General features: G+C 43.5%; 4 protein-coding genes across 9 annotated transcripts in view; 3 read left to right on the top strand and 1 right to left on the bottom strand.

Annotated features, from left to right (window-relative positions):
• lrch2 (leucine-rich repeats and calponin homology (CH) domain containing 2) overlaps positions 1-13,632 on the top strand; it is a 51,999-nt gene extending 38,367 nt beyond the window's left edge. For both annotated transcript variants that reach the window (XM_028983010.1, XM_028983009.1), the window contains 8 exons: positions 76-124; positions 603-743; positions 1,091-1,141; positions 2,172-2,229; positions 5,710-5,822; positions 8,593-8,730; positions 9,062-9,139; positions 10,917-13,632. In XM_028983010.1, coding sequence (XP_028838843.1) covers positions 76-124; positions 603-743; positions 1,091-1,141; positions 2,172-2,229; positions 5,710-5,822; positions 8,593-8,730; positions 9,062-9,139; positions 10,917-11,036 — 748 coding nt within the window. In that variant the 3' untranslated portion in view covers positions 11,037-13,632. The remainder of the gene's footprint in view (positions 1-75; positions 125-602; positions 744-1,090; positions 1,142-2,171; positions 2,230-5,709; positions 5,823-8,592; positions 8,731-9,061; positions 9,140-10,916) is intronic.
• Positions 13,633-15,303: 1,671 nt separating this feature from the next.
• LOC114792128 (interleukin-13 receptor subunit alpha-2-like) lies at positions 15,304-22,242 on the top strand. 5 transcript variants are annotated; one of them, XM_028983016.1, is made up of 10 exons: positions 15,304-15,485; positions 16,044-16,157; positions 17,819-17,985; positions 18,295-18,448; positions 18,876-18,993; positions 19,510-19,694; positions 20,276-20,418; positions 20,667-20,811; positions 21,081-21,189; positions 21,289-22,242. In XM_028983016.1, exons 2-10 carry the CDS (start codon positions 16,079-16,081, stop codon positions 21,338-21,340), a joined length of 1,152 nt encoding a protein of 383 aa, XP_028838849.1. In that variant the 5' UTR covers positions 15,304-15,485; positions 16,044-16,078; the 3' UTR covers positions 21,341-22,242. The 5 variants fall into 5 exon arrangements, with proteins under 5 accessions (XP_028838849.1, XP_028838846.1, XP_028838845.1 ...); XM_028983013.1 differs by having other exon boundaries at positions 15,310-15,485; positions 16,047-16,157; positions 21,051-21,189; XM_028983012.1 differs by having other exon boundaries at positions 15,310-15,485; positions 21,051-21,189.
• Positions 22,243-22,640: 398 nt separating this feature from the next.
• LOC114792157 (monocarboxylate transporter 8-like) lies at positions 22,641-26,798 on the top strand. The gene is made up of 6 exons (XM_028983058.1): positions 22,641-22,986; positions 23,952-24,096; positions 24,269-24,731; positions 24,995-25,141; positions 25,448-25,676; positions 26,584-26,798. The coding sequence occupies exons 1-6, from the start codon at positions 22,641-22,643 to the stop codon at positions 26,796-26,798; spliced, it is 1,545 nt and encodes a 514-aa protein (XP_028838891.1).
• A 21,588-nt stretch (positions 26,799-48,386) lies between these two features.
• On the bottom strand, positions 48,387-60,408 carry LOC114792692 (transmembrane protein 47-like). The gene is made up of 3 exons (XM_028984042.1): positions 60,095-60,408; positions 56,123-56,263; positions 48,387-49,391 (listed from the first exon to the last, which is right to left on the bottom strand). The coding sequence occupies exons 1-3, from the start codon at positions 60,288-60,290 to the stop codon at positions 49,210-49,212; spliced, it is 519 nt and encodes a 172-aa protein (XP_028839875.1). The 5' UTR covers positions 60,291-60,408; the 3' UTR covers positions 48,387-49,209.
• Positions 60,409-71,563: the final 11,155 nt, after the last annotated feature.

Below are 71,563 nucleotides of genomic sequence, written 5' to 3'. Positions count from 1 at the left end.
ATGGACTAAAATTATTGTAATTTTACCAGACACACACAATCAGACCTTGTTGTGCAACTGTCTTTTTTTCCCCAGTGCATCGCTGGATGAGGGGAGCAGCTCAGCATCAGCTCTCAGTGGCCAGGTACATACACTCACACACAGATGAACTAAATGGGTGAACAATGAGGCATTTTTAAGGTCACTTAATATCTAGGAAAATGTATATTTTTCATATGACATTTTCACATACATTTGCTCCAATTTTTCAGACTTTTCTTCTTCATTGTGCAGATCCATAACCATTTGGCTCTCTTCCTCTACTCGCTCTCTTTCTTTCCCTCTCACGCTATCTCACTGGAAAGGACTCTGAGTTCACAGACGATGACACACCCTTTTCTGAGGTCGTCTACTTCACTCCATTTCACCCACATTCATTACTAACTGAGTGCTTGATGTTCCGTTCTTGTACCTAGTTTACCAGATATGCCTCTGACAGGAAGCTGGGGGAAATTGCTTTGGGGGATTAAAGACTTTCTCAAAGGCTGTGGGGATGGTGGCATTTAGATTGTAGGTGAGCATCTGTAACTCTGTCATCTGTCATTTGTGTCTGTACCCCACAGCCTTCCTCATCCTGCTCCTTTGATGGGAGTGTGAGATCAGAGAACAGCGACTCTGAGCCAAAGTGGCCTGAGATTCCTCCAGTTCTCAACCAGAATGAGGACAGACGGAGGAACAAATATTTAAGGAAGGACTACCTGAAGGTTTGTCATGAACCCTTTTCAGTGGATCCTTGAAGTATGACCTTCTAAACCTGTTTGATGTATTCAATGGCTTCTGTAATGACTGTGTAACCCTGAACAAGCACAGCCTCTCTAACCCCCGGATTCTAGTGATTCCACTGTTGGCTGTTGCCCTGATCAATGCCTTATTTACAGAAATAAATAGGAGGAAAGAACTGCTCGCTAGATATTTGTATCTTGGACAAGATGGCACTCACCACCCACACAGCCCTTCTTGTTTCAGTCTCATTATTGCTAAAATTTGTGGAGGCGACATCTGTCATCCTTCTCCCTCAGTAATTTTGCTGTTTTTTCCTGCTTGTTTGCAGTATAAGTGTCAAAGTGCACGAAGAAACTCCAGTTGCCACGATGAAAGCGAGGTGAATTAGTTTTTTCTTCTGGTACCGCTGTATTAGGTGTCAAAGTGCATGAAATGCTATGAATTTGAATGTCGAAACACAGTACAAGCAGTTCCTTCAAACACCTGTGGCCATGAGAGGTTTGGATGGTTAAAGTAAAGTAGATTAAAGAAGTGGAACGGTCATGGCTTTGTTTTCAGTTTGACAGCAGATTATCAGTGTTTTTTTCCTGCCTTCTGTAGCAATGCATGGTCTTGAAAAGCAAAAGAAAGCTCCAAAAACAACTTGACCTGATCGTTGCTGTTCTGTGCAAAAATCCATAGTTTCAGAGTGTTGAGATGTCACAGTTTGTATTGTGTCAACCCTGGATAAATGCTTGCCAATACAGTTGGAAGCTTGTTCATCTTCATCTTTCACAGCAAAGCTATTACTAACATCAAAGGATAGGATATAATTACATAACTAAATAAAGTAATTAACTGTTTACCTGAGGGTGTTTAAAGACAAGTTCATATATGTCCCATCCTTGGTGCACTCATTACAAGACTACATAAGTACTGGCAGAAAAAAGTGCAGGACAGGACACAATAAACTGCATCAATCAATGTATAATGCCATTGCATGCTCTACATAAATATGACCTTAAACATTATAAGAAGTTTGTGCAAATAATCAAAGGATAATTGTGTTTTGGTATGAATAATGACTGATGATATAGGGAAATGTAAAATTATTTAAAAAAGACCAAAAACAGGTAAAGCAGAAACAGCATTAAAAACATGCCGATAATAAGTGCATGGTCATGGTGTTTTTTTTCCCCAAGCAAAACACATCAGAATTGTGATCCAATAGTTTGCAACATCAGCAAAAAAGCAACCTAATATACTTCACCAAATATTGACTGTATTAAAAAGTACATAGTACTTTTTAAGATATGGACAGTAAAGATTTCAAAGATTTTCATGTACTGTGTTACAGCACTGCACAGTTTAAAGAGTTACTTGTTCTGTGTGTGAAATTTCAGCAAATTCTTTTCATTGTCCCTTTCTAGGATGGGTCATCTGACTTCAACACCGCACTCACTGTGTTTGGCCTCAAACCCAGATCGGGTAGGTGCATTGCTGATGCACAATCATACATGGCCATATACACAAATGCATTTTCTAATGTGCAGTATCAATCTCTTAGCAGAGTATAAGTGGTAACAGTAGAAATACTCAAGATATTAATCAATGTTAAATTTCAGGTGACTCATTTGCAAATGATAGCATTGATAGTATTGATAGCAAAAATGTATTCTTTTCCTCCTCAGGCTGACACACAATTTGACATATATGTTTAAGACTATATGCCTACATATAGTCTGGCCTAGCGGTTAAGGAAGCAGAAGGTTGCCGGTTCGAATCCCGATCTGCCGAGGTGCCACTGAGGTGCCACTGAGCAAAGCACCGTCCCCACACACTGCTCCCCGGGCGCCTGTCATGGCTGCCCACTGCTCACTCAGGGTGATGGGTTAAATACAGAGGACAAATTTCACTGTGTGCACTGTGTGCTGTGCTGCTGTGTATCACACGTGACAATCACTTCATATGCTGCAAACAAATGGCGTTGTGATTTGTGAAGCACAATCTCAAAGACTCAGTAAACCCCCAATGGTAGGAGTATTAGACATTATTAATCATAAATATAATCTTGGCCAGCACACCACATAAGGTGTCTCCTAATTTATCATTAAGATAGCGACTACCTATGTTATCGTACATAAAACAGTAACATTGATGTGGACTAGTTTGTTTTTTTACGATTCCAGAAGCTTACCTTACCTTACCTTACCTTACCTTCCTTACCTTACCTAAATTACACTACCTCAGACAACCAAAAATATTGGTTTGAATTTAGCTGGCTTGTATTTGTATTTTTTGTGTAAGTCAATATTCTCTGAATCATTTTAACCTTTATTTTTAAATTCTCCTTTTTTCCCTTTGTTTCTATAAAAAATGGCATTGAGTATTTCCCTGGGTAATGAGGTATTGCATTTGAATTCCTATTACTGAGATAAACCCAGCAGAGTATCTATAGTGTTTTACTTAATTCAGTTTATCGCTCACCCTTACTGTGTGAACATGAAAATTATGCTTTTCTTAGACCTTCTAAAATGGTAGGGAAATTAGGGAATGCAAAACTTTGATGGATTGCCTACGATAGGCAAAGTTCTCAGACTCCAGAAGACTGGATATCTCACAGTCATTTAGCAAACTATTGTTTATAATATTTTGTGGCCAGTTCAAATGAAGTTCACTGTATGTGGGATATTCATAATCCACCATATCATCTGGTTTCTACATTTGTTTATCGTTATCATCCTGCAATCTGTGGCACTGTGCATGTCTGTGGACAGTTTTGCAGAAAAGAGGCTGGAAACTCAAGCGAACATGAACAGAAGAAACCATATGGCAATCTTAACCTCAATAAAATACAACATTATTTCATACTGTAGATTTTTCTCAAGCAGAAGTAACAAGACTCATAGCCATACATTTGGAGATATATGGATAAAAGTAAGATTTTTTGTGGCATATAAATCAGATATTCTGTTAGATAATTACATGCATACAACAAACACACACACACACACACACACACACACACACAGAACCATCAGCAGACCAGAGCATCAGGGTGACAGTAAACAGTTAATCAGGAGAAGGTTATGTCTGCAGTCAGTGTTGGGAAGGTTACTTTTAAAATGTATTCCGTTACAGATTACAGAATACATGCCCCAAAATGTATTTTGTAACGTATTCCGTTAAATTACTCAATGTGAGTAATTCTACGTATTCTGAATACTTTGGATTACTTAATATATTGTCATGCTTTTTACAACTAAATGAATGTAGCAATCACAGATGATAAAAAAGCCCTGTTTTTCCCTAAAAAAATTTTTATTTATAAAGCTGAAAAGTGGAAGAAAAACATAAAATATGCCATTGAAAAGTATTTACTGTTATGGTCACCAACATATTCCATCACTTAGTTAAAATAAAAAGTACCCTTGCACAAGAAAAATGACCCTCTTTTTGATCAGGACCGCACCTTCCTCGCAGCGGAAAGGGGCCGGCGCGGGTGCGTGCGTGGGCGCGGCAATTACAGCCGTCTCCGTTCCGCGCGGCCCTCCTCAAACCCTCCGAGCGGCGAGGTTAAACCGGGTGATGGCGTGTCACCTTACACACACTCAGTCCATGTGCACTGTAAGAGTAAAAAGGTGTAATAGTGAATTAAATCATATTTATTTACAATTTCAGGATTTACGGACGCTGAAACAGAGTGCAAACTTGAAGGACTGCGCATGCGCAGATCCGCTAGGTAGCACAAGATCGAGAGGGGATAGCCTAACATATCAATCAGGAAAAGTCCTGCTTTCCTGTACCTGGCCATTGACCTCTGCTGAGGGCCCCAGACCAGTTAAATCTAGCTGTGCCACCACCTTAGTTGAAAAGATGCCTGCAGAAGTAGGACTTCTGTGGAACTGACTTGGCATGACGCTGTTGATATCAGTCCATTGTGTTTTGTACAGGGAACACACAGTACAGATTATCAGCGACTAGTTCAGTTTGGCCTCAGACTTCTCTGGAAGTACGGAAGTGAATTCCCGGGCTTCTTTTGCAACTTTTCTTAGAAACAGAGACCCTTTATTTGACCTTTGTTTCGCTGAAGAGTGGGTCAGAGTGTGCTTCCTCACATTTTAACATCAACCTATAATTTTAAACCACATGCGACAAAGAGCACCGCTGTCTGGTGTGTTATTCATTGATAGAAAAATGGAATTCCAGATTCTGCTGTTGTGCTTGTGCATTTTAATATTGTGGTTTGAGCTTTGTTGTACATGTCAAGGTCGTAGTAGCCTAGTAAAAAAAAAAGTCATTGTGTGACTGTTGTGAAACACTGGCAGCACAGCACATAGTGCACACAACAAAATGTGTCCTCTGCATTTAACCCATCACCTTAGTGAGCAGTGGGCAGCCATGACATTCTGTCCTCTGCTTGGGATTCAAACCTTCCGATTACATGTCTGCTTCTTTACCCAGTCAGCCACCACTGCCCAGTTGTTCAAAACCCCACTTACTACCATTTTGTCCCTGAGCAAGACACTTAACCCTGATTGTCTCCAGGGGGGCTGTCCATGTAACTGTCCGTCTGCTAAATCAGTTTGATCAGCATAGAGGCTTCTGCTCTGTTCTACCACCTGGAATTACTGGAATTCCAAGGCCATCAAAGTGCCACGAAGGGCTAATTTGCTGGCAAGAAGATTCCTTATAAAGACCTAGATTCCATTTTTGGGTCAGCACGAATGAGCATCAAAGGCATAACCTTGCTTACCCGAGAATAAGATTTATTAATTTATCAGCACTGGATTATGTTTGTGACAGATTATATGTTATGGATTATAATGTACATCAAGCTAGTATGTCTGCAAATGAGATTTCAAATTTATTTTTTCAAGACTGCTTTTATTTACAGTACTAGTTCATGTCGTTTGGAAATGCCCAGAAATATTGCCTAATGTATTCTGTTTGACGGATGTTTCACAGCATTTTCCCGTGGGAACAAACAGGAATTCACCTCCTCTGACCCCAGCTTCACTATGCGTCGGAGGATGGAGCATCTGAGGGAGGAGATGGAGCAGATCTGTCTTCTACGACAGGTGAGAGAAGCCAAAACAATGTTTCCTTCATTATTAAATGTGGGTCTGTGGGCAACCTTCTGATTATGGGTCAATTTCTTTACTCGCTGCCCTTAATAACCATGGCTAGCAATATGTGAGTTTTCACACTTTGCCAGACATCTCAGGGGGCAGAAGAGGCAAATGCTGGACACGTCTCATCTGGGACTTTTTAAACCTTGGGTTTGATATTCATGTTTTCCCATAAGCTGCAGCAGTGCTAAAGGGACAAAATAATTCCCCAGTTGTTCACACACAGACAGATGTGACAGCAATTCTTTTGAAATGGGGAGAATTAAACAAAATGTCATTTCAGATTCTTCAAACACACTGTCATTGCCAAAGTCAGTCTTTCAGACAAGTGATCTTTCAGACAACTGTCATGAGTCTTCATACCAGACGATACTCATAAAAACGTGATTATCCTGCTGACACTTTTTTAATGATGATGATGGTAGTATGTCAGAAATGTCAGCCCTAATACGGACAGAATAACCTTACTAATTATAATACTTTGAAAAAGTGGCATGTCTATGATTAAGGAGCCTTATGACCTAAGGAGAAAAGCTCCTCCTGAATTCAGCAGGCAGGACAGGACCTAACAAGTCATCTGCGGAGACCGGCCAAGAACGGCCTCAGTGGACTTAGGCAGCATTATACACAACTGCACTGATAATAGAGGATCTTTTTTTCTTTCTGAGCCTGGGTTCCTCTCAAGGTTCCTTCCTATTTCTCAACTCAGGGAGTTCCTTGCCAGTGTCACCTTTGGCTTGTTCCCCTAGGGGCTGTCAGCACTGGTCTAACGTGAGGTGTTTTGTGCAAATACACACTCAGAGGTGAAGACAGAGGTTTTCTGGGAAATTGATAAGTTTTTAATAATCCATCAGCAATATTTATAAATCATATGTAAAACCCTTTCCCTAACATTAGACTGACAGGTCTTATAAAACCAACCACATGACAGCTTGTTTGAGCTCTTGGCGGAACAACCCCTGATTACATGTTGTATTTCCATTTCATCATTGAGCATTGTCTTTCCTTCTCCACTTTTTCCACTTTTTTTTTCTCCACTGTCACTGTAAGGCTTGAAAGTGAAGGGAGGGCTGGATGCTGTTCCAGTTACTTTTACAATTACAGATGTGTTTGTATTCTGGCCCAACTTCAATTTCTGGGTGAAGTTCAGATCTACCTGTTTTTTACCACATGCACCAGATGCAGATACATGAAAGGAGTGGAATGCATTCTTCATATGTGACATAAACAAGAGAACGATGTTAATGAAATTTTGCAAATGCATGACTGGGATCAACTCAACCAAACTGTTTTCTGCACCTGAGTTGTATGACATTTAATGAATCCCATCAAGATACCTAATTGTTCCACAATGACAATTTTTAGAGCAACAGTCCATTTAACAGCCTTTTTACTAGAAACATGTAGGTGTGACAGATGAACGTAAAACATGGCAGCTCTTCCTCTGGGGAATGAGGGTGGGGTCAGACTGTGTCAGCAGGCCTGTCGACAGCTGCTGTAGAGAGGAATGTTTTAATTGTGGTTGATCTTCATCAACTTCCCATGATTGCATTGTTAAAGGGATTTTTTGTAGAGTGCACAAGTTTGTGTGTGCCGTACAGCAAGAAAACCGGATGATTCGCCCTTTGTTGAAGACGTCTGTTATGGCTCTGCACAGCGTTTCTCACTAACAATGACTCTTTCAAGAATGTAAATATCATTTTATGGCCAAGAAATAGAGCTTCATGGGAGCTGTGCATTTTACATAACTCAGCGTCTTGTAGTTCATTTAGTTTAATTACCTTTTTTGTATTCTGGTTCTGGCAACATTGTGCTGTGATCTGGTAATGATCCAGGAAGCAGCAGCAAGTTCTGAAGAACTGTCTAACCTCCCAGGCTCTGATCACCAAAAACAACAACCACAAAAAAAAAATATATATATATATATATATATATATATGTGTGTGTGTGTGTGTGTGTGTGTGTGTGTGTGTGTGTAAATATTCACTTTACTATGCTGTCATGTCTTTGCCTAGGCAGATTTTAAATTTTTTTTTTTCAAGCCTCGAGCCACCGAGGTGCCACTGAGGTGCCAATGAGCAAAGCGCCTGTCATGGCTGCCCACTGCTCACCAAGGGTGATGGTTAAAAAACACATTTCGTTGTGTCACCATGTGCTGTGCTGCAGTGCATGACAATGACAATCACTTTTACAGAAGTATTTACAGAACGAAAAGTATCTGCATATGTCACAGGACCTGGCACAAAATGATAATTAGGCAGGTAAAAAAGAAAATCCATGAAGTGTAATTCTATTAAAAAATACAAACACCAGTTTGAAATGTTAATCTGGAATTATCAGACCTATTTGCAGGCAGTGATGAAGATGGTGAACAATAAACATATAAATTGAAAAATTGTTAAATTCAAGATCTTTCACATCACATTTGTGATGTGGTGTATCGAACTCTTGTAGCTCTTGTATGTCAAAAATCTTGACATGCTTGGGTTGATATTTGTTAATGACAGTATGAGATTGTCCTGATAATGTGACTTTTACCATGTGAATGATTTACTACTTCACTGTCATGCTGGATCATGGGTTGTGTGACTATATGAACCTTTCATGGGCATGTGAGAACTTCCTGAAATTTGATGTCACCACATAACCACTATAAACGTTTGTCCTTTTTACCCTGGACTCTATATTTGATATTCCGCTTCATGTGGCCTTTCCATAGAATCTGGAGTCTAGGCTGAAGGTCCTGCTGCCTGACGACGTGGGAGCGGCACTAATGGATGGGGTAGTTTTATGTCATTTGGCCAACCACATCCGACCGCGCTCTGTGGCCAGCATTCATGTGCCATCCCCAGCAGTGGTAAGTTGCATCAGTAGTTGCAAAAAATTGTTATTTGTTTTTGTCATGTAACTGTCACTGTTTTTTTCCCCCTCTGTGGTTGATATTCACCTGACATGTCATTATAAAAAAATCTGTTCTACCTGTCTACCTGCTTACAACTTCACTTAAAAGTTTACCTTAGGTCATATGTAATGAATTTCATCACTACTGATTGTAAGTCGCTCTGGATAAGGGCGTCTGGTAAATGCTGTAAATACATGTGCGCACACGCATAGACACATTTAAACACACTGCATGATGTATTATTTTTGTCTGATATGGTGTGTTTTTCTTCTCATTTGCAACACAGCCCAAGCTCAGCATGGCGAAGTGCCGCAGGAATGTGGAGAATTTTCTGGATGCCTGTAAAAAGCTTGGTGTGCCACAGGTACTTCAGAGTTATTTAATCTTGAAATGGAAATAAATGAACATTTCAGTCACTTGACTACAGAAGGGGTGATAAATTTTCATAATAAAATCAAGCTTTTTATGAGAGTCAGTTAATAAGAACTCAGTTTATTTATAAAGCACCAAGGTGATGTACAAGAAGCCGTGTACATAAAACTGCATACAGAATACAACATAAAATTAAATAAAATACAAGGAACAAAACTACTAGAGGACATGATGTCTCCCTCAGTACAAAAAGCAAAAGAGAAAAGTTTTTAACCTCAATTTAAAAACCACCACCGGATTTAACATGTCAGGGAAGGTTGTTGTCACAGCCATGGTGGCATGACGAGGCAGGTGAACGGAGATGATGGGAAGAGGGACGCATTTGCATGACTTCATGAAACCGGGGTTTTATTTATGCAGAACAGGACAGGGGAATGTGTAACACAACAAAGACCCGATGGCGGACAGGGCAGCTTTATACATTCGACACAGGTGAAAACGATTAGGGAACATTACATAGGACTAACGTGAATCTCCTTCCGGACCGGCTCATGACAGTTTTTCCAGGGACTGCAACCCCAGAGGCTCTGTCTCCACGAGCCTTTAGCCTAGTCACAGGGATGGTCAAGACCGAAGTTGTCTTGCTGGACTGTATTTATGAAGAAAGTCACAGAGGTACTGAGGCTTTGATCAACAAGATCTTGAACTCCATCCTAAACTTCACTGGTAACCAATGAAGTGATGCCAGAATCGGGGAGAGGCAGGTATTATTACGGGGAGGCATAGGGCAGTCTGTGTGTAGTGCATACAGTGAAAGGAATTCATTGTCACATGTGACACACAACAGCACAGCACCCAGGTCACAGTGAAATGTGGTCTCTGCATTTATCCCATCCCCTGAGGGAGCAGCCACGGTACATGTTTTGGTTCATGGGTGGAATCAGCAATAAGAGGAAACTCAACTTCTGAGTGCTCTAGAAATGACTGGATTAAAAAAAATTATTGGCCTTAATTTATTTTTGGAAAAGTGTCCTGCTGGATTTTTATTGTTTTGTTATGCATCAACCCTGTTCTATCCACAGTGTTGAATATCACACCTTAAGTGAAGTGAAAGTGAAGTGATTGTGATACACTGCAGCACAGCATGTATATTCCAGTGTAAATCCTTTCCATTTTGCGTGCAATTACTGAAAAAAAAAGAAGCAAATCAAACGACTGTGGAACCCCTAGTTTGCTTTGCGTCAACCAAAACACTTGAAATCCCACACATGGGATGGAAGCTGTAGCTGGTTAGCAGTTGGCTGGTAGCGCTGTTGACGTTTGATAATGGTTAATTACCAGCAATATCGTGCTATCGTTAACAGCAATAAAAAGGCATGCCTTACTTTTGGGTGTAATTAAATAAAAGCAAGCATGAAAGTATAATTGTATAGTTTCCTGCTACATAGTGCTGCCAGATATTTTAGCAGTTTGTGTTCCCTGTGTCTTGGATGATTATAGGGCCCAACATAAATAAATTGACCCCATTGATGCGGTGGAGAAGTCTTTTTTTGATCGATGTAATATCAGAAGAAACAATTCATTAGCTGCTCTTGTTGCTGCTCTAGCTACACATGACGACCATATGTGCCTAACGTGTCATGTTCCCTCCCTAACGGTAATAAAAATGCTGAAGGCATCCTTGAAATATGTGTGTGTAAAATCTATCCAGATCTGAGATAAATGTCACGCTGCCATTAACTTAAAATTGATTTATTTTTATTGCACAGGACAAGCTCTGTCTACCACACCACATATTGGAGGAGAGGGGACTGGTGAAGGTGGGAGTGACAGTTCAGGCTCTTCTAGACTTGCCAGCATCCAAACCCACCCAACTCTCGACCATCTAGTGGGCCATGGGCTTTATGTGTCCTCCATTCCCAACCCCACCACAACAAAAAAAGAACACTCAGTCAAGCCTCCGTCTGAGGAAACACACGAGTAAGCAGGAGCCTCCCCAGCCGGAGGAGGAGTCTGTGCATCGCTGGACACATTTATTCTCTTCCTACAGAGACCAATGAAGATTTGGAAACATCCTTACTTCATCCACCCATCACTCATTTTCATCATCCACCCTGGTGGACCTGTGAGCCCTTTTGGGGGAGGACAGAGACCCTGGGGTTTAGTCCCAGCTGGCTGAGTGGGGAGCCGGCGCATGGGGCTTGCCCGACCACGCAGCCCTGCATGACGTCAGCTGGACCACTGTGGCTTTCTTTCACCTCCATTCAAGTGAAACTGTGTGATGGAGTGTGTGTTCGGCTTTTATTTTTGAAAGCAATGTGGGACTGTGGTGTGTGGTGAAAAGATGTCATTTACAGCATGAAAAGTTGAAACCACATGATGACAGGTGATTTCACCACCACTCTCCGTCTTCCTCACTGTCAGCTGAAAGCAGTGCAGTGGGATGGAGGAGTTCGCAAAGCACAGAGGAACTTCAGAAGAAAGATGGCTCAAAAGATTTGAAAAACCTCCACACACACACACACACACACACACACACACACACCGGGGAGAAATGAATGCCTCAGTTCCATGATGGTGAGATATTAATGTGTACTCGCCGGTTTGACTTTGTTCCCAGGTAGATCTATGCTGACAAAACCCTGAGAAACTATAAACCATGACCATAAAATTCAAAGGATGAAATATGCCCTTCACCCACGCGCACACACATGCCCAAACAAAGTTTTTCATTTCTGTCATTGGGCACAAAGTGAATAGAATGCTGGAGCCTAATGCTGCACCTTATTTTCCCCCAATACATGTTCTGTTGAGTTTGTTCCTAACGTAGCCAACGTAGCCAAAGCGGGTTATCACTTGTGTTGTCTTCATAACATTAAATGGGCTATGGAATGTACAAAAGCGTCTGGCAGGAAATAATTTAGAGAAATTCTAAATTGTCCAAAATAATAGATCGTAATGAGCTGTAAATGATAAGTGAACGTTAATGTTGATGACAGAATCGCAGAGGTGCTGTTTACATCAGTGCTCAAATTGTCTCATTTGGCTCTTAGATTTGGATATTATTGACCATCTTTTAGTTAGTGTTGCTCGGATCCTTTTCCTCATTGAAAAAAAGCATCAATCGTATGTAATTGTTTGTGCGTGTTAGTTTGATCGGGAGACCATTACATTTTTACCAACAAATTAAATACTGGATTTCAACCCAGCGTTTCAACCACTTCCAATTCCCTGCCAATAAAAACAAAAGGCTTTTCTAATGAATGGCCCTGTTAGAGTGTGTGGCTTTGGCTCTTGAACTGATTGTTTGTAATGGCAAATAAAAAAGTGTTTCTTTGTTGCTTTTAGATGGATCAGTCTGATGTGTGGGTACACAAAACTTTTGTTTACCCATGTTTTACTGGCAGGCTCACTGCTTGACTACACCAACTATAATGGCATGATCTACAGAAACAGACTATACAGGAAAGCCTGCGTGTGACCTTGGAGGCACTATGCCTGTGCATCGACGGTAAACAACTTGGCGGGCTTAGCTCCATTGAAGCACAACTGTGTGCAATAGAGTCAAGAATGGAGGTTCAGTACACTAACTCCAGGCAGTCTATGTAACCTTGTACAATATGGTAGAATAAACGATTTTATTAGAACTGGGAAGCTGTTTGAATGTATAGAAAACATAGAACTACATTTTGTTCAAGAAAAATTATTGGGAAACTCTTAAAGACCTTGTGGGGATGGGCAGAGCTCAATACTGTACTGCAGCCAGCCAGACATTGTCCATGTTTCTTAAAAGTCAGTGTGTCTGTTCGATTGCACATACATTCACTGAGTACGTGTGGGACATGTGCGTGTTTGAGATTGACCACATTAAATATCATCTCTACTGGTTTATCTGATATGCCAGTTATCTTGTCTACACAACATACATATGCTTGGGTAATTATGGTAGTGTTGCGGTTTCACCACAATTAACAGAAACGTGTGGATATCAGATTGTACCTATAGGATTTTAGCCGACAGTCGTCCATGTCATCTTTATTTCTAAACCTCCTAAGCATTATTTCTTAACCTTTGTGCCACAATGTTAAAAGCATATTCTTTGGCCCTATGTGCCCAATGATTTTTTGGCCGTTTTCTGCCGTTGTCTTGGGTGTTGTGCTGCATTCACAAACTGAAAAGATATTTTAGCAGGATGGATCAGGTCTCACGGACTTACCCTGACCTATTTATTTATTTCTTCATTTCTTTGTTCACATACGCTCCTCGGATGAATTCATTCTGATCCAGTGTATGTGTGTACATAGTTGGTTTTGTATGAGACGATGTTGACCGCATGCATGAACTCCTATTAGATGAAGCCCTCATACATGTACATATTCCCTGTAAAGTCAAATCAAAATGAAAAACATGATGTTTCTTAAAAAGAATGAAACAAAATGAACATTTCAAGTTCAAAAAAATCTCAAATAAAATGTTTTTCTTATATCCAGTTGTGATATTTTTTTCTCACTACCCTTTTTGTTTTTGCATAATTGTTAAAATAGTTTCTATTTATCTCTATAAACATGTCATTTTAGTTCAATTTTTTTTGACTGGTACTCATTTAATGACATATGATGTGTGAGCGGATTATCATAGCTGATTTATTTGAAAAGACAAACAGAACAGCAGCACTGTGGGCACAACTTGGTTTTGAGACAAATGTGAATGCGGAGCCTCTTGTGAAAAGTTCACAGTGTTTATGGTCACATCTTCTGAATCAGGCCTTAAAATAAAAAGTTGCTTAGCTGAACTATTCAGGAAATATTTGACGCCCAGGGGCTGCTGGGCTCTCACAGCTGGGGCCAATGCACCTGATCAATTCAAGCCAATGCCAATAAGGCATAATTGATCAGGACTAGCAAGCAGCGCCCAGTGGGTGCTGTGCAATAATGTGGACGCAGGCTTCCCATTCTATGTGTTTTCTTTATTTTCATGACCATTTACATTGGTAGATTCTCACTGAAGGCATCAAAACTCTGAATTAACACATGTGGAGTTATGTACTTAACAAAAAGTGGAGACCTGGCCTCCACAGTCACCGAACCTGAACCCAATCGAGATGGTTTGGGGTGAGCTGGACCGCAGAGTGAAGGCAAAGTGGCCAACAAGTGCTAAACACCTCTGGGAACTCCTTCAAGACTGTTGGAAAACCATTTCAGGTGACGACCTCTTGAAGCTCATCGAGAGAATGCCAAGAGTGTGCAAAGCAGTAATCAGAGCAAAGGGCGGCTATTTTGAAGAAACTAGAATATAAAAAATGCTTTCAGTTAGTTCACCTTTTTTTGTACTACATAGCGCTTCAGTACTATGCCTTCAGTGAGAATCTACCAATGTAAATGGTCATGAAAATAAAGACAAGACATTGAATGAGAAGGTTTGTCCAAACTTTTGGCCTGTACTGTATAATATATATAGGTCATCTATGTGTCCCTCTTCTTTCCCACAGTTGTCTTTGTCATAGTTTATAATATATGCATTATAGCACAATTTATTGCAATATGTGAATTTAATTGATTTTCAGACTTTATTTAATTAAATAATAAGAAAAACCACTTTTTAGTATAAACTGAGCTCAATTATTTATCATTTGTGGTCCTATTCATAATTAATGATGGGTAAATAAAGTATTGCTGGTAAAATATCTCCTTCTGGGTAGTATTAAATTGTATGGTTGCCTGCTGAAACTTTTCATATACCTACTCACATAATTAAACAAGAGCTGGAAATATGACTCAGGTGTATCTCTGGTTGATTCTCTCTGCAGATCTTGGCTTCTGTTAATAAATTTACCAAAGACTTGGATCCAATATGGACTGTTTTTATTACTGGACTGTATATCCTTCTCTGCTGCTGCTGCTGTGTGTGTGTATGTGTGTGTGCCCAGAATGCCTTTGGGGGATTAGGATTTCTTTGGAAATTTGTGGTTGATTCTCCCTCCAGCTATCTGTGGAGAAAGTTTCCACTGCAGCCAAGTCAGGATCCTCCCTGTCTCATTATTCTTCATGCACAAGCTGATCCATTTAAAAACCTGTTCACTTACTGTAACTGTCAACTATTCAACCATCTATCAGATAACAGTGTAATTTGATTAGACATATTCCTGACAAAACATATTCTTTGTTAAAAAAAAAAACATATCAGCTGGCTTTCAAACCATACAGCAGCATTCTGGCTTTGTACAGTAGGGGGAGCCCAAACCATCATAAGGATCTGTCCTGTTGGAGAACTCAGCAATATCACCAGAATCTTAGGGACCATCAGCTCAAGGAGAGAAACGCCAGCAGCTCACATCCAGGGTAAGAACTAGTTCTCTTCTTCAAACATTATTTCAATTTTAAGTACAGTTACACCCCCCATGTCTTATACAAATACATATTGGCATTATTATTATGTACAAAAATGATCATTCATTTTACCTTTGAATTGTTTTGTACCATCTATTACTAAATAGTTCAGCATGTCAGAGTTAATCAGCAACAGAGTACCTGGACATTTATGCAGTTGTGCTTAATCTATGTATTTTCAGAATTTGATCTTACTTCTAGAATGAATTTTTACTGGTTTTATTGCGGTAATGTCTTCAATAAATCAGACTGATCCCCCTGGAGACACTCAGGGTTAAGTATCTTGCTCAGGGACACAATGGTAGTAGCTTAGTGGGTAACACACTCGGTCACTGTGGTGGTAGAAGCCTAGTGGGTAACACACTCGCCTATGAATCAGGAGACCCAGGTTCAAATCCCACTTACTACCATTGTGTCCCTGAGCAAGACACTTAATGTGTGTTTGACGTGTGATTTATGGAGTATCATTGAATTCTTGATCTCTCATACTAAAGCCCTGGGTTACTTTAGCAGGAAGGCTTAGTGGTCTGGCTTAGGAGGGTGACATGTTGGCTTTCATATTCATCCTGGCTACAAGCCATAACATGAAGACAACTATTGGCACTTTTGTTCCTGTAGAAGAAGGTAAAGCCGCCTCCCAAACACACACACACACACACACACACACACACACACACACACACACACACACACACACACACACACACACACATCACCTTCAAGATGGGGATTCCCCTTAAGTGTAAATGCAAAATGATTTATCTTTAGTAACCACACACAGCCATGCAGTATTAAAGACGTCAACAAAGCGGATGATGGTGAAAGTAAAACGATTATAATAATACAGCAGTGACAGTATCATAAATTTAAAAGTGACTACAATTACAGGTTTTTTGGATTGCTTAAGCACGATTAGGGCCCGTTTTTTTAAAAACAGTACCTCAGCCTGGAGACGGAGATCATCCACTGCCATGCCAAAGAAACTCTTCCAAACTCTTCCCCTCCTTTGTGTTCTTGTCAGGTTGAACCCAGTCTCATCTACGTAAATGAACTCATGCTGGATCTCCTCTCCATCCATTCGTAAAACTACCTGAAGAACAGTGTCAGGCAAAATTGTGTAGTTCAGTGTAGATGTAGTTGTACATATTACAGTGGAGTAAAATATTATGAGACAGTATGCAAGATCACTCTGCTAAAGTGAACACATAGCCCTGCATAACCATTCCACAACCATTACACCCTTTCGGAATTGTGCTCAAAAGGCACTTGATAAATTTGCTTCATTTGAATATGTTTTTTTTAGGATGCGTGCCAGTGTTGATATCGAGACCTCATGGATATCGTTGAAACTGGCATGGTTATTGACAATGTTAGCTTGGAGCTGTTTGAGTGTTATAGCATTGTTGGGCAAAACCACATTTTACACTACCTATTTTCCAGCTGAAATGTTTTTATCACACTTGCCACTCTGTATCGGCTTAGTCCAGTCCAGCCTCCCTCAGCATCAGGCCGTGGTTGACAACGGGGTCAGCCAGTGTTGAGCGGATCTCATTTGTCAGATTCGGTCCTCTTTGAGCACCTTCTTGTCTTCGTCTTCCTCTTCTTCTGCCTCCAGCATGGACTCCATCTCTTCCTCTGTTGATTCCTCCTCGTTGACTTACTCTTTCTCTGACATTGTGCTTGAAGACCGACAAACTCACCCGCTGCTTATTATAGGGCTTAAACGCCTGATTGGTGAGTCTAAAATTAAGCAAGCAAGCAAGACTGTGTTGAACCGATTGGTTGGACGGTGCGGTAATTTGCTTTGGTATCGCAAGGAAGTGACTTCCTGATAGATTTTTGTGTGTAATTAGTGTTTTGCAAACCACTGTGTGTAGAGTTTTGCAATGTGCTTATAGTTGTGCAAATATGGGCTGATCTTTTGCTTCTTGAGTGTAAGGTTCTGCTAATAGTGTACTACTTTTAATTTTAGTGTGTAAGCAATCCAAGAAAACTGTATTAAGCAATTATAAAACTGCACAGGAAAGGAATGCAAAATAGAGGGTGGCGGCAACAGCGTGGCCATGTTATAATAAATATGTAGCGTACAAATATGTAGGTTTGTCATTTGAAAACTAGATATTCCAGGGAGGTCAGGACACAGCCCACCGGGGCTCCAATGCTGAAGGGCCCCAAACTTTTTTGAAAGGGTAGAATATTCAAGATACACTTTTATGGTGGAAGCTGATGCCTGGGTGTGGACAGAGGCCTAAGGGCTTTTGAGTGTTTCTAAAATCTCAGTCCGGCTCTTTCTTTTCCAGTGAACCCTCCTGAGAACATTACTGTGTCAGATCTGGGTTTGTTGGGACATCTGGAAATCCACTGGAATCGGCCAGCTAGTCTGAGGAACATAACTGACTGCACAGTGCGCTACCAAGTGGAGGTCTTCAGCGCCTACGAGAACAGATGGAAGGTGTGATTGTCATTCATCACATGTGAGACACTGTGAGATAAGCTCGTATTTCTGTTTACATGGTTTGTGGTGACACAGGTATGGTCTTACTCAGTCCTTACTCAGAAAGATTGTGTCATGCAAGCAATTCTGAAATTGAAATCGGCATATAGGCTTGTACAATAGGCTTATACATAGACTTTCTGAAGGATCCTTCTCCTCTTCTCTAAGGTTGTAATGATTCTCTAGAATCATGTCCCTTGATGTCAGAGGTTAAAGGGACACACATTTCTTTTTGAATGAGGGCTCTGAAGCCAACTCTTTTGACAGGGCATCCGCACCAGCCAGACATCTGTGCGGGATCAATTTGATCTGGAGCAGGCTGTGCAGCTGAAGTTGAAGACCATAGTGAAGGGAAAGTGCACCAACGGAACTGAGCTGCATAGCAGCACGGTGCATCTGGAGCAGTCTCCTCAGCACACAGGTACGGTACAGACCAGAGCCGGACAAAGTAAACATAGCCATCTGTGTTCAACCCTGTCCATTGGTTACCAGATTTATACCTGTGCATGAGGATCCAATGACAATGGCACATTGTCTGCTCTTGTTCATTTATCTATTAAAATATGCTTTCTGAAGATTATGCCTGACTGTAATATAGATATCTAAGATGATTGAAGGTGTTGTTGAGAAATCTTCCCATGACATCTTCCCTTGGCAACTTTTCCAAGCCACAAGATTCTCCTGAATTCTGTGGCAAGGTTACTAATGGATTCTTTTCATATTCACCCTCATGAAAGAAAAACTTCACAATGGGCTCTGATGTTAATTTGACTCTGAATTTACATTGAATTGAACTGAGGTCATCATAGAGGATACCTGATTTCTTTGCCTTTTTCTGATTTGCACAGGACATGCTAGCACCAGGGTAAGAGATTTTGACTGTGTTTTCCATCAGAAGGAATATATGGAGTGCACTTGGAGAGCAAAGGAGGAACCTCAACATTCTCAGCGAAATCTTTTCTACTGGTGAGCTGCAGGCAAGGTCCATGCACTGGACACTGTCAATGACTCTACACCTCCAAGATATGTTTCTTCTAGGCTTGGGGGGGCATCAAGAAAATACACAAATTATAACTTGGCACTTGAAGTGCTTTAAGGAAAGCATTGTATTTTGCACCAGTGATTAACAATAACCTAAACAACAACCATTGCAACATTAAAAAGACTTAATGCTACATTAGAGCACATCATTCATGGGCACAATTTTTGCATCATATTTTTTTTTCACTTCATGAATACATTTTAACAGTTGTGGCCTAGCGCGGGGGGCGCGCGTCCGCTAAGGTACTGTCCCCATACACTGCTCCCCGGGTGTCTTTCATAGCTGCCCGCTGCTGGGTGCTGTGCTGTGTCACATGTGACCATTAATCACTTTTCTTCAGTTCTATAGTTCTGTACGGTTTGCTTTCAGGCACTTTTGAACATAAATTGTTTTTAATTTGTCAGATTTTTTAAGCTAGAACCATGCCTTTCTACTTGTAGGCACAGGGATTTGGAGAAACCAATGGAGTGTCCAAAGTATCTGGAGTCTCATGGTGTTAGGGATGGATGCTGGTTCCCCAAAGAGGCACTGCTGGAATATACAGAGTTCAACATTTGTATTAATGGAACGTCACCCATGGGACCACTGAGACCAGCATTTTACTCCCTGCAACTTCAAAACCATGGTAATGGCCTTGCCTGAACCTGACTCTGAATACCAACACACAAGGGCAGATATACACAGATGTGACACTCCAGCATCCTAAAAAATGCCATGGTTTCTTGGCTCTATTGCTTTACCACAACTGGTGGTACTTTTTTTTGGTAATTAATTACAAGCTTTTATTTACAAAAATAAAAAAATAAACAAAAAGCAATTGTCGATTTTTGTTCGTGTTCTCCTTGTTTTACACTGCAGGTTATATAGAGCTGTACTCAGCCCTAAAAAGTTACACCTGACCCAGCCCAGTCGACTAAACTTTTAGGCTGTGTGGTCCATTTAAATAAATAGAGCACACAGGACTATACAGAGTCTTGATTAATCTGTTGGGTGCCTTATTGTGATTTTATAAGTATAATTTTGTAACCTTAGCGCAGAAACAATTCTGCGCCCCTTCTACTGTCTCTGGCATTGACCCCATGTTGGGAACCACTGCTTTAACCAATGATGTGAAGTGGTTAAACTTGATGAAAAACCTCTCTAAGGAAACACTTTTCCTTTCGGCTGTTTGGAGTTATATCTGTTCTTTGTCTTTAATTTCTACAGTCAAACCTGGTGTGGTGGAAAATGTCAGCCTGGAACTTGGCCCAGAAAAGGTCTTTCGCCTTGAGTGGTCCCCACCCACAGGGCAGATACCTTGTCACTGTCTGGAGTATCAGGTGGAGGCCCAGGAGTCAAATGTCTGGCTGGTATGACACAATCTTTTAATGTTGATTCAATATTCTGACATGATTACAATGATCACTCTGACGTTGGAGGTTTAACTTACGACTTGCTTGGCTAAGTCTCCCATTGAGTGTAGGAGTGTAGTGCAGCAATGTCAATGAGAACCATTACTGAGAAAAAAAAAAGAAGAACAAAAAAAGATTAGTCAGTCAATGCACACCTTCAGACCCAGGGCGACATATAAAACAAGCTCCATGATGTTATTTTCCAGGTTTCAAACATTACTGAGGAAACAACCTTCACTCCTCAAATTACAAGCAATGGGAGGAGCTGCTTTCGGATTAGGTCCAGAATGCACAAGTACTGTGCTGACAGAGGAGTCTGGAGTGAATGGAGCCCCCAGACATGTCTGCCAGGTACTACATGTTACTTTCCCACAGCTTCACCAGGACATGGACAGCCAGAGAGTCAGCTTCCCCTAGACAAGACTGGCACCGAATGGCTGGACCATAACCAGCCAGGCAACATAACGCAATCTAGATAAACACTGTCCCCATCGTTTAGTCTGGTGACACAAACATTCAAGCATCTTATAATCAAAATTGTGCAAATAGATAATTTTCTTTTTCACACCTTTCTCTTCCATAATTAATAGGCCACGGAGCCTTTCCCCCTGTGCTTTCAGGGACAGAAACTGGGGCTTCCTTCTGGAACATTATTCTGATCTGCACCATTGTAGCTTCTACAGTGACAATCTTCTCTCTCCTTGTGTATCTGTGCATGTCGAAGCAAATGTGAGTGAACAACAAACCCAAAAGCTTGCTCCTTATATTAGTTTATATATTTTTAATCTGTGTCATTCAAAATATATGTACATATTTTTTCTTTTTCAGATTGAAGGGAAACAACAAGAATTCTTCTCGGTGTTCTTTGCTAGCAGAATAAACCTCTTCTGACCTGAAGGGACCTAATATTAGGTCCCTTTCACTATATGTTTGTCAATAGCAGACTTTCTGAAACTTGCACTACCTACTGTCTACTTTGACTTACTGCCACAATGGAATACCCACATTTTAGTGGCTTCATTAATGTGTATGGCTCCTTTTTTGGACCATTGTTCTCAACAAGCTTTTGTGTGTATTTGTTCTGTACACTCTATGTTGTGACTATGATGAATGTAAAAATTTATCTATCAGGCTTCAGTTTAACAGCCCATGTCACTGACTTTCATATGTTCCAAAAGGTCCTCTAGGCAGTGTTTGATGGAACACAGCATAAAAGTTTCTCAGTATTGTGCCACAGTTCTAGCCATTTTTATTTATTTTTTTTGTTTTGTTTTTGCACTGATTATGTTTTTGTTGTATTTTATTAATAATTATAAAAATTACAGTTAATACAGGAGCTCACTTACCTGTAGCAGATTTGTAACTGCATTCATTTGTGCAAGAAAATGTTATCACGGTTGATGCAGTGTGCTGTTTGTACTGCTGACTAATAAGAGTTGACAACGTGCCTGAGCCACGATGGTTAAATTATAGTCATTTAGGGGAAGTGGCTCATTGCTGAGAACTTGGCGCATGAGAACGAGATGTTCTTTCAGACGTTAAAAGGTCTGAATGGATATCATCAAGACACAGGAAGAATGTGTTTGGAACAGTCAAGTTCAAGCAGAGGGAGTGGGATTGTGGAGTTTGCATTCTGGCGACCGGAGCACCATGGAGCATGTCTCATGAACAAACACTGAGTACCTCTGAATTGCCATGTAACCACATTACACCTCTGTTGAATTCATATGCCATGTAAAAATAGATTTCTGCTCATAAATATATGCTTGTTCATTTTCCCATGTTGTGCAGTATGGTGTCATTTTGTATTAAAGTGCCTCAATTTTAGCTCAATATAATAACATGGATGCCATCTTGTGGGCAAAAAAATCAGCTGGACTAACAACAATTGCCACATTAAGTGTGAGACTTTTTTTAAATCACCAACTAATTTCTTCCAATTTGTGGAGGATCATGTTTTAGGATTCTCAAAAGGTATCAGTTGTATGATTTCAGTACATCTAAATCAGTGTTTATAGGTTGCCTTTAGTTAATAAATAACCTGACCATGAGGTTTAGATTTTGCCAACTAAACCCGAGTTCAACAGACAAATGCCAAGAGTGAAGTGGAAATACGATCTGATGGATTACAGCATGTTTTCCTGAGACTGTCCTCTCAGATAAATGGGATCTACCAAAAAATGGATGACCGTGAGACCCATTTAGAAGGTGATTCTTTCAAGCATTCGTTTGGAAACTCTGGCAAAAAGGAGAATGGCGAAATCTGCAGAGACGACAGATTGCCTGCATTTGTAAGTTCTGGAGAAATTCTGGACTTGAGCCAGGCCCAGACCCACCAGAACTCCAACAGTGTCCATGTAGCTGATCTGGATTTTCCTGAGGGCGGCTTTGGTTGGCTGGTTGTGTTGACTGCTACTTGGTGCTATGGATCCATCTTTGGTATCCAGAATTCGTTCAGCATTTTGCACGTGATGCTGTTGAAGCTATACGAAGACGCCAGCGATATCTCCTCTCAGTTTGCTGTTGGTATGTTTTCATGTTTTTAAATATAGCCCAATCATGCTCAAAAGCAGAGACTTGCTGGAAACTGGCATTAAGTTAATGGTTACCCAAGGTGGAACAAAGTAAGGTGAGGCAATAAAAAGTGACAAGGCTGACGCAATCCCAGTCATGGAAGTGATCAAAATGATAGCTACACTATGTGAAAATGGAAGCCTTAACTTTTACTGACTTTTAAACTCAAGGTCCACATTATGCAATGTGTAAAATGCACGATTGTAATCATCCTCCCCCTAAGCCACAAAGGCGTATTTTGTTTTCTGTTGCATACAATAGACAAAAGGTTTCTTTTATGACTGGCTTTTGCAATGTCCTCCATGGCATGTAGATTCCAGTCTTGGTCTTATAAAGATGCTTAACGGCACGTATTGAAAGTGTAACCCAATCTTCACTTCCATCATTTGTTTTAGGCAGCAAACATCCATTTTAAAACCATGAATACCTGCTGTCTCCAGTCATGCATCTTTATAGTTTTCTAGTTGTATTGGTTGAAACAATATATATTTTAACAAAGACTATCAAAATTACCCTGTTATATTATATATAATATATGTAATATGAACCTGTTTATGTTATTCCATACATTTGTCTGAGCCTGTGGTAGGTTATGTTTGATTAATTCTTATATATATTGATTCTTTATAAATGTAAAATAAAATAGTTAATCAAACAAATTAATCTCTTAACCTCTGTGATTATTTTTAAAAATTAACAGTGCACACGTGTCCCTCATGTCACATTGTTTTTTGTGTCTAACAATTAATTATTGGCAAAAGGTGTTTTTGATTTGTTTTAATTTAGATTTTTTTTAAATCAATTGACAGCCCTAATTTTAATAAACTGTCCAGAATAAATTAATGTGTGCTTTGCTGGTAGGTGCGATATTCTTATTAAAAAACTGTACTAACCCCCTCACCCACTTATCTTCTCAGCCTGGATTGGAGCTCTGGCCATGGGCATGATCTTCTTCTGCGCCCCGTTGGTTAGTATCTGTACGGATTTTGTTGGCTGTCGGGCAACAGCGGTTGGAGGGGCAGCGGTAGCTTTCATTGGACTTCTAACCAGCTCGTTTGCAAAGTAAGTATTGTTTTTACAAGACAGTTCAAGTTTTATTTTTTTCAGGACGTTCTTTCAGTAAATAGGGGGACCTATTTACTGTAACTACTGATTGTAAGTTACTCTGGATAAGGGTGTAAAGGTAAATATAATGCAATGTAAAATATGTACATTTTGCATCTCCCCACCTCAGTTCTCTAGGCCTTCACTACCTCACCTTCGGCCTTCTCTTTGGCTGTGGCTCCTCCTTTGCCTTCCAGCCCTCACTGGTGATCCTGGGCCACTACTTCCACCAGCGGCTTAGCCTGGCCAATGGCCTGGTTACAGCCGGCAGCAGCTTGTTTTCCATGGGGATGCCTGCTCTGCTGGAGGAGGTGCTGGCACCGCTGGGACTGGACAGAACCTTTCAGATCCTCAGCATCCCCCTGCTTGTCCAGACCGTTCTGGCAGGATTCACCTTTGTGCCACGTGTCTCCTCCGTTCGCCATGGCAATGGGCCGCACGCGACTCCATCATCAGAGAGTCGCTGCCACAGAGGCCTGTCGGAACTGAAAAAACACTTTAACCTGGGAGTGTTCCATCTGCCTACTTACCGGATTTGGGCCTTTGCAGTAGCAGCTGCCATGCTGGGATACTTTGTGCCTTATGTGCATCTTGTAAGTGTTGAAAAAAATTATATTTAGTGTCGTACTGTATTATATTTTTCACTTAAATCTATACGTAAGGCATTCATGAACAATATTTTAGTCTTCATTAAAGACCTTTGAAGCATAGGCTCCATGTACATGGATGTTTTGTAGTTAATTATAGCTATTTGTTATGACTCTCTCTTCCACGTAAGTAAAAAAAGTTCTGAGTTCTGTCTTGTGTTCCAATGAAATGGGCGTTTTTTTTTTCTTTCCTTTGTGGCTACTGTCAGATGGCATTTGTGCAAGAGCAGTTTGCAGGCTCTGCTGAAAGAGAATGGGTGCTGCTTCTGTCTCTGGGGGCAAGCTCTGGCATCAGACGCCTCATTGTTGGCAGAGCTGGTGACCTGGTGCCAGGCATCTGTAAAGTCTACCTCCAGGTATGGCATTTCCGGAGCTGCATTATAAAAGGAACAGCCCGTGAGAGCATGCATCGCTTCACGATGGGAATATGCTCTGAGAGTAATTTCATAAACCTTCACTTGCTCAGAGTTTTCAGCCTTTGGCCAGAGCCATTCCCTCATTTGCGTGTTGTTCTTTTATATGATATCATGTTGCCCTGTAAATGGCTGTATTCCAGATGTGCATGAAACTAAAGTGTAACCTTCTGTGGAAAAAAAACAAGATACAGATGTTGGCAGCACAGAGGTGTTCGTGGGAGAACAACTGCTTCTGTCTCTCTTCAGGCCGCTGCATTCCTGTTGCTGGGCCTGGCCACCGCCTTGATGCCCCTGTGTGGCGCGTTCGAGGGGCTTCTGGCTGTCTGCCTCCTCCTGGGCCTGTGTGACGGCTGCTTCATCACCCTCATGGCCCCCATCGCGTTTGAACTGTTTGGCCCCCGTCGGGCGTCGCAGGCCATCGGCTATCTGCTGGGGCTGATGGCACTTCCCATGACGGCAGGACCGCCTCTCGCAGGTCAGGGGCCGCTAGTCATCACCACAATGACGAGCTGACAAGCTTCTAGTTAAAAACTCTGCGTGAGAACGGAACACTAAATAAACAAGTGGGAGGGTCCTACACTTAAAGTAACTCTTCTTCTGACAGGAGAGGCGGTCTTGATCACATAGATATATTTAGGGACTTCAGTAAAAATGTGTCTGTGAATTCGTAATGAATTCGTCTTCTCCTCTGTGTCGACTAAATCCGGGTAGAAAATCTGTTACTCGACACTTTCATGGTTTTCAGGGGTATTTTTGTCAAACAGACGCTGTACAGGAACACGTTCTCCGAACACAAGGCAGCAGCAAGCATCATCACCAGATGCAAACAATGATGAGAGGCCTGCCAATGACAATATTTCATCGAACCTCAACTGCTACGTTGTAATTTAATAAATATTCAGCTGTCAACCACAGCCATCAATTTTAAGTTGCCATAACATCTGGTGACAGCCATGATTATAGAGATCAGGTGTGGTGTGCATGGTGTGAATGGACAATTACACTATGTGTGTGTGTCTCTTGTCAATCACAAAGTGGAACTGGAGCAAAACATCATCCACAACATCCAGATTAAAGTCATATTTAGGAGGGTCCTTATAAGCCTTAGAACCTAAGGGCAACAAATAATGGCTTACTCTGCTCTCCATGTATACTGAGGGCTAAGTGTTTGATCTTCATCCAGTTTTTAGAGCACGAGTTCTCAGTCCCGATATGGATAATGATTTCTGGGATAGTGCTGACCTGTAGGACACACTGTGCAGAAGAGCCTGGGATCAGAGTTTGGCAATATTTCATCGCTTTCTTGTGCATAGCTCTCATTCCTCATGGAACACCTCAGTGTTTTTCACAATCAGGTTCTCATGTTACTCTCATTCTTGTAGGTCTGCTCCATGACTCCTTTGGGAATTATCACCTGTCTTTTCACCTGGCTGGTATTCCTCCAATGGTTGGGGGCATCGTACTCTTGTTCGTCCCAAGCGTCCACCGCCGTCTTCGGTCAGGCTCTGGAGTTCTAGAAGCCCATTCTGAGGATGGCCTCCCACATCCCAAGGGTGCTGCCGGTCAAATTCTGCCAATACAGGACACACGGCTATGATAGGCCCAGTCATATAAGAATGTCAGATGTGAACTTCTGTGTTCTGACCTGCCAAAGAGGATTCAGAAGATGTGTTGACAGCACACACTCTGACCCACCAGTCACCAGATCCACTGTCGCTTTTGGATGATCTTTTTGTGGAGGTGTTGTCACCCCTTGTCACTCTGCTCCCCGTGTATACTGTTGGCCGAGTGTTTGATCTCTGTCCAGATTTTCCTGAGCTTAGACAAAACGGAAAAGGGGAAGTGCAAGTGAGTCTGGTAACGAGCAGAGAACAACGCCGCGCCAAGATCAACAAGTCTGTCCTCATGTGTACCTGCTGCTGCCCCCTGGTGGACGCGACAGGAAGTGAACAGCGCGGAGGAACGAAGCCATTAAATCTGCTCGGTGCGCGTCAAATCACGTCTGTGAGACGCGATGTTCCGCGTCTGATCGACGTGAAATATAAAACAGAAAATAATTACGCTTTTTTTTTATTGTGGTGAGATGGTTAAATAAATAAAAAAAAAATGAACCCATTAATTTGAAATAGTATATCTAAAAACTAGCAAATTAAAGTGAAGAGCTGGGAAAGCGTTCTGCAACGGTCGTCAGGGAGATCAGGTTTTTATTATCACGCACAGGAGAAAAAACACACACATTATAGAGTGAGAACGTCGTGTCTGGTAAGAGAAACGCTGCTCCCGCTTACTGTATTATGTAGTTGCGTTAAGTGATATGCCAGTTTAGTTCAGTTTAATAGTGACATATCAAACTACACACGATGTTCTTCCAGCACATTTTAAAATTTCATTGAATAAAATAAGTAGGCTACCGTGTGATGACGTCACAGCAGATGGCTGACAGTTAGATTGTTCTCACTGCCAAGATTCCCAGTTTGTTTTAATAAAAATCGTGTAAATAGTCGGACAATTCAGAATTCGGTTTCCAAGTGTCAGCCCATCTTGTCAGTGCATCTTCATGCTTTCGTTTGCTGTTAGAACATTCCTCACTTCTGCACATTTCCAGAAAACTGCTCACCCAGAAGTAAATCAAGACGACTGTGACTTGGTTCTATCAGGGATGGACAGCAGTGGGGACCAGAATGAGACGCTGATTAAGTGGTTCCAGTCCGATGTGTTCATTATATTTGTGGTGGTCCTGGTCCTCGTCATTCTGACCGTAGGAGCCACCTGCTGGGTTGTCCGGCGCCTGCGAAATCGTCACCAGCTCTCCGAGTAAGTTGTCATCCAAAGATCAAGAAAAGATGTTACGTAGCAGGAGGCTGAGGAAGTTTTGGAATGATCTGAGTGGGTCCTCCCATGATATGTTATATTGAACCTTCAGGGTGCCGGTTGAGATCGAGATCAGGCTGCCTACAGTGGCCGCCATGTTGGGAGGGCACCCCGAGGCCCCAGTGAAGATCCGCACATGCCAGCAACATGCCACCAAGCTGGTGGAGATGCTGGTCAACCACATATGTCCTGCTGAGTCTGACCCTGCAGAGAACCCAACTGAAGCCACCCAACCTGAGACTCGTTCTGTCCAAACCAAGAGCAAGGCAGCCGTGTCGGACAACACCGAGGAGCGCTGGCACGAGGCAGTGGAGGTGCATGATCATGCAAATGCTGCTCTCCAAGCTGTGGTGCACAATTAAGCGACCATTGCAGTCACTTCATATAACCTATGCATGAAATTGTTTAGCTATAGTACAAAAATAAAGATTTGTTTTATTCTGAGCAACGACGTGGAGACACAACACAACTTTTCAGCGGGTACAGACAGCATCTTATGTAAAACTTTACATGGCAATCTTATCTTAATGTAAATCTTATCTTTGCACTGTAAAATTGGACATATTCAGATGTAATTAATAACTATCACTGTCTTCTAATGAGAACCACAGTTAGAGAACATAGTCTCTCAAGGTGGTCAATGAGTTAACAGTGGGTTGCATTTAGGTTTTTTAAGGTTTCCAAAATTCCATATAAACATGCTGTTTGTGCATAATAAAATAATCAGACATATCAGCATGAAACGAATAGTATGCAAAATGTACATGATTTGAGATTAGATATGGAAATCCTTTATTAGACCCATTTGCAGGAAAATACTGTAACAATGGCACACAGCAATGGTGGGCTTCCAACAGCAAGACATTTTATTGTCATGATCCGAGGACATGACAATAAGACAGGTTTTCCTGATGTTCCGATTTCTTCCATGTACCTTCCTGTTGGTTATAAATGTTCCTGTGTGTTTCAAGTCAATGTGTGGGCATTGTCTGTGTCACCTGGTCTCGTGTCTCGTGTTCCGTGTCTCTGTCTCACATCCCGTGTCTCATGTCCTGTGCCCCATGTTTCGTGTCCCGTGTCTTTTGCGCCGTGTCCTGTGTCTCGTGCCCCGTGTCTTGTGTCTCGTGCCCTGTGTCTCATGTCCTGTCTCGAATCCCTGTCTGTTTCTATGGAATCGTGTGCTTGTGTCCCTTCTGCCTGTTACATTGAGGGGCAGTGGTGGCCCTGTAATCAGAAGGTTGCCGGTTCGAATCCCGATCCGCCAAGGTGCCACTGAGGTGCCATTGAGCAAAGCACCGTCCCCACACACTGCTCCCCGGGCGCCTGTCATGGCTGCCCACTACTCACTCAGGGTGATGGGTTAAATGCAGAGGACAAATTTCACTGTGTGCACCGTGTGCTGTGCTGCTGTGTATCACAAGTGTCAATCACTTCACATTTATTTCTACTGAAGGACTTTTGAAATAGAGAAAAACGCTTATTCTTCTTATTCTTCCGCTCGAGTTCAGGTTTAATCTTCTGTCATATTTTTTTCTTTTGCCTGCTTAGATTAAATGAAATCAAGTTACATTAAGCTACGTCACTTTAACATCAAGAAATACACATTTTAACATAGTTCAAATGTCACACCAAACCTACTGCAAGTGGAAAAGAACAACTGCGTCTTCTAACCTTTAGAATAATTCCACGCGTTTTAGACAAGTTTGACATGTCACTGGGAAGATTTTAGCACGTCTCCCCACTCAGGTGACACGAGTCCCCCGCGCATGTCCGGTGGGGACACCGGCGATCCTGCGCGTCCCCGTCCCCGCCATGCAGTCCCTGGTCTCCCCCGTGACAAAAGCCATCTTCATCGCCCTGTTCCTCTTCGCCATCCTCCTCATCCTCTACGTGATCCTGTGGTACATCTGCAGGGACGCCGACGCCGATCACGCGTGACGTCGGGGGGAAAGACTTCGTGCGACTGGAGGTAAAGAATAATGCAAATGTCGCACTTTATTCTGTCACTCTAGTAATAAATAGAAATGCTTATTGCCTGTCACTGCAGATTGTTATTTAATTGTTAAACGGAATAATTTGGGGATAGAACGTTTTTATCTGCAAGCAACACACGGTATCGTGCATTTATCGAACTGAGCACATACAGATAATCGACATATAAGCGGAAACCCCGCGGTCCCGACAGTGGACCTGTCTAGCAGGGACAGACACATCACTTCATTCAGCTCCACTGATCCGAGACGTGGCAGGATGAAGAGGAAAATATACACAGGGGGGTCATGGGAACCCACCAGATGCCACCGGTTGAATGTTGGCTTCATCGGCTGCGGTGTTCCTTTTCAGATGCGTGATGGGAGGAACACCGTGGTCCAGACAGTCACCAGACAAGGGCGCTTAGAAGGGGACCAAAAAAACTGGTACAGCGGTCTTCCCGGGAAGATGGGGACGGTGTGACTTTGAACGGAAACCTGAGATCCGAGGCACGGCCTGTGCAGAGTGGCGAACCCACAGAGGATGAAGATGAGGAGCACGACAGGCTTTGCCGTGGACGCTTCCTTCCACCTGCAGAGCTCAATACTTGCACTGAAAATGTCTTTTGACACTTTTTAAAAATGGCTCCTTCGTCACCTGGGGATGGCCTCCAAATATCTCACGCTTAAACTGTTATTGCAGGTAATAATAAAAGAATACGTGTATCGATGTTGTCCGCGATGTTGTCTTGTACTTGAGAAGTTCCCTTCCGTTTATTTCTGACCTTTTTTGAACCTAAAGCTGCTACAGCAGTTGCTGTAACCTGCTTAAAAGTAAAAAGTGTAGTGATTGTCACATGTGATACACAGCAGCACAGCACACGGTGCACACAGTGAAATTTGCCCTCTGCATTTAACCATCACCCTGAGTGAGCAGCCATGACAGGCGCCCGGGGAGCAGTGTGTGGGGACGGTGCTTTGCTCAGTGGCACCTCGGCAGATCGGGATTCGAACCGGCAACCTTCTGATTACGGGGGCCGCTTCCTTAACCGCTAGGCCACCACCATGCTTGCTAATGTCACCTCAAGTGTGTCTTCAGGATCTAGAGAAATGAATAGATACGAAAGGCAAAGCATGCCGGGGAGTATTCATTTACGTAAGACGGCCTTCGGTGGTGTTTGAAGTGGGGAAACCGACACAGACACACACAACTGACAGAAACGGTCACCACTTCAGATCATTGAATGAAAATTGTGCCTGATATTCACACATTTGGCACCACACAAGTACAGTGGGGCAGGGGTGGCCTAGCGGTTAAGGAAGCGACCCCGTAATCAGAAGGTTGCCGGTTCGAATCCCGAGCCGCCAAGGTGCCACTGAGGTGCCACTGAGCAAAGCACCGTCCCCACACACTGCTCCCCGGGCGCTGGTCATGGCTGCCCACTGCTCACTAAGGGTGATGGGTTAAATGCAGAGGACAAATTTCACTGTGTGCACCGTGTGCTGTGCTGCTGTGTATCACATGTGACAATCACTTCACAATTTAAACACAAGTCCACCCAACCTGGCACCGCAGGGCGCAAGATCCCGCCTCCTCCCTTCCTCCTCCGTTCCCTCACACTCACCGATTCACTTTCTACAGCCGCTTATTCAGGGTCGTGGATGCTGGAGCCCATCTCGGGAGCACCGTTTACTCCCAAACTCACCATGTGGCCCTTCTATTTGCTCCTAATTCCCATTGTACGGACACCAAAAGCATGACCTTTGATATACTTTGTTTTGACCGTGTCCACTACCAAAACAAGCATGTTTTAAAGTGAAGTTGTCAGGATCCGGTCCGAAATGGGGGTTACTCCGGTCCAGGATCCGGACCGGAGTTTCATTGTTGTCCTGTGAAATGTTCCCTAATCGTTTTCACCTGTGTCAAATGTATAAAGCTGCCCTGTTCGTTTCTGTCCGCTGTCAGGTCTTTGAAGTTATGTTCCGTGTTCACCAGTGTCTTCGTCTCGGATGTCTCCCCTGTCCTGTGATTCACCATTAAACCCCTGTTCCGTGATGTCAGGTGAAAGCGTCCTTCATTCCTCGTCACTCTTCGTCCTGCTCTCCGTTCACCCGCCGCGTCATGCCCACATGGACGTGACAGAAGTGATTGTCACTTGTGATACACTTAAATTGTCCTCTGAAATTTGTCCTCTGCATTTAACCATCACCCTTGAGCAGTGGGCAGCCATGACAGGCGCCCAGGGAGCAGTGTGTGGGGACGCCGCTTTGCTCAGTGGCACCTTGGCAGATAGGGGTTCGAACCAGCAACCTTCTGATTACGGGGCCACTTCATTAACTGCTAGGCCACCACGGCCCTCACCCTCACACTCGTGAACATGCCCAAAGGCCAAAATCTTATAGTGCCTGTTATTGTTATCATAACTCAGCAGCAATGATCACAAAAATGGTTTATTATTGGGGTTATTTTTAGGACTTGGGGTACGTTATAAGGATGCTCATGTATTTGTAACAGTGCCTCAAGCACAGACGTGTCTGAACACTCTCACTTCATCTGCGAACTGTTACACAACAGAAAAAACAACTTAGTGGTCTTGTATATATACAATCAGGCCAAAAAGGGTCTAAAAACTTTTCCTGACCAGCTTATGGAAAAGTGAACAAACATATTCAGAAACTGACCGGGTCTCATCTCACAATAGCATAACAGGAAAAGCATAATTTCTTATTTCTGCTGCGAAGGTGAAGCTATGAAGTTTTGCAAATCTTGATTGTCAGTAGACAAAACTGTGCCAAACCAACTAAAGAGACACCGCAACTGATGGGAATGGAGCCAAAGCAATTAAGACATCAATAAAAAATATTATGCAATAAATAGAAGACATAGGACATATTTCTGTGACAGCGTGGCAGTGGGCATGCTTGGAAGTATTGCTCTACCGTGACCCCACCGCCACTTCGCCTGGGAGGGTGACTGTATGTTTGTCAGCACTGTAATGAAATTGTGTTAAAGCAAATTACCCGTCACTGAGCTTGGAAATGATCGAACACGCGTTCACCGGGTTCCTTTTCTCATAAGACGCTCCTGTGTCTCGTTCAACTCCAATCCCATCCTCCCACTGAACAATGGCGCCCTCTAGTGGTGTGGAACTGTAACACTACTACAGTTCCACACCAAGACTGATGAATTTTGTTGTGAACACAGAGCCTTTGATGCAGATAAAATTATATTTTATATTTGTGTGTGTCATGTTTTAACAAAGCTAAGACACCATAATTGATCCTCAGACAGAATTGGTTTATTTATATGCCTAAAAGAAGGTTTTGTGTTAGTAATTTAGTTAATCATGATGTTGTAAAGGGTTGGGTATGTGGGGATGGTCCGCTGTGATATGTCAAAAGAAGTTTCCCTAAATACAAAAGAGTAATTTTAGTCTCTTTAAATACTAATTGGATTGGTACTCGGGTTCAGCAAACATCCAGACACCAGGTATTGGCTTGGTACAGCTGCAACCACATGAAAATTTATTTAAAAAAAATAATAGTTACTACACAATACTACAAAAACAGATGTCATTTTGTGCATCAACCTCAGTCCATGTTTGCAGTGCAGTGGCCAGTTCCTTTGTGAAATTCTTCCTTGTGCTCCGTGATGTACAATTTCACAACCTGAGCCCAATAAATCCAGAATTTCAGGCTAACAAGCTCTGGAATTTCTTCAGGCAACTTCAGGCTAACAAGCTCTGGAATTTCTTCTCATTAAGTTGAATGTTTATGTTTATTCATCTTTGAGTTCTTGATTTATTGGAAACTATTTCTTAACACATTTGAGTGATGGTCATTGTGAAACACTGCAGCACAGCACAAGGTGACACAGTGAAATGTGTCCTCTGCCTTTAACCAATCACCCTTAGTGGGCAGCCATGACAGGCACCCGGGGAGCAGAGTGTGGGGACGATACTTTGCTCGGTGGCACCTCAGTAGCTAAAATTCAAAGCAAGGTTAATGAAGGTATGAGAAGCTGCACCCAAGATCATGGTATTTGCAGGTTTGAACACATTTAATGGTGAAACAACCATTCAACATCAGAATCGTATTTATTGGCCAAGTAAGTGCAAGCACATACAAGGAATTTGATTGTGTACAACCAAGATGGCGCCGCAGATGGCAGCCTCGGTACTGCGCTCTCTCTTACTTTCTCTTTTTTTGTTTATTTTCTGCGTGTTTGGTCACACAGATCATATCACGTTCTCCAGAGATCAACTGCTAAACTTCAGGCAGTCATCTCAAAACATTCCTTACCATTTCTTCATTCAACATTAGCTCATTTGTAAATAAAATACCACAGTTCTGGTACAATTGTGCCTGCTGATCTTTGGCCAGGTTATTCCCGGAGCTCCACCTGCTAGAACGCTTTAACGCCATCCTTCTGCTTGTTGAACCTACCACGCTCATTAACAATTCTATATAAATCACCTATTCCTTATTAAGCAACTGCTTGAAATGAAAACTTTCTATCATGTCACGCCCGGTCTAGGGGTCAAGTAACATGACAAACAAACGAGGGGAATGTGCGCAGTGGGAAGATACAGATACCAGGCCCAAGTGAAATATTGTGCTTTTATTTACAGTGAGCGGTGAACAACAAACCAAACCAAATGTGCTATATACAATAACTACACAACACACCATGAAAGGAGAGACAATACAAATACTCAACAAAACCACAACTAACCACACTAATCACTAACACACAACAAAGGCTTCTCAAATTCTACAACAATCCAAAACTCCAACTACAAAAGTCCTCTCGCTTCCTCCTCCTCCTCCGGCTCCACAACAATGAGCCCTGAATGGTGGCTGGAATGGTCCTTATGTAGTTCTCTGTCCTGTGCGTTGATTGGCTGCCAGTTGACGAGGGAATTGGTCTCCACCCAGCAGACAGCCTGAAAGAGAAACACGCCCAACACGGAGCACCCCAAGCCATTCTACTGCTTAAAGGACGTAACAATCAGGAATATCAGGAATTTGAAGTAGACTGAATGTAAGGATGAGTGATGCTTTGTTAAAATTGTGTTTATGGACACAGCAATTCGGAATTGGTGGAATAGGAGGACACTTTCCATATATATGAGTAGAGAACTTTATCTGTGTGGGTGAGCATGCACTATAAACACCTCGTCTACTGTTTTTTTTTTTTTCTCACCCTGTGCACAAATTGTCCGAAAGTTCCTGCCTTTTCATGTGCTGGTGGGTTAAAATACGGAGATATTTGACCTCAAACTGTTCTAACTGACTTCATACTGCAGCTATGTCCAATCTGCACTCTACTGCAAGTAAAAATTTACAGCACATCACACACTAGGCTTTAACAATGGTGTGTGTGTGTGGGTGTGTGTGTGTTTCAACACAAGGTGGCAGTAAAGTTACAAGTATGAGGACCGTCATTTATTCTGTTTCCCAGGACTGGTTTCTTGTTCCTTCTACACGTTTTCCTCTTCAGGGTCACTGAAGTGCTGGAGCCTAAACCATGAAGCCAGGCTGCAGACAAGGACGTCGCCGCAGGACGGGGCCCCGCGCCTATTCACACACTCACTGACACATGAGCACCTTAGGGCCAATTTGGGAAAGCACCAGTCCACCTAAACATATATTCGGATTGTCGGAGGACACACCAGAAGAAATGAGAACATACAACCTCCATGCACGGCGCATCCAGGAAATCATGTGCAGGCGTCCCAGTAACAGAAGATCACGCTAACGGCACCACTTAATACACACAGTGCTTCTCTTTCAGGAAATACCCATAATTTGAAATAACCGGACGCGTGCTAGTGGATATTATTAAACGTGGCTTCTGATTCATTGATGTCCGAACACTGAGTGCTCTCAGAGCTGCACAATCATTTAGTCAAAAAGCCCCAGTTTATGTGCCGTTATCTGCATTGTGACAGCTTTAAAGTACTGTTCTGAAAATGTGGGATCAGGTGTAGCCGGCATGTATTCGTACTTCATCCAGCAAAGGAACCTTGGTTCTACGAGGCAAAGTGAATGCTGAAAGGAACATGGTACTAAGAATCTTGTGGGTTTTGGTTTTGGCTCAGGACAATGATCATGACAGCGATTTACGATGTGATTTACAGTGAAGTGGGACCAAGGTTGTCAAATCTGACACATGAATAAAGAATAGATTAGTCAATACTGACATGCACTTGATGCTGATCATTTCAACAAAGCTGTTCTTAACAAAAGGAAAGAATTCATTTTGAGATATGAATAGGAGACATCCTTTCAGTTTCTCTGCAGGAGCAGAAATCATTTCTAAAAATGGCCAACTACGACTGGCCAGCAAACACAGCTCCTTTCACAGGAGCCTTCGGACTCGGTCCACATCTGCGTAAGGTTGTTCTTCACTCGTTCTTACTACCTTGAAGCAGTCTTGTTAAGGGTTGGGTTTTTTTTGGACCGGAAATGAACAGAACTCTAGTCCATTTTTATTCTAGTCTTTATTAGTGTCTAGTGCATATTTATCTGCACACCAGGCACGGGAGCAAGCTGGGTAATGTGGATGAATAAAGATCATTTAGATTCTGACTTCTGCAAAGAAGAAAAGGAGGGAAGGGCGTCGGGTGGCTAATGAATGATGTCCCATGATGTGTTTTTGCCTCCAATGACAGATGACTCATTTGTGCTCTGGGGTCTCTCTCTCTCTCTCTCTCTCTCTCTCTCTCGGGTTCCTGATGAATACAAATATTTGGCTCCGAAGTCACAATCAATCACAACGAGGTGCAAAACACCAACTCTCGCGGGCGAAGTCGATGGAAATAATTGAAATATGTGCCAATTGGCTCTGTGGCGGAGCATCCATCAGTGCTTCATGGTTGAGGACAGGGAGACGTCTTCGCTTTGTCGTGCGAAGTTCACAAATGGATCTCGCATCGCCCCCAAGCCCCGCGCGCATAATTATACATTTCCTCAGGGAGCCTTCTTTATCATCATCATCATCATCAGTCAGAGGAGGCCTGTAGGACACGCTTTACTCTGTAACACACCACGGCTGCTGACTCATGAACTACCGACTACTTTATTAAACACTACACGCTGTTCAGAGAATAAATACACTAAATAAAATCCTGACCCTGCAGCCCGATGGGTTTGATTCCGTGTGAGCTCTGCCTTTATGACGCGTGTTTACTGAGTGTCCGGCAGCTGTCGTGCGCGGTGTGTACACAGCATGTTCTAGTTCTCCGTCAGCGGTCAGTTTCTGACCCCAGGACGTCTGCTGGCGGGGTATTTTTCCGGTGGTGCGCCGCTGTCCTGTATGGAAATAGCATGTGGTCAGCAGGGGTCCTTTGTTCAGAAGTTGACACTGATTCATCTTTATGAAAACACTATACTGCTTTCCTAATGACCTGGCCACTGAGTGTCTTTACTAAAACGTTGTGATGTCCTGTTTGTGTAAGTCACGCAGACACGCACGCACACACCCACACACACACACACACAAGGTCAGTATAGCAGGTGTTGAGCTCTCACCTGCTGATAGAGCAGAAGTTCAAGGCTGTGGTTCTTATATGAGCGCACTCACACACACTCACACACACTCACACACACACACACACACACACCATTCAACCTGAAAGGTGCACAGGAGGAGCCTGGTCACTGGAACAGCCCAGCCGACGTCGTCTCTTTGTTTCTGAAGCTTGCGAGAGGAGGAGCACACAGACGTTTAGCTGTTCAAAGTGCAACACTGATATCTTCACCTGTGGGCTTAAAAACCCACAGACAGTTTCCACTGAGTACATATCCAAGTGATTCCGTTTCATCTTAGCGTCTGTGTGTAGGTGTGTGCTTGTGTGTGTGTTTGTTAATGTCTGTATCTCTGCATGTGTGTTTGCCTGTCTGTCTGCTTCCATTATCACACAGCACATTTCAGCTTTAATTAATCAGAAAAGGTTCTGATATCCAGGGGGGTGAGAGGAGCTGATTTGAAGAGACGGCTGAGGAGCAACCACAGACACCCACTCATTGTGTGACACACACGCCTCCTTTTAACATCTTTACAAAGTTCCATGATTACATTTTTATATTTAAGCCTCTTAATTTTATAATCAGGATAAAAATTACGTTTATTGAGTGAACACAATTCAATATAGTCTTAATTTCTCATATACAGAAAATACAAAGATTATAGAAATAATAAAAGTGTACATAAAGTGCAGTTGCAATGCTGTAGGTGTTTAGAAGTGTGACATTTCAGCTGTTAAGGAGGATGACGGCTGCTTCTGGTCTGCAGGCTTTCATATTGTCTGCCGTAGGGCAGCAGGCCAAAAGGTCTATGTACAGGGTGTGAAGGCTCTGTGATGTTTTCCCTGCCCTTCTCCTGGTTCTTGAGAAGGACAGGTTCTGGATGGAGGGCAGGGAGGCACCGATGATCTTTTCTGACGTCTGAACAGTCCATTGCAGTCTGTTCCCGTCCTGTTTAGTTGAGCAATTGTGTCAGTTGACCCACCATCTTGGGACGGGGTGGCGCTCCTTTTAAATGAATGAACATCTATCAGGGCTAAAGTGGCATAGAGAACTTAAGAACCATAAACCTTGGTTTGTCTTGGATTGTTTCAAACATCAGACATTTACGACAGAGATGCAAATAAATTTATAGAGAAGCAGTTTTCATGACCATTTACATTGCTGAATTCTTACTAAAGACATCAAAACTATGAATGAGCACATGTGGAGTTATGTACTTAACAAAAAAAGGTGAAATAACTGAAAACTTGTTTTATATTCTAGTTTCTTCAAAATAGCCGCCCTTTGCTCTGATTACTGCTTTGAACACTCTTGGCATTCTCTCGATGAGCTTCAAGAGGTCGTCACCTGAAATGGTTCTCCAACAGTCTTGAAGGAGTTCCCAGAGGTGTTTAGCACTTGTTGGCCCCTTTGCCTTCACTCTGCGGTCCAGCTCACCACAAACCATCTCGAATGGGTTCAGGTCCGGTGACTGTGGAGGCCAGGTCTCCACTTTTTGTTAAGTACATAACTCTACACGTGTTCATTCATAGTTTTTGGTGCCTTCAGTGAGAATCTTGTAAGTTGCTTTAGATAAAAGCGTCTGCTAAGTAAAGTAAATTAAAGTACCAATGTAAATGGTCATGAAAATAAAGAAAACACATCCATGTATTTTTTTCAATCTAAATAAACTTAAACTACACTCCTATTACACGCAAAACAATGCAAATACAAAGACCACAAAAACTTTCAGTAAAGTCAGCTGAAAGACCCTGGCAGTCTTCATGATAAGCCCTGTAGCGTTACCACTCATACATTTATTATACAAAGCAACAGGCATTTGTATAGATTTGAACTATAGACCATGAAGTGTACACAATACATTCTTCAGACAAGGAAAATACATTTACCTGCTTATTTGAAAAAATAACTATAGACAGGGCAGGTCCATACACAGAGGCATTTTGTATAGATTTGTCAAGAACTATAAACAATGAGCTGCAATATATACAGGCGTCAGTACAAAAGCTGTGTCTTTCCTGTGTGGTGGGAGTAGCTGTAACCCACCAACAGCCTGCTTGTATAACTTTGGAACTATAAAAGAACTATAGACAGTGAACTAACTATACAATATATACAGGATTCAGAACAGAAGCTGTGCCATTATTATGTGGTGGGGGTGTGAAGACAGATGCTCTGGTCTGTAAATAAATGATATTTATTAGTTGAACATTTTGCAACATACAATATGATAAATATGATAATATGATAAAATAAAAAATTATGAAATGTTATGCATTGATTCTTTGTTCGCTCATTATTACAGCCACACCTGCCGCAAAAGTCTGGCATCTTCGCTTGTACCGTCATAGATGTGTGGATGAATGGTGGCAGTATTGATGCATGCTGAGAGGCTGAATGCAACATCTAGTGTATATCTCTATGGGTGCTCCATACCAGACTGTGATGGAGAATGGACAGACTCAGTGACTGCAGTGTAGAACAGGATCAGCAGCTCCTGTAGAAGACTGGACTTCTTCAGCTGTCTCATCCTCTTGCTGGGTCTGCAAACTTCAGGAGTTCCAGGAGGTGCAGTCATTGGTGTAGAGGGAGAAGAGCAGTGGGGAGAAGACCCAATGTCTAAAAATATCCCATAGAGTACAGTGTAACATACATTGAATCACATTGTAAAACCATATACTAAGATACCTGGTGCTGTCAGCTGCTTGTTTAGTATGGAAGCCCATTTGAGACACTACTTAGCATGATGCCACTTAGAATGAAAGGCAGATCACATTAGCATCAGTGGTTATCCCGCTCCATTGCAAGTTTGTTTTCTACCTCTTCACACATGTAACGTCTCTTCCAAGGATTTCAGAATCAGTGTTGTTACTCAGATATCTCAAATGTGATGTTACTAAGAAGACGAGGAATGGTTTTGTTTGGAGCCACACTGATGGAGCACTCAGGATCACAACCAACACCATTTTATTCCAGCTCATTTCAAAAACTTTCATCAGCGACAACTCCGATGAACAGGTCACTGTTTATGGTGAGTGTGACGACAATAACTGACTAGTTTATGCTAGATGCTAATACATACTACATAATTCTGTTGCAGAGTAAGTAGGATGAAGTTGATTGTTATAAGATCATTGTCTGCTCCCAAATTGAATTCTATCTCTGCATTTATGTACTTGCTCAATAAATATGCTAGATTGAACGTTAATTTTTCAGCCTAGGAAGAAAGATGCAGTTTCAGTTGCTTCAATAGACACGCCCCCAGCAGAGTATACTGATCTTTAAGCCTTTAAATACTTGGTGTGATCAACAATATTTTTGCACAAACTTTAAGCTTAGGGATGATGTCAGGGTGCATGAATCAGTATATGGTTTTACATTTTGATACAGAGAAAAACACACTATAAAATATGAAATAAAGGCTTGTCAGAGCAACAGGACAACAACAGCGAAACACACACAGTGTGAAGGCAGGCATATGCCACAAAACACACACACGCACACACTCTGACAGGCTGACAAAGCAATACACGCAAACCGCACACACATCTCCTTCTTGCTTCCCCTCTTGAGAGCTCTCTCCATGTTCGCCCACTCACCATGTTTACTAGTCTCTAGCTGAAGCTGCCTTCATTCCCAGCTGTGCTGTGTTGAGATGTTCACATTCTGATGAAATGTAATTATGATCTTCCCTCATACCCCCATTTCATGCTGTACAGCCTGACCAGCCTCGATAATTTGATACAAGATACATTTAAACACACTGAAGCCAGGTCAGACCCAACACCAGAGTGGTGCTGACACCCGTGGCATGGTGGTTGGGGGGGGTGGGACTGCAACCGGCAGTTCTGGGGTTAATATTTAACACCCCAGATATTATAGGGGAGAAAAGCAACATCACTACGAGGCCTTTGAGTTTAGACCACACATCTGAACAGCAGTGACGGTTATTGCCAGGTAAGGTTTTGCCTCCAGCATACTGGGTTTTGGGGTTCCTCATCTGAATCAGCTTTTCTCCTTGAAAACACAGACATGGGAGGATGAAAAGACCTCTTCCCCCGGGCCTGTCTTTTTCTGGGAGAAGATCGAAGGGCGCTTGCTTACTCCACACAAGGGAGGATCCATATGGTGTCGGCCCATGACCGCAGTGTCTGCTATTTTCTTAATTGATCAGCTAAAGGCTTTTTGCTCCCTTGTTTCCCTAGTGCAAAATCGATGGGTGACTGTGAAGAGAAGGTTGGAAGAAATCTTTGGGTTTTTGTCTTTTTTTATTCCCTTTGCAGACAAGAGCCAGCAAAAATGGCGCTTTAGAAACCGAGTGAAAGGTAAACAAATGGTATTGCCTACTTGCAGCGTATGTGTGCATTGAAGGTCAGAGTTACCATTTTTAATGTTTAAATACCTCAATCTGTCAGTTTCCTTTGATATCTGTCCTTTTCAGATGCCTTGTCCTCTCTCCTTTCTCCCTTGACCTTTTCTGTACTCTAACTCATAGCTCTCCATCCTGATGCTGGTGAAAAATGGGCAGAATGTCACAGAGAAGCTTGAATAGCATCAACCTGGTTTATTACTGTGGACTTATTCACATCCATTTATTGATTGATTAGTTTCGTGGTTCTGGAGTATCACCTGCCAAACTGATCTCAATTAGGCAAGCAGTGTGGGTAATAAAACATGAAAATATGCAGCGTTATATAGTGCAACCATAAACTATGTAATATGAAATAATTTTATTTAACTCCACGTGTCAAAGTGCCAGAATTATAATACAGTGTGTCAACATTAATGACAGACTTTTGAAAAGTAGAAGGACATTTGTTTTGTTTAATGACACATTGTGATGCTGAATCATATTTGCTCTCTGGAGAGGCACCCAGTAGGAAGCTTTCCATTGCTCTCAATCATGCCCTACCACAATAGAGATCCATGGTTGGGCAGTTAATTGTATTTTTTCACCCATAATAGTGTCCTAAATGGCTGTGTGTTCCATTAAGGGTGCTGAATACCGTTAGGTGCCCTCAGTCATGTAGTGGTAATTAACCGGGTATCTCATTATAGGAGCCTTTTTCATTTTTGCTTTGTTTTGTGTGGTCAGTAACTGGTATCTGTCCCTGTGGAGGTGTGAGACAGGGACAGGCTTGTTACTGTCCTCACAGGACAGACTACTCTGCTGACACAAACAACAACACATTCCCACATTCTGTTTATGTATGTGTGCAAATGTAAATGTATTCATAAACACGTTTTTACATAGTCAGCAACCGTTTTTTTATTTTAAAAGCCTCCTAAATATGAGTTATTATGGATATATTTAGATTAGGTTTAAATTATGGATGAGAAAAGTTTATTATTGTGCATGTATTTGAGTGTGTGTCTGTCTCTGTGTGTGTTGTTAAGTTCTTAGAGAGGTGTGTGAATAGCCAGGTGTCAGAGCAGAAGAACCTGCCAAAAGGACAAGAGTGTGAATTTAATATCATCATACACACCTACAGGGGTGACGAAGGTCACACTGCTGATAAAGGTACATCCTGTCAACAAGCAGAGCCCCTAAACACAACTGTTCTCTCTCTCTCTCTCTCCCTCACACACACACACACACACACACACACTCACCATCAAATGAGCTTTTAAATAATACAAGTAACATCCCTGCATATTCATGAGCTCACCTAAGACCTGCCTTCCGCTCCAGACCTGCCATGTTGCCATGGTTTGCCACAAAAGGTGAATCAGATTATATACAGTGCAGGAGAGCACTGACAAAAACAAGAACCTGCATGGAGGAAGTCCAAACAATTGGGCTTCCTTCTTTCACCTGAACACAGGTCTTCTTCAGACCCAGATAACAGCTACAACCCAGAAACTGGTATGTCCCCAAAATATCCCTGCTCTAAACTGTGAAGATCCAACACTGTTTGGTATTAAGGAGACACAAGGTGAAGTGCCACCAGTCTGGAGGTGCTGGGTTGTGGAGTTGTGGTGGCACTAAATCCAGAGGCACTAAAAATACTCACACTCTTTTTGATGAGTTCCCAGCACACCTGGGACTAACACACACACAAACACACACACACACACACACACACACACACACACACACACACACACACACACACACACACACACACACACACACACACACACCAACATTTGTACATAACCAATTTTCCTCAATCTCCACACTAGGCGGATATTACTGCAGATTGTGAATTTGATTAAAATATTTGACTGGCACTTCTATTTAAAGAGTGTGTGTGTGTGTGTGTGTGTGTGACTAATATGATAAAATGAGAAGCAAGGACTGGGTGCTGGGATGCGGGTGAAATATCAGACATTCGTATAGAGTTTCTCCTCCGAGTTCCCACCCTCTACAGCTGCTGGTCCCTGAGGATCATGGGATGTTTTTGTTGGGATGTTATGGGCTAAGAACTGTGGGAAAACTGCATTTTTTTATTCTACAGCACCCGTTGTCTTGAATGAGCAGGATTTCTCAGATCAGACTGTGCTGCAATGTGCTTCACACACTATAAGGCATGAAATGAGTTTTTTTTTAGCATAGGTGATCTTGGGTCAGTTTCCTGTATTTTTCTGTATGTCATATATGTGTTTTCAGTGCTGTCACAGGAACACAACAAGCTAATGTTTTCATGGAGTAACATTAAAACACACCCGGTGCTGGCCTGTAACCACACTGCCTGTCTGTGGGGAAAGAGCCATGTGGCATTTTAAAGACTCACCTCAGACCCAAGGGCCTTCACCCATGTGGCTCAGCACTGAAGTCCTGAAATTCTTTGAAGGTCGGTTCTAAAAATAGGTACATATTGACTCATGACCACTGATAAAACATACACACACAACATGGTGACATAGGTGACTGAAGAACAGCTTGCTTTAAAAAAAGGCAACCCACAAGGTTTCCATCTCTCTGCGTCTCTAGATATGTGGAGGAAAAATAGGATATAAATTATGCATTATAATTTTTTCCCCATGGTTTCTGGTTCTCCCAAACACACAAATGTAATGTGACCATAAATCATGGAAAAATGCGAGGGAGAGGAATGCTCAGTGACCTCAGTGATCTGGAATGCATCGGAATGCACCTCTTAACAGACCGTTTTAACTGCATGGTACATTGTTAGAGCTGTTCACTGGATATTCATGTATATGAACACAGCATACAGAGATGTTTTAAAGAACTGGGCTGCAGTGGATGTGGTGGTTGAATCAATGAATCAACAAAATGGGCTATTGTGGGCTACAGTCATTTTACTCTGGTTAAAGGTCTTTTGGGCATTTGTGCAATTATTCAGTGTTAAGCTACAATGTGGACCAGACTTGAGCAAAATGTTTTATTAAGTGACAAAGAACGTCTGTCACAACACACAGCTGTTCAGGGCTCTGTGTCGCACAATGAAACCACACTGAACCGCGCTTTGATAGCGCATTGGGAGATATGTACAATGAGATATATGCAGTACAGGCCAAAGGTTTGGACACACCTTCTCATTCAATGTGTTTTCTTTATTTTCACGTCCATTTACATTGGTAGATTCTCACTGAAGATAAAAAGTGGAGACCTGGCCTCCTGAACCCAGTCGTGATGGTTTGGGGTGAGCTGGACCACAGAGTGAAGGCAAAGGGGCCAACAAGCGCTAAACACCTCTGGGAACTCCTTCAAGACTGTTGGAAAACCATTTCAGGTGACGACCTCTTGAAGCTCATCGAGAGAATGCCAAGAGTGTGCAAAGCAGTAATCAGGGCAAAGGGCGGCTATTTAGAAGAAACTAGAATATAAAACATGTTTTCAGTTATTTCACCTTTTTTTTGTTGAGTACATAACTCCACATGTGTTCATTCATAGTTCTGATGCCTTCAGTGAGAATCTACCAATGTAAATATAAATGGTCATATAAAAACTAAATAAATAGATAAATACCTCCACCTTGAAACACTACCCGCTGTGGGTCTGTCTGGGAGAGAGCACCCCAGCTGGAAGCTACTGCGCTCCATTGGGTTTGGTCAGGTGCTGCAGCAGGTACTGTGTGGCCAAGGAACCGGCACGTTCACCATCTAACAGCTGGAGACCTTCAGCGAGTCTTCAGCAGAAACACCAGTTCAGATCATTCTGGGCAAATGTTTTTCTTGTCTCTAGAAGCATATTGTTTATCATTTAAACTGATTAATCTATTAATACACCCTGGTGATGCCTAGTTTTGATTAAACAAATGCAAAGGCAGTTGTAGTTAAAATGCATGTGTGTGTGGTTGGTTGGCATAACATTTCCTGGTAGACATGTCTGGTTTTTGTAATTAATGAGTTCCATCCTGTCGGTGGATAGTGCTTGATAAAGAGGACTGGGACTGGTCTTTTTAAAACCAGCAGGTGCTCAACAACATTCGATTTTGGTGGTGTTGGGTCAAGGGGTCAGAGGTCACATATTTTCAGAGCTGGCATTTTGCCTTTTCAGTGAACCCTGCAGGTGGCTTTAACTAGCAGCCCTGCTGTGACTGAAATGGACCAAAAAAGGCCATGATTTCAGACGACTCTGGATTAGTCTTGCTGGGAGGATGAAAGATGCCAGCCAGTGATAAAAGAAACCACAGTGATGTCTGAGGGAAACATGCCTGGGTTGTGTTTCTAGACATTTCTTTCCTTTCTGTTCCACTAAGGTGAATATGCTACGCCTTTGTCCCCATCACCATGGACACTGGCTGGCTCGGCAGGCGTCTGTTTAAATCCGAAGGTGTTACAGCACATCGGGATGAGAGCCCTGGCAGGGGGGATGAAATATTCCACCCTGTTATTTACAGTTCAGTGGGAACAGACTTTTTGAAATATGCGGCTGGTTGGTGAAAATGAGCCTGTTTGTGTGCTGGATGTTGTGATGGCTGGACACGCTCCGCTCTGAATGCTCCTGCAGAAATTGGCTAATTTTGTCTCAGCAGTTTACACCCGGGGAAACCGAAAACGAAAGGGCTCAGGAAGTGCATAAATTTGTAATTTTTTTGGGCCAAAGTGTTTCTCACACAAACCCAAATAAGAGGGTGAACTGCTGCAGTCTACAGGGGAGTCATATGAAACGCTGGCACGACATCGCCAGTTATTTCTGCCCTCCTGAATAGCCATTCAGGGAGCAACCTGACTGGGAAAATGGGAAAATTGACGCCACGGCACAGTAATTATCAGCTTCATGATGAACCAATTATCTGCTATTTTCTTGGACTGCAGTGACAAGCTGTGTAAGCATCTGCGCCGACTGCATTCTCTGAATGAAAAAGTGGGAACGGGTGTCTTGCTCGCTCGTTTTCTTCTTCTTTTTTTACCCCTCCTCTCTGCGAAATCCAATCACAGAGCTCAATTCCTTGTCTGAGATTAGATTAGGTATTGTGTCAGCGTGCGTCTCATAAGGGCGCTTGCGGGAGGCAGCTAATAGCATGCGGCTTCTGTGATTAATGTCGGCCCCAAGATCTTCAGGGTCTCTCGCTCTCTCTCTCTGGGTCTCTCTGCTATTAGTTTCTGTGAGAGGTCTTGCACGGGCCCATCGATATCCTCCCTGTTTTGCTCTAGCAGACCTCATTAGGGTCCCGTCACAGCCCCTTCATTCACACATCCGACCAGGCCTCAAAACTCCAGCTCTCACATTAGCAGCGACAGGTATAATTGGGTAGGAGCTATTTGCTCTTCGTGTCCGTTTCCGTGGTGCGAGGGACAGAGGAAGTGGAGGTGTCGTGTTCCTTTCGTAGCTGGGTGTTCAGCCTGTAGGGGTGTGTAAGTGCTGAGCAGTACAGATCCTGTTACTGCCATTCACGCTCAGGTCGTGCCTCTACATTTAAAAAAAACCCCTCTGTGCAACAAGTTATTCTAATTGCAGGTAATATAAAACCACATACAAAGCCAACATGCTTACATTCTTATATTCCAGCATTTCGTATATTTAATTTGAACATAAAGACTTTCAGTTCCTTTCACAGGAGGCAGGACGTTACCAACTAAGTGGTGGTACTCTCCTTCCTGTGTGTATTACAATATATTAGGACTTTCAAATAAATATAACTACTTCACACATTTTGCAATTAAATGATTGAGATCACTCCCAAGACTAAAGGCAGAACTATACCTAATGTACTTATACCCAATTTTATAGGTATAATGAGTACATACTACATATTACGACACACATTACGGAAGTATATCTGCACAAATGTTAACAACGCAACTTTCTAAAGCCATGCATGCATAGCTCACAGCAAGTATATTTCAGTGAGACAAATACAAGTGTGGGAAAGTGGCCCAAAATGCTTTTAACCACGTCTTGTGGTACTATGTGCATTTAAATGTTTTCATCTGATTGTGGCTGACAGTGTTTTGCTCCCATGTTTCTGAGCAGCTGGACAGCCATATGTGTCCCCAAAACTCCTTCAATGTCCATCTTCATCTTTATGTATAGTTTGTTTTTTGCTAAAAAGGATTTCATCCTTTTCATTGTTCAGACCCCAAACGGGGATTAAAAAACACAGCCACCTTAAAGTATGTCTGAAAGTTGAGTCATGGCAACTGGACTTTCTTACTTTAATGTAGAAACGAGAATCTTCACAGACATCTTAAAGTATATATGTAAAAATGAATCACAGTGATCAACACATGAATTTTGACAACCCTATTATTAATATACAGAAATGTAGAAATTTGCCACCTAGTGGTCCTACAGTTGTATCTGACCTGTGCCTGGCCTCCATACCATCAACAGCACCTTAAAGAGAAAGAGCTAGAACTGCCTCTGTCCCTGTAAAACAACACAGTCTGACACGCTGTTGGGTTTGCAGGTAGCAGCGCTGTTTATTCCCCTCTTCAAATGGTAGATGGAATAAGAAGGGAAAGCAATATGCTTGCTGGATGTTCATACATAGACTTGGGGGCAAAGAACGTGTGTCCCCCCCCCAAAGAAAATGAAAAAAATTAAATAAAAAAATACAGCCAGCAAGAGCCTTCCATGCTCCAAAACAACCGCAATTATCAAACAACAGAACAGAAAATAAATCTTCCTATGAGGGAATACAGGAACACTTGAACATGATGATGTATATCAAGTTGTATATCATAAAATGCAACACAAGAAATGTAATATACAAAAGAATGATATTTATATATTTAGTACTTTTTTTTTTTTTTTTTTAATAGAAAGCAATCTATTGACTGTCACTAAGAACCTCCCGCTCGTCTGGAGGCAGAATGAAGATCCATGAAGCTCCACAGAAAGAGAGAAAGAGACAAAGAGAGAGAAGCAAATCCCAAAGTCCATTTAAAATGACCGCCCCCCCCCCTCAGCGGATTGTGGGACGCGCCATTCCGGTCCACCCAGCTGTCCTTCTGTCTTCATCTCCTGCAGTCACCGGGCCTATAAATAACAGAGTGCCTGGTGTGTATTTTTCTCATGAGCCTGTGAGTGTGCGCGTGTATGACAATGATGTGTTTCAGTGTGTGTGCAATGTAGCTTTGTCTGTTTAACTTCAAACATGAGGCGAGCCGTCCTTGTCTCCTGAAAATCTGTCAGTAATTATTTAAGGGATGCGTTTCATATGTGCTACAGAATACAGCATGTTAAAGGGTTGTGTGTGTGTGTGCAAGAGTGAGGACTCAGTACATGGCGTCCTCGTACATGTCCGTTCTCAGGCAGAACAGAATGCCCCCCCCCAGCATGAAGATGGTGGCCCCCCAGCCCAGGCCGTAGCCCCAGTTAAACTCGTGGTAGGTCTGAAGAACTGTGCCGTCAATGAACTTGATGGGGTACAGGACCAGTGCGCAGGCCTGAAGAACCACTGAGGAGAGAGAAAAAGTCACAGAAACAACCAATCAGAATCCATGATAAACATGTTCAGTGCTACATCCAGAGTAAACATGGTCCAGGCAGTGGCGCGCTGTCATAAGGTCAATAATGGACTCTGATTAGCGGATATACATGGGGATGAGGAATCGGTGGCTAAACCTGTATCCATGTTGTGTGTTCAGAGGTAAATACAAAATTTATGTGTCATGAACACACTTATGTGTCACAAACAAGTGGCCTCCTTCAAGTTCCTCAGGACGCACATCTCTGAGGACCTGTCTAGGACTACAAACACAAATACCGCAGGGTCCTGATGGAACAGGCTGCAGACCGACCTGCTGGTGTCCTTTTATCGCTGGTTTTACAGTAGCCAACAAGAGAGTCACCAGAGCAGCAGAGAAGATGATCAGCTGTCCACTCCCCACCCCTCCCAGCTCTAGGTGTCTCTCCAGAGCCAGGACAATCATGAAAGACCACCTACATCCTAACTATTCAACATACTGCCCTCCGGAAAAAGGCTCAGATCAATCAGGTGCAAAGCCAACAGACGAAAGTCTTACTGACTTAAGTCTTACTGACTTAAGCCCTTTTCCCCTTCTCTATATATTTATGATGTCCTTGAACACCCCCCAATGTCGCTTGTACCTTATATTGTTTAATTGTGTTCTTTTATATTGTTTTTATATCTTGTACTGTAGTGTGTACTCCTTACCACCAGGGGTCGTAAATCAAATAAATAAATGAATCCCTGTATCTTAAAATGTCAAATGTTAAAATGTCATCTGTTGAGTGTAGATATCGCAACACTGCCCCTATAAAATTATGCAGGTGTTGTATATGTTACGTTTTTGAGTATGTGCACAAAAACCGATGCAAAGAAACGCAGGATACGGACCATGACTGAACATATGTACGTACGTAGTTAACAGCAAGTATATTTCTGCCTTAAGAAGGAGCCATTTTGAAGGATCCAATGCTTTTTTTGTAGCAGGAGAAAGTGAAGTATGTTTGATGAATCTGTTTTGTAGCAGTCACCTCTTTTTACCTTCATGACTGCTATGTTCTATATTGTCATAATCAAAAGTTGTTGTTTTTTTAGTATTATGTTATTTCATAGTCCTGTGTCTTCAGTTTTATTCCATAATGATAAAAATGCAAAGAATGCAAGACCCATAAATTAGTAGGTGTGTCCAAACTTTTGACAGTAGTCAAGAGCAACAAAAAAGGGTACAACAAGACAAAGCAAACCCACGGCGCACCCCATACTTAGAATTCATTCCAGCAATTGCGTAATTAGGATCAAGTGGTCATTAACGAATTATCATGTTTATGGCAAACCCGGAACATTGGAATGGAAATGTCATTCAGTCAGTCATTCCCTATCCATAAACACTGAATCCTAATCATGTGCTCCAGAACCCATACCGGGACATCTTCTGTGGGAAAACCTCATTTGGAACAATAATTTTACGCACAAGGAACCAGTCATCAAAATGTTAATATGGCAAAACAGAGAAATATTTCATACAGCACTTATCTGCAGTCACAAATGTCCAAAATATTTAGGAAAAAAATGAAACTGAATAGCATTTTGTTGTGGTAATCACATCGATCCATGTCATCATTCTACGCCCTGAACCTCGGTGGTACATATCTGCATTATTCTCAAGAAAAACAGGACGTTTCTGCTGAACACTGACACAGTTCTCTCTAAGCTTGCTACCTTATTTACACTGGGATGGGTGCGGTGAAGTCCTTCCTGTTTACTGTTCGCTGCCCAATGTGGTGCCGTGTGCCTGAGGAGTGGCCGGGGAAATGAACCCTGCCTATGAGCTGAGCTTAGTTTTCACACTTGGCACTAATGAAGACCATGGAGGGGGCGGAGAGACAAGAATTCTGCAAATCAAGATATTTGTTTTATTAAAAAAAAAAAAAAAAATACTTGTGAACAGCTGTGTGTATGTGTGTCTGTGTCATTGTTTTTCTTGCGAAGGACTGATTCACCGATGGGCAGCCCAGTTTCAGGCAGTATACGAACACACACAAACTCTCCGGGGCAAGACTGACTCCGGGGATGTAGTTCTGGAACTCTCTATCTCACACACACACACACACACACACACACACACACACCACACACACACACACACACACACACACACACACACACACACACACACACACAGGCACACACACATACACACAAACCCTGGAGGTCTTCTCACACTGTGTTTGCCCCTCCTTATGAGGCTATAACAGCTGCTTGTTAGTGCAGACTTCAGAATCACATCTCTCCCCCATCCACCCACACACACACACACACACACACTTACAGACAAACACTAGATGAAATACAAACTACAAAGATGCTTTAAAACAATAATATAACACAGTTGATCAATACCAACAGTAAATTATTCTCAAATGAATGTTTTGTATTTAAATACTATTGACTGCCAACTGCTTATATTAACAAATGACATTTTTAAATCCCTGCCAGACATCTATCATCTTTAACCTCGTTCACCTACCTCCTGCTGGTCATACCTGATCTAAATCAGTTCATTCTTTCTCAACCTTCCTACATTATATTAATAACTAATTGGGTGTCGTGCATTATAAAAACGACTAACTGGAGAGAGTTGCTTACGCATGTTCATAAAACCGGCCTCGTCGGCAGGAAATCAGCACACTGGCCCGTCTCTCCACGGCACAACATCTGCTTCCATTATTCTGCGGCCCCTGGATTCTGACACCACCGAGGAACTTGCATTGGCTAATTGCTACCCTCCAGTTGTCATAGTTACAGTTTCAGACCGGCCTTCGTATGCAGAGGTCCCAAGGCTACCGATCCACTAATTTGCCTCTTTATCGCTTCCCCTCATTCATCCTGCTAAGCTGTGCAGCGGCTCGCCAAGTGGCTCCTCATAAAACAAACTCCAATCAGACTATCGATTCCATCCTTCCTCGTTTATTAATCTACATTCATTACGCTTCTGCTGTGGGTGGATCCACGACTTGCCTGTTCATGGCCAACTGCGCGTCTGAGGAGGGTTCACTCGGACCGCTAACCAGAGGGCAGCTCATTTGGCCGACCAAAGACTTGACTCCTCTCCTCCTCGACCCTTTATTTTCCTCTCCTCTCCTCTCCTCTCCTCTCCTCTCCTCTCCTCTCCTCTCCTCTCCTCTCCTCTCCTCTCCTCTCCTCTCCTCTCCTCTGACCCGACCCAGGGGTGCTCCTGCCCGAATGCCAGCAGCACATTCCACTTAACAAGGCTCATTTGGATTGCTTTAGTTTTTCAGTCTCGGCTCTGGGAACAACTTCCTCCCGTACCGAGGAGACAGAAGTGACACAAGGCGAGAGGGAGGGGTGCGGGCACGGAGGGAGAAAGACGGAGGAAGGGAGAAGCGAAGAGAACAAAACAATGTACAAAAGGGAGAGAAAGTTGGAGTCAAGCAGTGGGGGATGGAGAACGCCGAGGATCCCTTCTCCATCCCCACACTCGGGCGGAGTTGAGGCTCCCTGCTGCAGCAGGAGCTGCTTCTTAAGGACCCCGTGTCTACGAAAGCCGTGTGAGCAGACATCTGCGGGTTACGTAACACTGTTTTCGGAGTGAGGAACGCCGGCAACTGCAGCAGGACCAAGTATGGCAGTGTGCAGAGCATGCCGTTGTTGTGGCCGAAAGAAGGATGAATTTGTAGAAGCGTAACGTGATGTAATGCGCACAGAGCAACTGCCACGTTCACACTCATGTGTCTACACACAGACACACACACAGAATGGAAAAAGGCATGCAAATGAGAGCCTATGAAGCCCTCTTTGCTCTTGTTAAGGTCCATATTTGTGTCTGTGTTGGTGTTGGACCAGAAATTGGACCGGCTCTGTAGCCCTGTATTTGAAGCCAGGTTGAACTCATCAACCATTCATCCCGAGACCGTTAAGACAGTTACAGCACACTTTCAGCACACTTTCAGCTATTTACAGCGGCTGCTCTTTTGATCTTCCACCGAGCTCCTCTGTCTGCTGGTGGCTGGAGAAGAGAAGGAGCAATGAGAGACAGATATAAATTAGAGCATTTCTTTCAGAGGAATCACCCACAAGGGAAAACATTCCTCTCCTCATTAGTAAGTGAGCGTGCTCGACGGCAGCCTCTTTTCTCCGGATTGAAGGGGAAAGAGGGAGAGGAGCACGGACGCAACTTCCTGCTTCCACTCTTTTCCTTTCATTTTGCCCATCTGACACACCTTCTCATTCAATGTGCTTTCTAGATTCTCATGACCATTTACATTGGTCACTGAAACTACGAATGAACACGTGGAGTTATGTACTTAACAAAAAGTGGAGACCTGGCCTCCACAGTCACCGGACCTGAACCCAATCGAGATGGTTTGGGGTGAGCTGGACCGCAGAGTGAAGGTAAAAGGGGCCAACAAGTGCTAAACACCTCTGGGAACTCCTTCAAGACTGTTGGAGAACCATTTCAGGTGACGACCTCTTGAAGCTCATCGAGAGAATGCCAAGAGTGTGCAAAGCAGTAATCAGAGCAAAGGGCGGCTATTTGGAAGAAACTAGAATATAAAACATGTTTTCAGTTATTTCACCTTTTTTGTTAAGTTTATAACTCCACATGTGTTAATTCATAGTTCTGATGCCTTCAATGAGAATCTACCAATGTAAATGGTCATTAAAATAAAGAAAACACATTGAATGAGAAGGTGTGGCCAAACATTTGGCCTGTACTGTACATGAGAATCCGGCTAATGGGCTGTAATCTGATCGGCCTGCTTGTGAACTCTCATGTGCGGCCAACACTAGACATCCGCACCACAAACCAATTCACTCCACTGTCCTCTGGGGGGCATAAAGACCGAAGAGGGTGGTCCTATCATGAAAATCCTGACACGGCTTTACACCACAATTGAACAGTGGCCTTGTTCTCCGTAAAAAAAATATTTGTATATTCATTCTGCCTTCATGCTTTATATATTAATCCCATTTATTATTCTGGCAGATGGGTTTCGGGTTTGTTTTTTCACTAACCAGGTTGTTCACTCATTAGATCTGGCAAGCCTGTCTGAAACTGATTAGAATTATTTTTCTTCTTTTAATTAAAAGGGAAGTGCTTTGATGTCTCCCTCACATTGGGTCTATGCAAGCAGAAACACTGCCAGCCAAGCAAGTGACATCTGAACATGCAAATACAGGCCTTTTGTGTACAGAACCACTTAAAGCCTGTGATTGGCTCAGCCAAATTAGATCTTAATACAAGAATTGAACAGGGCTTAAGTCCAGCACGTGGTGGTTTTATACTGGTTTGTGTAATCACAATCTTACAAGTTCATGTTTTGATCTGAGATGTTTCTTGTCAAAGCTTGAAGCCAATGAGGCGTCAGATAATTTACATCATTACATAGCTGTAATTGTTACATTGCCTGCTAATTGTAGTATTTCTGATTATTGAAATGCACTGAAAACAATATTACAGTCATTTCCAACTTGGCATCCTGGGCTTCAGTTCTGTCTAATTTACTGTCTCACCTGCTGCTACATATAACGTGATGAGCATCTCCTCCCACCCCGAACAGTGACCCAACGATGTTGCATAGCAACCACTGAAACAGCGATGCTGTGGATGGATCTTCAAGAGCTGCAATACAACACGGAGGTTGAGCGGTAGTGTTCAATATTGACCCTGCTGTACTGATCTACAGTGTCACGGTGCAGCGCAGCCCCTCCTGCCACCTTGCCTCTCACTTTCATTTTGTTCACTGAACTCTCCTACAGCAGCAAACAAAATTACAGCCAAAACTTACCTATTATGTACAAATAATAGGTTAATAATAATATTCCCATTGGCAACCCCAGATACCACAGACATTATGTTTGTGCTGTACTGGCATTTAACGTTTTTTTTAGATACTGGAAAAATACAACTTAATCATTTTCCTAATCATATCATTTGGGACTTTTCTTCTCATTATAATTCTATGGCATGTAACTTCTCATCCAGCACAAACAGTAAATTGTCTGAGAAAATATTACTCATTACTGTTATTCATTCAATTAAGAAAATATCATGCATGCTATAATATAATCAAATAGAGTGACTTGTGCCAATAAACAAACCATGGGTGCTCCTGACAAAAATGAATTGTCAGTCCTTCCACAATTTAAATGTCTTTAAGACGCCAGATTTCATACCAACATTTCTATTTTGTTGCAGAGAAGGTGTGAGGTTTTTTTTTTCTTGTATAATTCATTACAAATCAAATGCAGTGTTTGTACAAAACTCAATGGAATTGCTTTTAAGTGACATTTGTTGGTTAATGTGATAGATTTATGTCACACGTTCCTGCATCTGGACAACCAGAAACTAGAAGATGAGTTTGGTGACGTACAACTCAGCTTTTTGCACTGGGGATGGTGATCTGAAATTCAGGACAGACTAAAAGGTTCCAGTGATCAGACAAAATTGTAAGGCCACGCACAATTCATCATGGTGACATATCACAATATATCCTGGAGGGACTGGCATTTGTCTGAAACGAATTGTGGGTGCAGTCTGTTCGGCATGGAATTACTGGACCCTTCATATTTCATTTGTTTCATTTTGTCTACGCAACCAAAACCTCAAAATGCGCGGTTCATATAGTACGGACACACGATGACCGATAATGGGCATCGTCTAGCTGAAAACACAGGCGTGAGGCGCGGACGCTTACCTGCAGTGAAGAGGAAGACGGCCACCGTGCGGTAGTGCTTCCTCTGCGTGCCTTTGCAGAGGGAGATGAGTGCGATGAGGAAGGCCACCAGGGTTACCGCCGCGCCCGCCAAAAGCAGCACCAACGTGGCGATCTGCCAGTCTGCAAGAAGACAGGGATGGATAGACGGGGTCACCGAGGGGCACAACGAGGGGTGCGCCGACATACGCTGCCACCCTCCAGCCTCGGGCGCAACTGCCAGACACGGGCGAGGAGGGGGACAATAACCCCCCACTACTGTCCAATGAGACACAACGGGAGGATATCAGGGCGCATTCTGCCGCTTGTTCTCCAAACATACACAGCAGGTCATGTGATGCATGTTTAATACGTTCCTCGGCTAAAAATAATTCCACCGCGCCATCAGTTTTTGGAACGCCGGCGCGTGTGAAATTGTGCGAGTGGTCTGCAGAAAAGGCCTCAGGGACCCCGCAATAAGCAACGTGACGTCATGTGACCACGCTTGCACTCTTCTCTGGAAGTTTGGAAGAGGAAGGAGCGCGGCTGGCTGGCGTGACGGAACGTTGCCGAGGTTCCTGCGCTACACGCGACGACACCAAACCCTCCGTCAGCGCAAAGCCATTTCCGTACCAAAAACCCCCAGGAACCACACAGCCCCACCCGCCCCGCGCCTCTCCCTCGCTCCTCCGTGAGGGAGGGAACCAACGTGTGCCGAAGCAGGAGGCCTGGGAATGTAAATGTTCGCTGACAATGTGCTCATTGCTTTTCCTGCAGCCGGGAACTCTGGGAAATAAGAGGAGGCCGTTAGAACAGGCGCGCCGCAAATCCCCAAGAGTTTATCGGGACGGCCGAGATCCAGCGCAGCTGAATGTGAAGCCGAGTCGGACAGGAGCTGTGAAAGGCAGGAGGGGTACGGGCTGAGAGTGAGAGTAGAGGGAAGAGAATCCGAACAAAATCAATCCACTCTGCCTGTTCTCATCAAACGCTGACTCAATCAGGCCAAGTTAATTCCTGCAGCCCCCAACGTACGCGCACACACACACACACACACACACACACCTAGCACATTCTGTCCGTCACAGGGGCTCGAGGGAAGCTGTGAAATCGGAACGCAGAGTCTCTCCCAGACTCCTGCCAGTCAGCCTCAGGCTGGCTTTCGGAGAGTCTGTGTTGGGGAGGGACAGCGGCGGGGTGGGGTGGGGTATTAACAGAGTGCGCTCTGTGACAAATGAATTCCTTATAACGGTCCCAAGCTCCTGTCGCCGCTGCTGCAGAGGAGTAAATGCACCTCGGCCCAACTTTTCCTTGCCTTGCGCATTGTGCTCAGGGTCCACATCTCCCACAGCCCTATTTTCAAAGTCTAATAATGGATGTTCGCTAACGTGACATCAAGAATGTCTTCAGGTTTTACAAAAATAAACGTGCACACGTAATCCAAGAAGACAGGCCCGCTTATTTCAACAAACTACCCACCCTCGTCTTTTTATTAGTGTGTAAATATTTCAGTCACCTACAACTTAAAGTTCCCAAACTGGGCTCAGCAGCCGACTTCCTTATTCTGGTCGTCTTAAGCTCCGTTCTGTCAAGAACACAAGCAAAGTAGCATAAGCGGTTGCCAGATACGTGATCAAAAATGTGGCAAAACTGCCAAAAACTGCATGTGTTAACCTTTTAGATTAATTTATGCATATTTAAGGTTTCCGTCCTGTGTGCTATCTGATTCATCTGAGCCAGAATCAATCCCTGCATAAGCATAGATGGACATGCCCACAGACATATAGAGGAACCAAATTCACTACCTAGTCTCCAAAAGAACCTTATCCCGTAAAAACAGCCCAATCTGGCAACATTTAGTGGCGCCTCCTTTTTGTACCGCGTTTGACTTCACCATCACTGGACATCGCAAACATGGTGAACCATACAATCCTACGTCGCCGTAAGAAGTGGAGATGAGTTCCAAGGTTCCAACTCTGGCAGCATTCGAGCAGCCTCTGTCTTCAGTTCTCCCGTTCTCTCTCTACCGGAGAGATCTCTAGCTCTCTCGCTTTTACAGCCCACCATTTAAGACTTTTTAGACTTTGGCTACAACAGACAGAAAGGCCAGCGCATGCATAGAGAGTGAGTGTCCATGTCCGGACCCAGGCAAGTGGGCGGGGCCAACATGTCTGATCAGCGCCGAGAGTCACTGCGCCACCGCAGGGATGTCCCAGAGGAATGTGGCCGATCAATGGCCAGGAAAACTCACCCGTCCAATCGCTTCACCGCTATCGATACGCCCGAGCTCTCCACAAAAGCAGGGCGCGAACAGCTGATGCAGAAAAAAGTAAAACGGACGATAAACACTTCAACCTTTCTTTCTTTCTGTTCTTTTTTTCTTTCTCTCGCTCTTTCGCTTTTTCAGGCACACCGATAACAATCAATCAATAGAAACTGAAAGAGCTTTACTGTATCTCGTGCCCAGGCCATGCATTATTCAGAGTCTAGACACGGTGTGGTACGAGCCCAGCACGCAGCGCCCGTGTAATTCATCCTTTTTATATTAAAGAAACACAATCAATACTAAAATCTACAAATCTTTGAAGACGAGAGTGAGCAGACGACCCGCCTCCCTGCTGCTGCCGAGCTGCAGGCAGCGCACACCTTTATAACAATGCAGACCGGCGCGTGCTGTAGGGACAACGGGGACGGATCGAATATTGAAATAATAACGTCGATGTACGTTCATGCGCAGAGTAGTGCTGTTTCAGAATAATTCTGCTGCTGAGCTGTAATAAAAACAGAATATATATTTGAAATTTAAATAAATCCGTGATTATTAATCATTTTTTTACCAAAGTTCTCACTCATGTACACAACAGCGTGAAAATGAAATATTGACACACAGTGGTCACACCCCGCTCCCAGTTGCAGGGAGCCCGCCATCTCCCACCATTGTGCACCGAAAGGACAACAGCGGCAGCCGAAGGTATGGAGGCTTCTTCAGGGGACACTGGAGACCTGACTGCACTGCAGGATGGGTCCCGGCTTCACACGTGATCACGGGAATGGGAGCGTTTCACCATGACTCACACCTAATTCTATTACTCTGGGGGCTGAAGGCCGCCTCGCACCAGCACCAGCACCCGCCCCATGAACCCCCTATAACCCAAAAAAACAGAGAGAGCCAAAGAGAAAAGGCAAAAAAAAAACAAAGCGGGAGGTGCCACCCTCAGCTTAACAAAAGGCGCTGCACACCCACCCGGCCTTTGGAAATGGGCGCAGGGGTCACCGCTGCGACCAGATGGCAGGTGACGTCACGTCACGGGGTTAGGGGGCCGTTCGGCCATCAATTCAGCGGCTGAGTGAGAAAAGCAAACTTCGCACAGCACCCGCACCCCCGACACCCCACAACCCTGAAACAACGTAAAACAAACTTCACGCAGCCTCCACCCCCACCCCGCGCCCAATCCACGAAGCAGCTGCGTGTAGTTGCTGTGTAGTTAAAAAAATAAAAACACATTTCACACACTGGCACATGGATATATATATATATATATATATAATTTTATATATAGATTACACATGTACGCGTACGTACGGAATACTCGCGAAGTGCGTGCGTGCGTGCGTAAGAGGAAAGCGCCAGATCCAACACAATGCTTCTTTGTTCGATGCCATATGCCGCGGCCACCGAAATTCGTGGCAAATTCCTCCCGCATCACGCCACGGGAGCGCCGGGCCCGGCCGGCCGCGTTCACGTGTCCGAGGTAAACAACGCGTGGGCTTGGTGACAGCGCGCCACCCGACGTGACCCCGGCCCCGCCGCGCGTAACGTTATTTACACGATCGGTGGCTTTTTTTCTTTTCTTTTCTTTTTTTTTTTAATAAAAAGTGGTTTCGCACAGTATTTATTTATTTTATTTTTTTACACGAATTACGACTGTGGTCGGCAAGTTTGGGTGTCCGGTTCATCTTGCCAGCGCGGCCGCTTACCGGATTTCAGGGTGGAGTAGCAGCTCCAGTCCGTCCCCGAGTCGGTGCAGGACTCCCACAGAGACAACGAGTAGCGCTCCGCCGTGACCCACGCGGGACTCAGGAGTGCCACGACGTCCAGGCACAGCGCGAGGAACACGCACAGCAGGGCGATCAGCTTGAACGGTCGGAACACGTACACCTCGTTCACCGACATCTTCTCATAATACTGCGGCCGAGAGGACGCGGTGCGGGACCCCTCCGTCCGCCGTGAAAGTTGGGAGCCGACTGCTGTGGAGCTTCGCCCTTCTGCTCGTTTTTTTTTTTTTTTTTGTTTTGTTGCCAGACTCTTCCTGCGAATGTGCGCATTGGGCACAAAAAATAAAAAATAAAAAGAAAGGTCCGTGCGCGCCACCCTCTGGCGGACAGCGGTCGGTGGACCACCGCGAGGTGGCCCACGTCGGTCCACAGGTGTCCAGGCTACCCGGCGGACCGATGACAGAAGGTTCTGGACGACACTGCTTTCAACCTGCCACGTTCCTGATTAGCTTATTAATAAACGTCTGGGCTGAAATGCCAGCCTTCCGGCAGGGGGGGTCTCCCGGGGACCCGTCAGTCTGGTGGGTGACAAGGAACTTAATGCGGTGTTGCCCCAGAATTAATGAATGTCAGGAAAAGGTAATCAAATATCGACTGTTGGAATCGGAAACGTGTCAGAAATCTGGCAGCAGGGGTTATGGCTTTAAGTGTACTGTACTAATACGTTTTTACGTGACAGTGTCGTGCACGTAAAGGGACATGACAGTACTGCTGTGGAACAAGATAGTGGCTCTGTCAGTGGATCTGTCAGAGCACAGGCAGTAAGGATGGGCGGACATGTCTCAGCCACCATCACCCTCAGCACTGGAACCCCCCAGGGCTGTGTTTCGAGCCCCCTGCTGTACTCCCTGTACACCAATGACTGTGCAGCCACTACTAACTCCACCACCATCATCATGTTTGCTGACGACACTGTGGGAATGATCTCTGACAACGACGAGACGGCCTACCTGGAACAATCTCCACCTGAACGTCAGCAAGGCAAAGGAGTTGATAGTGGACTTCAGTACCAAGCAGGAGAGGACCTACCAGACCCCTGTCACCAACAGGAGCCCAGTGGAGAGGTGGACAGCGTCTCTACCAACGTCTCTACCACCTCAGACGCCTGAGAGACTTTAGACTGCCCTCCAAGGTGCTTAGGAACTTCTACTCCTGCACCATAGAGAGCATCCTGACTGGAGACATCTCAACCTGGTTTGGGCACAACACCATGCAGGATAGGCGAGCACTACAGAGGGTGGTTCAATACGCTGACCTTCAAGGGCCAGGGCCAGGAAGATAGTGAAGGATAGTGAAGGACCTCAGCCACCCCAACAATGGACTGTTCTCTCTGGTGCTCCCTGAAGTCCAACACAGAGAGAATGAGGAGGAGCTTCTTCCCACAGGCTATACAACCACAACACTACATTTTATTACATAACATTGTATTATTTGGTTATGTTTGCAATATTTGCATATTGGTTTCACTTGAATACTTGCAATATTGAGGTCTATAGCATTTCGGTGCATATCATACTGTGTCATCATGACTGTGTATAAAATTTGAATTTGAATGTGCCGCAGGACAGTCCCTAGTGGTACAGGACAGTGATTACAGTTTGAAATGGCTCCGTATGTTGAGGGGATTATTTAGAGCATGTTACACTTACTGTAAATTGAAGCAGAAGCATACATTTATTTGTTTATTTGATACAGAGAAACTATTTAATAAAAGTTTACAAAATAATAATACTACATATAATTGCAAAGCACTGTCCCCAGGCGCCTGTCATGCCCACTCAGGGTGATGGGTTAAATGCGGAGGACACATTTCACTGTGTGCACCATGTGCTTTGCTGCTGTGTATCACATGTGACCATCACTTCACTTTACTTTAACTTTAACCAGTTCAGCACACTGTCCTGACTATTCTCTGTAGAGTCTTGTGGTCCAATTTGGTGCAGTTCCCAAACCAGACAGTGATGCAGCTGGTTAGAATGCTCTGTAATGGCTTGTGACAGTTTAGTCCTTGTTGATATTAGGGCCACCTTGTCACCCTTCCTGAAGTCAGTGTCTCGAGCAGTTCACGTACCTCTGCAGTCATCCACAGCTTCTTGTTTGATTGTGTGGTGGTGGACTTGAAGACTGCAATTCAATTGCTGATGAAGCGGTTCACTGATGTTGTGTACTCCTGGGTGGTAGTAGCCTAGTGGGTAACACACTCGCCTATGAACCAGAAGACCCAGGTTCAAATCCCACTTACTACCATTATGTCCCTGAGCAAGACACTTGACCCTAAGTTGCTCCAGGGGGACTGTCCCTTGTAACTACTGATTGTAAGTCGCTCTGGATAAGGTCATCTGATAAATGCCGTAAATGTAAATGTACTCCTCCAAGTTGATGGTGTTGTCGCCATTGGTGGCACCCTCCCTAAACATTTGCCAGTCATTGCACTCAAAACAGTCTTGAAGAGCAGGAATGGCGCTGTCTGCTGAAATTAGGATAGTCACTTCAATCTGAAATGTTAAAGTGTAGGTCTGAAAATATACTTCTTACATACTTCTGCTTCACTTTATATATACTCAAAATATTTCTCCTCAACATATAGAACCACTGTCATGCGGCACATTTCAAACTGCAATAACTGTCGTGTACCACTAGGGACTGTAAAATGCCACAGCAAAGAAAATCTAAAACTGTTTACCCATGCTGGTTTTTTGAGCGAAATATAGGTTAGCAAAGCGTTTTTTACACAGTAAATTGCACTCACCACTAGAGAAATACTTTACTGTACCTGCTGTTAAACAATTCCATCCTGATCTTTTTTCTACCATAGGACGCAGTGTATTTATGTAGAAAATGGTTTTGAGCTCTGAACCAAATTGTGAACGCAGACTCAAACGAATTTTTCTCCATTTTGATGGTAGCAGATAACTGATTTAATTCTATACATATTTTGGAATATGTGACAATTACACTGTTATAAAAATAGTTTTACATACATGTTCAAATATTTACATTTTTCTTTCTGCTATGGCTATTGGCTCCATAGTCTATTAGCTATCCTATGTCTTTAACATATTTACTACATCAAATAGAGAATGCTCATCTGGCATGAGGCAATGACTTTTATGTACCACTAGGGACTGTACCATGCCACTGTCCTGTGGCACGTTTCATGCTGTAAAGACTGTCCTGTACCACTAGGGACTGTACTGAGCCACTGTCTTGTTCCACAGCGGTACGGTCACGTGCCACCGCCTTTATGTGCGTGACACTGTCACGTAAAAATGTACAGTACAGTACACTTAAAGCTTTAACCCCTTCTCAAATCTGGGCAGAGGAGCGGCGTCCTACAGGGATAGGTTTACAAATCTTTCCTCCAAGGGTTCCATGTAACCCATCTCTGATATTACAGACTGCCTCCACTCTTTCCACTCCTGCGCCACCAGGACTTAGCTGCCACATGGGGTTGTTTTGGAGCCTGTGATGGAACATTAATTTGAAACTCATTTATTAGCGTTGACAGTACTGGGCCAGTACTGAAGAACGATGCAGAGGGAGCAGACGATGAATGATTCTGCAGACATGGCAGCCCCCAGGGACCATGAGAGATTGGGGTCACTGCTGCGAACCCGGTGTACAGCAGCACCTCACATCCAGACCAAGGAAGGCACACATGTGTCTTCCGCTTGGTACACACACTAAACACTGAATCCTCTTTCACAAACATTCAGTGCTCAGCAGATAACAACTTTGTGTCCTTGCTGTGTGTTAATGGCTTTTCACAATGGGTGAAGATGAGAAAAACTCAGTGGGGAAAATTGACGTTCTCTATCCTTGTCCCTACATTAGCACCGTTCTGGTTGACCTGTACTTTATGCCCTCCTGTTTAAAAATAAATCGCAAAAAAAAGTCTGTGTCCCACCTCGAACAAAAGAAGAGGATTTGGCATCTGAGGATTTAAGCGCTGCTCGTCTTCCCAAGTGCCGCTACCTGCAGCTACAGTACCGATGCAGTGAAGTTCCTTACTGACACCTTCAGGGTGTTTGGCGGAAAGGGTTGAAGAAGGAGGGGAGAGCTCTGATGAGCACACACCTTTGATATCTTAAAATAGTAGAGAAAGAAGGCAGCCGCCTCTTCTGAGGCTTCGTACGAAGCATATGAATACCTGGGATCAAAGGGCTTCGTGTAATCCACTAAAGGCACAAGGGGTCTGGGTACATTAAAAAAAAGGAAGGCGTGCCTTCGAAGGGGCTTTTACACCACATTCGGTTTAAGCAGCAGTCCTAGGTGCATCGCACATCACTCTTTACCTCAAAGCGACCGTTGACCTGTAGCGACTGAGATGACAGGACCCACATTCTCCATCTTGTCTATTCGCTCTCTTTCACTTGGAGAGAATAATTCTGTAGAATGGAAGCTGGAAGCAACAAGGAGGTATTCATGTCTTTCAAGGGCCTACACTCTCCGTCACAGTACGCAGAGACCTAGCATGAAAGCAGTTTAGTATTTGGCCTCTCAAAATGATGTCATTTCAGAGCTTTAAAGGTGGGCAAAAAAGTGCTGATTGATTGCTAGTTACATAGAAGAAAATACCATGAAGTGTCCATTCTGCTAAGTAAGCAACATGTCATGCCTACTCCTGGTGGACACTCAAGCCAGATGAATGGGGTTGCCTGGCCACAACCCACTGGACCAGCACTCCCACCCCAGGAGCTTGTTCCGTCATCACTGATTACATGATTGAAGGTATTGCATACACGATACCTTCTTAAAAACGTTTTTAAGTAGGTAGTAGTGGCCTATTGGCCTAGCGGTTAAGGAATCGGCCCCGTAATCAGAAGGTTTCCGGTTCGAATCCCGATCCGCCAAGGTGCCACTGAGGTGCCACTGAGCAAAGCACCGTCCCCCCACACTGCTCCCCGGGCACCTGTCATGGCTGCCCACTGCTCACTCAGGGTGATGGACAAATTTCACTGTGTGCACCGTGTGCTGTACTGCTGTGTATCACATGTGACAATTTGTGATCAGAAGGAAGCAGGTTCGAACCCACCAGCCATCAAGGTGCCACTAATGTTCCAGCAACGTACTGATCCCCGGGCGCCTTTAATGACTGCACGCTGCTCACTAAGAGTGATGGGTTAAGTGCAGAAAACATGTTTCATTTTGCACAACGATAAAAAAAGATCACTTTTACAATTAACAATTACTTCGCTTTACTTCTATCCATCCTGCCATCTGACAAATTCAGTTAGAATCAACCCCCAGTGTGATGTAGTGTGAATAAACACGCATACATAGAAAGAAAGAAAGAAAGACGAGTATAATGTGTGACAAGATGAATACTTGTGATATGTTGAATGAATAGTTAATACACAACAAGAGATAATATATAAATTCTAGTAGTGTCTTCATGCCTTCCAAATAACGAAGTAAAGCTGAATACATTATGCATAAACACAATGGTCAGATGTTTAAGTGAAAATGCATAGTGGAGTGCAAAGGTTTTCCATCAATTTTGACGAGATCACCAACAGCAAACCATCACAGAGCCTCTGGCATGTTTTTCTGTTCTTGTGTAATTTTCCATTTATCAGCCTTTTCTTAGGAAAGCCAGTGGAGAATCAAAGCCAAATATGAAGAAATGAGGAGTGAACTTGCACAGTATTATGTATGTATTAGGGTCTTTGCAAAAATCATGGTTTATATGATGTGATTCTACCGCAACACGAAGCTTATCTTGCACAGCTCATTTACAGGGAAATGGAACTGGGAAATTAATCATCCGAACTTCAAAAAGCACAAACTTTCCCAAGAGTCATCCCTTCTTCTGTTTTAGCTGGTGCCTTGATAATGTTATTCCCATAACATTTTGGGACGAAGCAGCTGCAGTGATTAATAATTGAAAGACCGTCTAATCTGAGAAAGCTGTCTTTCAACAGCAGGGATCGACACACACGCACGAAAACATCTACCGTCAGACGTTCGCAAACTGTTCACCACTTTATTCTTAATGCACTCTGGACACTGATGATCATTTGGCATTAGTCAAAAAAGGATTATCCTGAATCATAACAGGCGTGTGAGACCATGGTGGCCCTGGCCAATCAGGTGGTTCCATCCACACGAGAGCGTTTTTTTTTTTAATTTTTTTTTTTTATAAAAAGTCATTTCAGACCAATTTTGCCTTGCATCCAGCGGAGTGATCAAATGCTGACATATTGGCCTAATCTCCAACCTGACCTATAACCCCCAAACACGTCATACACAACAACAGCAACATGTTAATGGTTGTGCTGCAGCTAATAAATCAACTGCAAGAAACCCTCTGTATGCTGTATTTTTCAATGAAAAGACAAGGCTGGTGAACAAAGACATATTCCGGAAGCTTAACACACCAAACAAGGGGAGTTTTACAGCACCACTTACAGGTGTGGCTGGGTTAAAACAGCATTCTGTGTCTCCATGCGGAGGACAACATAGCAGAACGTGCTCCCATGTGGACACAATAAAATAAACTAAAAGCATGTTGCTACATGTGCTTTGTAGATTCATGCGTGGGGCCTTCTTATTTCGTTCGTTTGTTTGTTTGGTGCATTTTGCCCACTGTCCAGTGTTTTTGATAATTAATCAAATTCTCAGTTGTTCAACATGCCGCGCGCTTGTGCCCCTCCCTGCCTACGCGGCCTAAGTTTGAAAGTTTTGCATGAGTCTGGTTTGCTTGAGCACCATGCCATAACATCCATGAATGAAACAAGCTTTCTGAATCTGCAATTGAATTATTTATGGCACATTGACAAATCATTCCGTCTTTCATGCGGTGAAATGGTTGTGGAATCAGACGATATTAAAAATCCCACAGAGCACAGCGCGCGTCATGCTGCAGCACGGTCGATTTGAAGACTCAATCTCCTCCACTTACTGTCTGATTCATTACACCCCCATCGATAAGAGATGGATCGAAAGGCCATCAATCTTACAGGCATACAGTGCTACCCACAGAAGAAATAATTTCCTGCCCTGAGGAGCGGTGAAGAAGAGATCTGCCAGGGACGTCAGATTTTTGCACTCAGAAAGGCTTGAGATGGATTCAATACTAAACAATCATCTCGGCTGGAATATGAACACTGACCTTTCCTTCAGCGTAGAGACACCTGACTCATAAAGATGCCTTTGTTTCACAGAAGCAATCTTCTTTCCTTAAATAAATACATAGATATCAAAGGCACACTCATTGCAACTCAGCTCAACCAGGAACACAATGTAAATTAACGGATGAAACTGGATCTCAGAACTGAATCACTGAAAAGTGGATTTGAGCCCAATGCACTGTACTTTTTCTCCCCTCTTGCTGTCAGTGTGATTGATAAGTGCAGTCAGAGACTAAATATCCTGCCCTAAAATGTTGCAAATCCATTGTGGGGGGGGGTCATTTTCCAAAAATATTTTTGATAAAATTGAAAGGGGTTCAGCTTACCCCCGGTGTCAATTTTTTACGTCTACACAGTCAGCTAGTCAAACATAGACAGTGTTCAATTCACCTCAGTTAGGCTATTAGGGTACCAAGAAACTGCCGAGATTTGAGGGTACCGAGACCAAAACCAGGACCAAGACACTAACGTGATACCAAGACCATGGCTGGTCAAGACCAAGACCAGAAACAGACTAGGGTTAGAATTGACATCACATTACTCAGATCAACTGTAGACAATAAAGATGTTGCTGTAAAGCGCCATTACTGGTTAAATCAAAACCAAAAATCTTTTAACTTATATTGTCCATATGTCTCTCATTTAAACATTTTTTATAGTTATGAGGCCTGATGGAATATAAAATTCTCAGCCTCAGCAATTCTCTCATACAACCATTTTATCAGAACTCTTCAAGGGAAAGAGATGGGATGAACCAGTAAGATGTTCATATTAAGTCTCTCATACCAGGGACTGAAGCCTCAGGTAAGATATGAATATGGCTACGTGATGATCCCTTGCTTTTAACCATCACCCTTGGTGAGCAGTGGGCAGCCATGACAGGTGCCCAGGGAGCAGCGTGGGGGAATGGTGCCTTGCTCAGTAGCACCTTGGTGGACTGGGATTCAAACCAATTATGGGTCCACTTCCTTACCCGCTAGGCCACCACTACCCCCACAATGCCACCATCTGCCACTGTTTCTGTTTGTTCTCTCCAGGGCACAAAATCAAGCACCTAGACCACCTCCAGAGTCCAATGCTCAGACCACCAGAGAGGTAGAGATATGGACCTCTGGCCCCACAACACTGGGTGATGGACTCATGACTTCAAGGAGGAAATTATGTCCCCCCAATAATTAGATCCAGCCAATATACCCCCAATATAATTGCTGGGCTCTAGAGTGTGACCAATTTGGTCACAGAGACCTAATTTCTAAATGGTGCGACTAACGAATCAGAGGTAAATTCAATGTGGTTCATGCAACAGACACGTATTAGGTCTGTGTCGTATTGTAATCCAATCAGTGATCATGAAGGGCAGAAAAGTTAAATACCCGCCCAGCAGTGAAGCAGATTGGTGGGGGGGGCAGCATGCTGTATATGTGGGGAAGGGGTTTACTGGGTGGGTGGAGGGGTGTTGGCAGTGTGCTGTGCCAACATGTGGAGTTATGTACTTAACAAAAAAAGGTGACATAAAACATGTTTTATATTCTAGTTTCTTCAAAATAGCCGCCCTTTGCTCTGATCTGTGGAGTTTTTCCTTGTGTGCAGAAGGGTCAAGTTTGGGGGGTGTCAACTGTAGGGCTTGTCAAAGCCCATTGAGACATACTGTATGTGATTTTGGGCTATATAAGAAATAAATGTTGTTGTTATTGTTGTTGATTTCTGCTTTGCACACTCTTGGCATTCTCTCGATGAGCTTCAAGAGGTCGTCACCTGAAATGGTTCTCCAACAGTCTTGAAGGAGTTCCCAGAGGTGTTTAGCACTTGTTGGCCCCTTGGCCTTCACTCTGCGGTCCAGCTCACCCCAAACCATCTCGATTGGGTTCAGGTCCGGTGACTGTGGAGGCCAGGTCTCCACTTTTTGTTAAGTACATAACTCCACATGTGTTCATTCATAGTTTTGATGTAAATGGTCATGAAAATAAAGAAAACACATTGAATGAGAAGGTGTGTCCAAACTTTTGGCCTGTACTGTTAAGTATAAACCATGTTTATGTCACCATGTGGAATTTTTGTATTTTTGCTCTCTGGCAAATCAGCAGCAGAGAGCAAATGCACAAAAATGTCGGTGGTCCTCTGGCGTTTAAAACAAATAGATTTATTTATTTATACAGAGACCTTGACTCTGAGCACAATCAGCATGGACAATCATAGAAATAAAGAACTTATATTCACGACGCTTGTTAACACGGTATTAACAGTAACCCTGTGGCAATTACACTCTTGCTATCCTGGGTGGGGGTCCCTCTCTGAAGTATCTTCCATTCTTTCTCCATCTGTGTTTTTCAGAGAGGGTCTATGACCTAGTGGCTGTAAAGAACACTAAGACAAACTGCTTGTGGTTTTGGGCTGTGAAAAAAATTAATTGTCGTTGTTGAACAAATCTCACGAAAAAAAAAAATGAAATGCTGGCCACAGCAAACTGTTGCATTTCGGGGTGTAATGATACGTCCCTCAAAAAATTCGAAAGGGGTGAGGAACTGTTCCTTCCGAACGGGGATGAGTTCGGGGATTTCGACACGCGTCGCCAAATGTCCTTTACAGATGTTCGGTTCCACGCGAGGGTCCGGGGTTAACGTGAACGGCACGTCGGTGACGCCCCGGGGAAACGTGGTCACATGTCGCGACCGCCCGTTTGACAGGCGACAGCGATCGCGTGTGAGCAGGATGCGGGGCGCGACGCCGGAGATCGGAGCCGTTTCGGCCGGGGGACCGGGCGGAGGTGCTGGGGAACCTTCCTCCTGAAGACTCCCGCGGACTTCCTGGCCGAGGTTCGCCATGCTGGACGACAGGGTCATCTGGAGGAACTTTTTCACCTCGGCGCCGGAGGATTTCTCCAGGCTGTCCCCCAACGTCTCCTCGGAGGAGCACATCTGGACCACGACTGCGGCGCAGACCGGCCGTCCGGACGCCAGGCTGCCGAGTCTGTCCACGTACCTCGGACTCTTCGTGTGCCTGCTGCTGTTCCTCCTGGCGCTGGTGATCGTGATGCTGTACCGGATGAAGCACACCATCGCCCCGCTGCCGTCGGACGCGGAGAGCGCGGGCCACGCGGAGATGTTTCCAGATGTGGAGCTGGCGTCCGTCTGACCTGCTTTTGATCTAAATTGACTCTCTTTACGCTCAGTGTTTATTTGGGCCTTTGCTATATTTAATGGAATTTTATATATTGCATTTTTTAAAATGTTGAAATGTTTATTTTTGCACCAGCCACATTGTTCCGTGACAATTCCGCGTCAACACAACGAGGTTGTGGAATTAGGAGCGATGCGATTGGTCGAGGCCGGTCGCCGAAACACGTGATCCGCCCCGCGGACCAATTAAAACGCGCGCACCTCGAACAATCACCGCGCCATCTCAGGAGAGCACTTGTCCTTTAACGAAATGCGTAAATGAAAGCAAGGTGGCGCTGAATTAATGTTAATATATTCCGCTGCCCGGAGAATGGAGCCCATCTCAGCACTGGGGCACATAAAAGCTAATTGGCAGGGATGAGAGGCCATCAACGTCATCAACGGGGGCGGGGCTTCTTCTGGGTTCGTGGTTCCGTTTGTGTCCACGGAACGATCTCTGCTACATGCTTTGCTGATGCTTTTCGTTGTTAAAGTGAAGTGATTGTCATTGTGATACACAGCACACAGTGAAATGTGTCTTCTGCATTTAACCCATCATCCTTGGTGTGTGGGAACGGTGCTCAGTGGCACCTCAGTGGCGCCTTGTTGGATCTGGATTCGAACCGGCAACCATCTGAGTATGGGGCTGCTTCCTTAACCGCTAGGCCACCACTGCCCCTTTTCTGAACACGTTTTCTCGTATTTGACCTCAGGTGTGTGGGTTCTAAAGGTTATGGAATTACATGGTCATAACCACCGCCCCGAATCTAAACAACAACAATAATAATGCACAGCTTTATTTATGGTTTAATTTAAGATACTTGTGCTTTTTGCAGCATTGCTTTTTGTAACAGTGTCTTTGCTTTGTTACATCTTCAGCATGGAAATGTTTTGCCAGCTTCTGTCCAGCTTACAGGTTTTATTGTTTTTTTTTGTTTGTTTTTCCTGATTGATAGTGGTGAATATTTTACATGTGTTTGTGTGGAACATAATTGAGGATTTTTTGTGTAATAAATAGCAACATTAAATAACAGTGTGATGTGATTTTTTTTTCAGCATCTGCTGTTTTAGGTGGCCGTGGCAGGAGAGCTCTGTTTCACCTC

Source organism: Denticeps clupeoides, chromosome 6 (genome assembly GCF_900700375.1).
Source record: "Denticeps clupeoides chromosome 6, fDenClu1.1, whole genome shotgun sequence".
Lineage (NCBI taxonomy): Eukaryota > Metazoa > Chordata > Actinopteri > Clupeiformes > Denticipitidae > Denticeps > Denticeps clupeoides.
This window is presented reverse-complemented; position numbering and strand designations above follow the sequence as displayed.

Bases quoted from the DNA above. Each gene is read 5' to 3' on its own strand.
- LOC114792128 (XM_028983013.1), top strand. From the start codon at position 16,079: ATGTTGGCTTTCATATTCATCCTGGCTACAAGCCATAACATGAAGACA. The intron at 16,158-17,818 runs GTAAAGCCGCCT...ATCTCAGTCCGG, and splicing joins TTTTGTTCCTGTAGAAGAAG to CTCTTTCTTTTCCAGTGAAC. The intron at 20,812-21,050 runs GTACTACATGTT...CATAATTAATAG, and splicing joins CCCCCAGACATGTCTGCCAG to GCCACGGAGCCTTTCCCCCT.
- LOC114792157 (XM_028983058.1), top strand. From the start codon at position 22,641: ATGGATGACCGTGAGACCCATTTAGAAGGTGATTCTTTCAAGCATTCG. The intron at 22,987-23,951 runs GTATGTTTTCAT...TTATCTTCTCAG, and splicing joins CTCCTCTCAGTTTGCTGTTG to CCTGGATTGGAGCTCTGGCC. The intron at 24,732-24,994 runs GTAAGTGTTGAA...GGCTACTGTCAG, and splicing joins TTGTGCCTTATGTGCATCTT to ATGGCATTTGTGCAAGAGCA.
- LOC114792692 (XM_028984042.1), bottom strand. From the start codon at position 60,290: ATGTCGGTGAACGAGGTGTACGTGTTCCGACCGTTCAAGCTGATCGCC. The intron at 56,264-60,094 runs GTAAGCGGCCGC...GTCTTCTTGCAG, and splicing joins CTACTCCACCCTGAAATCCG to ACTGGCAGATCGCCACGTTG. The intron at 49,392-56,122 runs GTAAGCGTCCGC...CTCTCTCCTCAG, and splicing joins CGTCTTCCTCTTCACTGCAG to TGGTTCTTCAGGCCTGCGCA.